Here is a 72089-nt window from a genome sequence, read left to right on the forward strand (position 1 = left end):
TAATAGACGAAGAAACCAGATTGTTAGGAATGAAAACTAAATTTAATAATTGTCCATATGTTACATTCTTATTTTTGATATGAATCCTTCCCATGTAAGAGGCCAATCTTTTTTTATAAAAAAGACGAGGATGGTGTAAATAATCTAAAAATTCAAAGGTATTTGCTTTGTAAAAAGAAGCTCTCAATGAATTTTGATTAGAGAGTTTTAAAGGATTCAACCAATTGTCTTGATTATCAAATATTTCCGAAGGACTCACGTTATTAAATAGTTCCAATAATTCCATGTAATTTTTTCCATTATCAAAGCAGTCAATAATAAATTCAATTATCGGTTTTTTCTCATTTAATGTTTGTTTGGATTCAAGATTAGGAATTGATTTAGATTTTGTGCCATTTTCATTAAGCTTGTCCCAAACATTTTCATTAAGCTTGGCCTAGAGAATCTTCAAACGATTCATATTCTTCGAGATAAACTTATTAATTCCAATATAATGAAATTAATTGGGATCCCCAAACCAACCCCAATGTTGAATAGTCGATAATTCAATTGGATCTAACACTCTCTTTTTAAAATTGTTTTGTTTGGAAATGGACAAGAGATATTCTAATATTTGTTGAAAGTATTCGATCTTTTTGGATAATACAAAAGTGTTTAAAAAATTTGGATTTCTAATCTGAACAGGTCGAAAAATAGGGTGATCCAAACATTCTTTCTGACACATTATCCAACTTGATGAATGCTGGTTAATTGCATCTTGCATTACATTATTCAAATTACGACTTAATGTTTTGAGAAACTAGATGAATTCCAAATAGTATTTATTCTTATTCAATACTTTCTGTAATTCTAAATAGTCTCTTTGTAATTCCATATAGTATTTATGGAATTCCACATAGAAATATCCAAAATAATTATGTAATTCCAAAGTATTCATCCAATACTTTTTGTGATTCCAATTTATTCTTATTCACTACTTTCTGTAACTCCAAAGAGTATTTATGGAATACCAAAGAGTATTTAGTCAATAATTCCAAATAGTATTCATGAAATACCAAAGAGTATTTATGGAATGCCTTATCTAATTCTAAATAGTATTTATTCAATACTTTCTGTAATTCCAAATAGTATTCATGAAATACCAAAGAGTATTTATGGAATGCTTTATCTAATTCTAAAGAGTATTTATTCAATACTTTTTGTAATTTCAAATAGTATTTATTCTTATTCAATACTTTCTGTAATTCCAAAGAGTATTTTGTAATTTCAAATAGTATTTATTCGTATTCAATACTTTCTGTAATTCCAAAGAGTATTTTTGTAATTTCAAATAGTATTTATTCGTATTCAATACTTTCTGTAATTCCAAAGAGTATTTATTCTTATTCAATACTTTTTGTAATTCCAAATAGTATTTATTCTTATTCAATACTTTCTGTAATTTCAAATAGTATCTTTGTAATTCCATATAGTATTTATGGTATTCCAAAAAATAATACTTTTGGAATGATTCTAAATCCTTTAATACAAAATCTTTTAAGAAATATTCATTCAAATCAGATTTTGATACAACAGGTGCCAATATGCTCTTCAAGAAATCGAATCTCATAAATGCTTTTTCAATTTCAACATGCTCGTTAGCTTGAATCTTGTATCTACTCAATATTTTATTAAATATTAGTTGTTTAGTGTTATCATCTTCTGATGTTTTCTTTTTTTTCAAAAATATTGAGTACCCAAAGGAAAGAATCATGCGTTAATTCATCTCTGGAATTGAAGAAGTAATTGAAGGACTTCAATAGAGTTTGGTTGAATAAATGTAATTCGTTCACACAATCATCGATATCTAGGTCAATTTCATCATTAGAGTAATAGAGATTAGGCTTAGTTATTGATAGAGTAAATTGGTCTGTTATGTTAAGAACAATATTTTTGAATTGGAAATCATCGTTTAACGCTAATTGTTCTTTATTTTGATCATAGGATGAGGGAGATCTTGAAGATAAATTCAATTTCATAAATTGAATACAATTGAATTGGTTTATATAGTCTTTTCTGATGTTCCATTCGCAATCTGGTAAAATATCATAATTGACAGAAGGATTTTGAATCAATTTTTTAACCTTCCATAGATCAACAATTCTATTCTTTTCTAATCCCCTGAAATATTCAAAAGCATCTTGTCGCCCTTTCAACAATTTGAATTTTTCACTCGGTTTATTGCTATAATTAATACTTATACATGATTCATCTATTAACAAAGGATCAAACAACGTTTGAAAAACTTCTGTCTCTGAAAAGGGAAAATATTCTCTTGCTTGATCGGATTCTTCTTGTAATATTTTTTCTTGTTCAAAATAATTCAATTTTGCTTTTTTCTCCTTATGGAGTTTCCTTAGTCTTCATAGACTTTCTCTGTAGCTTTCGACTTCTCAAATTTTTCATTTTCTTCGCATATTTATGACTTGTTTTGGTTCTAAAGAACGAGCAAATTCTTCTTCTGCTTGAACTAGTCCAACTTCTAGTTGTTCGAATCTGTTTTCTACTTCCTAAAGAATTTTGCTTTGCTCAAGATAAAGTAATGACTCCTGCCATTCATAAAGGTTTTCAGGTTCTGTTTCAGATTTCCAATATTCTATCATTTTTCTGATTCAGATTTGTTTTGGAACTGGATAAAATCCAAACATGTTCTTTTGGATTGAGCAATCAACGTTGATATCTCCTTCGGACTTTTTGCGAAAAATTAAAATGATGCGGAACGAGCAAAAAATTTTCCTTTCTAGCTCTAGCTCCAAAATGTTGTATAGCCAGAACTAGAAATATCTTCATCAAATTATATTTTGATGATTTGTTTCTTTCAATTAATTGAATATTCAAAAAATAGAAAAGTAATGGTAATGCTATTATCATTACAACTTTTATTACTTGACCTTTTAAGATAAATATGCGTATATCCCGTATAAGTAATGTACTAAGAATCCAAAAATCAAAAAGCTTAACAACACTTTCTTGACCAAAAAATATTTGACTTAGCAATCTCACCAAATTGGATTCGTTCCATGGAACGAATATATCCATTATGTAATCTTTAAATTTCGACTGAACACTAAAGAACCAAACTATTTCTCAATTTTTTTCGATAGGGTCCGTACACCACGAATTTTCATGTTTTCTCATATATTATTTTTTATATTTTGTAAGATAATATAGTGTAATTATTACTTATTAAATTGAATTATAATAATAAAGAGGTAGTTAGTGCAAGTTATTCAACTATTGTACAATTTGTTAAAAAAAAGTTTCTTGTAATTTCTATAAAAGAGAAATAGAATTGAATTGGTTACCATATTTATTATAATGAAATAACTTTACCATAGCTTCCATGGCTGAATGGTAAAAGCACCCAACTCATAATTGGGAAGTCGTGGGTTCAATTCCTGCTGGATGCATAATAAGCAGTTATTGCACTCTATTTTTTAGATGAAAGAATCGCAGCAAGGTTATCTCGATTCAATTCAGTATGGAGATTAGATTATCTCCATCCCTGTTTTTTAATTCTTAACTTCTATTTAAAAGAGAAGTTAAGAATTACAAATATTTTATTTACACATGTTTGAACAACTTTTTCTCAGATAGAAAATCTATATTTTGTTTTGGTACAAAATGAAGAAATTCTATATTATAACCAGTATTATAACCAAAATGAACTTCTAATTGAATGATCAAGTTGATTTTGTAATTAGAAGTTCATCTGATAATTGAAGCCTAGCCTATTCCCTGTGATTTTAAGAATATGAATATAAGGGCAATTCTTCCTTTTTTTTACACCTAGTGAAAATTATATTACAAAAAATATCAATCTCTAAAATAATGTATCCTGGGCAATTACAACAATTGGATTCATTATTATTCCCAATAAAGTAGATGCTATTATAGATATAATCATACTAACTTCGATATAATTTTTTGAGATTGAAGAAGATAATCTATAATTTTGCATGTAGGGAGTTATTTCTTTGTTTCTTTCAGTCATTAATAACTTAATTATTTTAAGATAATAATATATGGAAATAACACTCATAAAGAGTCCTAATGAAACCAATAAATAGGAGCCTGCTTCCTACCCACTCCAAAATAGATAAAGTTTTCCAAAAAAACCTGCTAATGGAGGAATCCCTCCTAGAGATAGCAGACATAAAGATAAAGGCAAAGCTGAAAAAGGGTCTTTTGCGTATAATCCTGCATAATCTAGAATGTTACCTGTTCCTATACGTAGACTGAATAATATAATACAAGCAAAAGTTCCTAAATTCATAAAAATATAGAGTAGCATATAAGTTATTACACTTGCATATCCGTTATTTGGGTCTTTATCAATTATTCCAATAAGGATATATCCAATTTGACCTATCGATGAATATGCAAGCATACGTTTTATACTTGTTTGAGTAATAACAATTAAATTTCCTAATATCATGCTAAGAATAGCTGATATTTCCAAAAGAAGATGCCATTCATTCAATGAAAAATAAAAAATAATATAAAAAATTCTAGTGACTAAAGCTGAAGCAGCTACTTTTGAAATAACTGAAATAAAAGCAATGACTGGAGTGGGGGAGTTAGAGTCAAAAAGAGGAATTCTCCCTTCTCTCATTCAAAACCGTGCATGAGACTTTCTTCTCGCATGGCTCCTAAGTGATAAAAAAATTGCAGAATCATTTGATTCTTTTTTTTTTATTACCTTCCTCGTGTATGTATAAGATTGAATATATTCAATTGATATAAAGAATAACTAATCCTTAACTTCGCGAGGAATCCTTACTCAGTGGTTATTATAGTATGCAATATAGTATATAAATTGTAAATCATTTTTCTTATTATTATTATTATTTTTAAGTTCAGTTATGAAAGAGTTAAAAATTAAAAATAAAACCATCTGATTTAAATTGTTTTGAATAGTCATGAGATGCTCATCTCAGGGTAATCTTTTTGTCGACAGATGCCTTCTTTTTTACACTTGTAGTTTCTGAAAATGAAAACTTACTATGTAGCATCTACGTTAAGAATAAAAGTACACGTCAATCTAACCCTTTGTTAAAAACTACCCATAATAATTCATTTGTAAAAGTTATTTATTGTATTGGGGTGGTGTAGTGTGTTAATTCAATCAAACAATTCAGTTTGTTTCTTACTTTGCTTTACCTTAATTCAATTCAAATTTTTGGTAAAACTGATGTCTTAGTCCAAGTGGGAATAACAATCTTTTTTTCACATGTCTATAGAGTTTTTATAAATAGAAACAAACATCTCTAAAAAAGATATTGTATGTAATAATTTATCAAACGAATCGCACTCCTTCATATACATTGGGGGTCCATTGATGAAAAGGAACTAAAGAAAGTTTGAATGCAATTCCTACCGTTACAGATAGAAGTGCAATCTAAATTCTTGGAGAGTTATACATTTGTGTATTTATAAGACCATTGGCTATTTCTTGAATTTCAATCTCACCTCCAGATAGACCATATAGCCAAGAAAGACCATAAGCAAGAATGGAAGAACTTGTTCCACCCATAAGTAAATATTTCATAATAGCCTCATTAGACCGAACATCTCTTTTGGTATATCCAGATAATAGATAAGAACATAGACTTAAACATTCTAAAGATACGAAGATACTTGTTAAATCATTAGCACCACATAAAAACATTCCTCCTAGAGTAGCTGTTAATATGAATAACAAAAACTCTGTTACAACCATTTCTATACATTGAATGTATTTCACAGATAGAGGAATACACAAAGTGGAACATAATAAAATGAGAAACTGAAATATTTTATTAAAATTGTTTGTTTGTAAATTGCCAAAAAAACTAATCGTGGGTTCTTCTCTCCATTGAAATAAAAAAAAAGTTATGCTTAGCACTAAACTTGTTAAAGAGATGAAATAAAACCAAGTTGTCTTTTTTTGATAAAAAATGACATCGATTACTAGAAGAAGAAATAGGCCAAAAATCAGGATGCATTCTGGGAAAATGGAACTTCCATAGAAGAGAAGCAAATGAAATTCTTTCACAAAAATGATTTTAAGGTATAAAAAATGCATTTTTCATTTTGTCCGGATCATTAGTTACTAACTTCAATTAATATTCAAGTAACATTTTATTTAAAATCTCCTTATTATTATTATATCTATGATTTATTTTTCATTCTTCTTTTCCTTTCGTTTTTGTTCCAATAAAATTTGTATCAATTTTGAGAAAGTAAGTTTTCTTTTATTGATCAAAATGGGATAGATCTGTGGATCTATTCATACTAGTTAGTGGATTAACGGTAATGCACAAAAGCTTTATTAGATTCTGCTATTTTATGAATCTCTTCCTTCTTGCATATAGCATTGTCTTTCTCTCTGGCAGCATCCATTATTTCGTAACTTAATTTGAATTGCATATTTGGACCAGAACGTTTTTGGGATGACTCTAATAACCAACGAATCACAAGTATTTTTCCTTCTTTCTCTTTTATTTCAATGGGAACTTGATAAGTGGATCCACTTACACATTTTTATTTTACTATCAATTTGGGAGTTAATTTGTCTATTGCTTGACGTAGAACAATTAGTGGATTTTTCTCTATTTTTTGTTGAATCTTTTCTAGAGATTGATAAAAAAATCGATAAGCTAGTGATTTTTTTCCATTCTTAAGAATACGGTTAACGACCATGTTAACTAATCGATTATGATAGATCGGATCAAATTTATCAATTTTCTTTTCTACAGTACTTTGGCATGACATGAGTGTGAAAAAGGTTCATAAATTTATTTCATAAAGACTAATCATTACTTATTTTGGCTTTTTAACTCCATATTGTAGGGTAGATCTCTAAAGGTATCAAAGATCTCCCTCCAAACGGTACATATGACTTTTGTCGGATACGGCTTTCCACATGATTCTATTTGCATATATAGAAGATATTCATTCTTATGCATAGAATTATGTTTACTCATTCTCAATTGAGTATCTGTTTCCTTTCTTTTGCTATGATTAGAAATCTTGTATTTTCTATATCTATACGATTAGGTCCTTAGGTTTAAAACAAAGTGTAAAAAAGGAAAAGGTGTTTTAAATCAATGCTATTTAAATTGAGTCTACTCCAAAAAAGTCAAGACATTTCCAATTTTATGTTAACCCACACTAAGTAAGGGAAAACTTATAAAATGAATTAAATATTAAACCTTAGATATATATTATCCTTATTGTTTTAGCCTGCTCTAGTCCCCTTAGAAAACGTTCGTTATTGGGTTAGCCATATACTTTACATGTTTTTAGCAATTGACATGGCATCATCATAAAATGATACAAATCTTAGATAAGAATATACAACGGACTAGAATGCCCTTGTTTTCAGTTTTTGACTGAGACAACATCTAAAATTCCTCGAATTATGTGATATTTAACACCGGGCAAATCTTTGACTCTTCCACCTCTTACTAATACTACAAAATGTTCTTGTAAATTATGGTCAATACCAGGTATATAAGCAGTGATTTCATATTTAGAAGTTAATCAAACTCTGGCCACCTTGCGTAAGCTAGAGTTTGGTTTTTTAGGGGTGATAGTGGAAAAGTTGACAGAAAAGTGACCTTTACTGCCACTATATAAAACTGTACATGAGAATTTCACCTCATACGGCTTCTTGTTCAATTCTTTTTAAGACATTTTTGTTTTTCGAGTATTTTGAATATTATATAGATTATATTCTATGTAAAAAAAAAACTATTTGAATCCTTCGGGGTTAATTTTTCTTTCTCTATTAAAAAAAATATTTCTCTATTAAAAACAATAAGAGTGATAATTTTTTTTTTTTTTAATCCATTTTTATTATTTACATTAACATGCTCATTTTTTATTGATATCTCGAAATATCATTTCATTTTGTTTCATCACAAATTCAATTCAAAATTGACGGGTTAATGTAAGCTTATCCATGTAGTTATGCATTATTTGAACTGGGAATCAATTTGATTCAAAATTTTGACTTTTGTGCTTTGGTTTGGGTGGCATGGTTTGGATACTGAGAATTATTTCGATGGCCTATGATAAAATGGTATCAATAGAATATATGCTCCGAGCGGCTGTGTGCACCAATCAGCAATATAAGGTAAGAAAATATAGGAAAAGTTTTTTTGAAATGCAGCAATATTAATAGCCTATTTAGTTACAAATTTTGTTTTTAAGTAGAAAATGTCAATTTGGAAATTGTTACAGATTCCTTTTGAGGAATCATGATATAGTTTCATTGAATTTCTTGATTCTTTTGGAATGGGAAGTTCTTACAATTTCCCTTCTGGATAAGGCTAGGAAAGGGATATAACTTAGTGGTAGAGTGTCACCTTGACGTGGTGAAAGTCATCAGTTCAAAATTGATTATCCCTAGTTCTTTTTGTTATTTCTTATCGCTCTTTTTTTATATTTATATCGTGAATAAAAAGAGGCTAGGGGGTTTACATTTATAATATATTGATAATGTAATAACAATAATCCACTAGAAAAGAAGATAAAGTATAATGTATCATAGAAGATTGATATGTATCAACATTTTAATGAACATTATGTCTTGTAATGGAGCAAAAAAAATCATAATTACACATCCACATAATTCAATAATAGAATATATTATTGTTACTAAATATAGAAAAAAACAATTAATCTATAGTTCCATATTCTAATAATTAATAATAATAATATATATATATATATATATATATATATATATATATAACTAGCAAATAATAGAATATATATATATATATATATATATATAATGAATTTATAGTTCCATATTCTATTGACTATTTAGAATATACTATAACCTCTTTATATATATAACCTCTTAACTAGCAAATAATCATATAACTATTAATATATATCTATATATATGTATATAATTAGTAAGTTAATATATAACTGTAACTGGCAAATTTAACAATATATTACTATTTATAATTACTATTTTAGGTTAGGTTTTGAATATTTAAGAAATTTGAATATTTAAGAAAGTTGAATATTTAAGGTTTAAGATATATGATTATACATATATCATACAGATGATAGATAATTCGTAAATTGACTTCGTCCACGAAGAAGGGTGCTATAAGTAGTTAAATAATGAAACTCTGAATTTCATTGAGAGTTTGATCCTGGCTCAGGATGAATGCTGGCAGCATGCTTAACACATGCAAGTCAAATGGGAAGTGGTTTTTCTAGTGGCGAATGGGTGAGTAATGCGTAAGAACCTGCCATTGGGAGGGGAACAATAGCTAGAAACGGTTGCTAATACCCTAGAGAATTTAGTACCTCTACGAGGTAGGATGAGGAGCAAAAGGGAGGAATCCTCCCAAGGAGGGGCTCACATCTGATCAGCTAGTTGGTGAGGCAATGGCTTACCAAGGCTCCGATCAGTAGTTGGTCTGAGAGGATGATCAACCACACTGGGACTGAGACATGGCCCGGACTCCTACAGGAGGCAGTAGTGAGGAATTTTCCACAATCGGCAAAAGCCTGATGGAGCAATGCCAAGTGAAGAAAGAACGCTCACGGGTCGTAAACTTCTTTTCTCAGAGAAGAATAAATGATAGTATTTTGAGGAATAAGCATCGGCTAACTTTGTACCAGTAGCAGCGGTAAAATAGAGGATGCAAGTGTTATCTAGAATTATTGGGCATAAAGTGTCTGTAGGTGGCTTTTCAAGTCCATCGTCAAATCCCAGGGCTCAACCCTGGACAGGCGGTGGAAACTATCAAGCTAGAGTACGGTAGATGCAGAGGGAATTTTTGATGGAGTAGTGAAATGCATTGAGATCGGGAGGAACACCAAGGGCAAAAGCACTCTATTGGACCGTTACTGACACTCAGAGACGAAAGCTAGGCGAGCAAATGAGATTAGATATCCTAGTAGTCCTAGCCATAAATGATGGATACTAGGTGCTGTGTGTATTGACCCGTATAGTACTGCAACTAATGCGTTAAGTATCTCGCCTGGGAAGTACGTTTGCAAGAATGAAACTCAAAGGAATTGACAGGGGCTCACATAAGCGGTGGAGCATGTGGTTTAATTCGATGCAAAGCAAAGAAGCTTACTAGGGATTGACATGTCGTGAATCCTTTTGAAAAAGAGGAGTGCCTTCAAGAATGCAGACATAGGTGGTGTATGGTTGTCGTCAGTTCGTGCTGCAAGGTGTTGGGTTAAGTCCTGCAACGAGCGCAACCCTCGTGTTTAGTTGCCATAAAGTTTGAAACTCTAAACAGACTATTGGTGTTAAGACAGAGGAAGGTGAGGATGATGTCAAGTCATCATGTCCCTTATACCCTAGGTGACAAACGTGCTACAATGGCCGGGACAAAGAGTGGTGACCCCGTGAGGGTAAGCTAACCTCAAAAACCTAGCCTCAATTCAGATTGCAGGCTACAACTCGCCTGCATGAAGTAGGAATCGCTAGTAATCGCCGGTCAGCCATATGATGGTGAATTTGTTCTCAGGCCTTGTACACACCACCCATCACACTAGGGAAGTGTGCCATGCTCGAAGTCATTATCTTAACCGCAAGGAGGGAGATGCACAAGGCATGGCTAATGAATGGAGTGAAGTCATAACAAGGTAGCTATATTGGAAGGTGCGGCTGGATTACCTCCTTCTCAGGGAGAGCTAATGCTTGTTGAGTTCATACACTGTTACGCTTGTGAAAGAGAGCGAGTGACATGAAGATGCATCTGCAAGAGATTAAGTCTCTTGTCATTTATTGATTGTAAAGTTCGTTATAGTCATGTGAGTAAGAATGAAGTTCATAAGTAAGCTCCTTTTCCCAGGTCGAGACAAGTGGATAATCTCCTATTTTCTGTGCTTGTTTCAGTTTATTCAACCATTTAGTATCTTGAATTTATACATTAGAAAAATAGAAAAATCAGTATTTACAAAAAAAATAGAGACAATAGAGACAATGATTTCAATTTTGAAATCATTGTTTCTATTTTATTTTTTTGTTTATATATATATCTTTATCTTATATTTAACATGTGATTAATTATTCATTTATTGAAGGAGTTTATGATTCATTTATTGAAGAAGTTTATAACTTTATTTAAAAGACTTATAAAGTTAGTTTCTTATTTGCTTAGGGCATTTTTTACTTTATTTAAGAAGCTTATGTCATTGGTTATTTATTTATTTAAGAAGCTTATGGCATTGGTTTCTTTATTTAATTTGCTTATGTCATTAGTTTCTTATTTGCTTAGGGCATTTTTTACTTTATCTAAGAAGCTTATGGCATTGGTTACTTATTTATTTAAGAAGCTTATGGCATGAGTTACTTATTTATTTAAGAAGCTCATGGCATGGGTTACTTATTTATTTAAGAAGCTTATGGTATTGGTTACTTTTTTATTTAAGAAGCTTATGGCATGGGTTACTTATTTATTTTAAGTAAGAAGCTTATGGCATTGGTAAGTTTAGTTTAATTATTTAGAATTATAGAATTAATAAAAGAACACATACAAAAATAAGGTATAAAAAAACAAAAGGCAAGCAAGTGAGCAAGAGGATTTCTCTTGCTTTTGGCAAGCATCCCCTACTACTGGGGGCCCTACTAGGCTAGTAGCTCAGTGGTAGAGTGCGACCCTGATAACTGCGTCATTGTGCCTGGGCCATGAAGGCTACCAGCCACATGGATAGTTCAATGTGCTCATCAACGCCTGACCCAAATATGTGGATCATCCAAGGCACATTAGCATGGCGTACTCCTTCTGTTTGAACCAGGGTTGAAAACTAAATTTTTTTTTACCAAGAGGATAGATGAGGTGATTAAGGTGAGATCGAATGTAGACCAAATTTTCTATTTATTCATGGGATTTGGGTGGTCCTGGGTAGCCATGTATTTTGGCTACTTTTTTTTTGAGAATCCATGCATATCTTATCAGTGTATGGAAGGCTATCTCTCGAGCACAGGCTGAAGTTCTTATTAATTAAGCCTAAATGTTAAAAAAACACCTAATAACACATCTTCAAAGACCAAGAACTACGAGATCACCTTTTATTCTAGGGTGACGGAAGGATCATATTATTCAAATTCATGCTTTTTTCTTTATGTAGGATGCGAGAAATATAGTAATTATAGGTCCGGCCGAGAGACTTTTTCTTTCTAAACCTAAAATAGTGGATAGTTAAATACTTGCTTAGTCTTCAACTCGTTCAATTACTATGAACAATTTCCAGATCAGTAGATTAGGAAATTGTTATTCGTCTCCTAATAAACAATGAGAAAAGTAGGATCGAAAAAGGATCTTGGAGTGTCTAGGATTGGGTTAGGAGGATCTTATTAATACCTCATTTTCTCTTCTCATCCAAATTTTTACTTCTTTTCTTGCCGTTGGTGAAGAAAAAGAAAGGAAAACAAGTACACTAGGAGAACGCAGTACAACAAAAAATTATATGCTGTGTTCGGGAAGGATGAGTCACTCCTGAATGAAGAGAGAACTTATTCTCCTCGAATCATAGGTGCAATTATTTACTTCACGGGAGGGGTCTCTGGTTCAAGTCCAAGATAGTCCACCCATTATGTGCTATGTAGTAGGATTGTTGTCTGCTTCATTTGATATCTACGAGGATATAGCTCAATTGATAGAGCTCCACTCTTGCAATCGGGTCATTGCGATTACGGGTTGGATGTCTGATTTTTTAGGCGGTAATGATAGTATTTTTACCTGAACTAGTGGCTCACTTTTTATCAGTAATGGGAGAAAGGACCGTAACATGCCACTAAAAAACTCTATTAAGATGAAGATAGACTATCAAGAATGTAGAGAAGGTAGGGTGGGTAGTTGGTTAGATCTAGTAAGGATCGTACATGGTCCATAGTTGGAGTTGGCGGCTCTCCTAGGGGTCTTTCTTATAGGATCCTCGGGGAAGAGGATCAAGTTGGCCCTTGAGAACAACTTGATGTACTATCTCCCTTCAACCCTTTTTAGCCCAAAAAATGGGGGCAGAAGGAAAAGTCATGCCATGGACTGACCCCATCATCTCCACCTCATAGGAACTACGAGATCGCTCCAAGGACGCTTTCATCATCCAGGGGTCATAGATCAACCACAAACCCTGATTTGAGAAGTGGAATGCATTAGTTGTCCCTTTTGATTGGGTAGGAAGGGTCAGAGAAGGGCAATCTTTTTAAGATAAGACCAAAGAGTCGGTGGAAAAAAGAAGAGCTTTTCGTTCTTGGTTCTTTCGGAGTTTGAATTCTGAAGAACTTCAAGAATTCCTAGGGTCAACAACTTATTGCTTTTGGGAGGAGTTGCTCTTTGGAGAGCACAGTACAATGAAAATTGTGAGCTGTGTTCGGGGGGAAGGCTATTGCCGATTGTTGACCTTCTATGGTAGACTTAATCAAGAGGGTTCAATAGACAGCGATTGACCCTGTGGCAGATGCTAGTGGTTCAAGTCCACTTATCTCCACCCTGTGATGATTCTGTGGAGCAGATAAGTCATAATTGACAGTTTTATCTATGATTTATTTTATTATTCATGGATGTTGATAAGATGCTTTCATGTCTTTAATATTAGTAGCTCCTTAAGATGGCCTTGACCGGCAAGGTTCATAAAACTAAGGGTGTACAGTGGATACCTAGGCACCTAGAGATGAAGAAGGGCATGTTAATCGATGAAATGCTTTGGGGAGTGGAAATTGAGCATAGATCCAGAGATTCTCGAATAGGTTAACCTTTTTAACTATCTATTGAATCCATAGGCAAACAAGGGACAACCTGGCGAACTGAAACATCTTAGTAGCCAGAGCAAGAGAAAGCAAAAGCAATTTCTGTAGTAGCGGCGAGCAAAATGGGATCAGCCTAAACCGTTAAAATGGGGTTGTGGGAGAGAAATCTAAGTGTCATGCTGCTAGGCGAAGTCTATTTGAAATAGTGGAATACAACACCCTAGATGGTGAAAGTCGAGTAGTCGAAAGCATCATGATAGTTTATGCTCTAACCCGAGTAGCATGGGGCACGTGGAATCCTTGTGAATCAGAAAGGACCACCTTGCAAGGCAAAATACTCTTGGGTGATCGATAGCGAAATAGTACTGTGAGGGAAAGTTAAAAAGAACCCTCAGTGGGGATTGAAATAGAATATGAAATCGTAACGCTTTCAAGAAGTGGGAGGAGTCGACCTGCTTTGATTCCTTATTATGATAGAAACAACAAAATAAAAAATGAATGCACTTGTTTGGCAGAAACAACGAACATGAAATGCAGAAAATTGTTTTGTTTGACAGAAACTAAATGAATCAAGCAGGAGCTGACTGCCTGCCTGTTGAAGAATGAGCCAACGACTTATAAGTAGTGGCTTGGTTAAGGGGACCCACCGAAATCATAGCGAGAGCAAGTCTTCATAGGGCAATTAAATTATCATTGCTTATGGACCTGAACCTGGGTGATCTATCCATGACCAGGATAAAGCTTAGGTGAAGCTAAGTAGAGGTCCGAACCGACTGATGTTGAAAAATCAACGGATGAGTTGTGGTTAGGGTGAAATGCCACTCAAAACCAGAGCTAGCTGGTTCTTCCTGAAATGCATTAAGGCACAATGATTGATTGGATCTTTTAGGGGTAAAGCACTGTTTCGGTGCGGGCTGCATGAGCGGTACTAAATGGAGACAAACTATAAATACTAGAGATAAACAAGGGTCAGCCAGTGAGACGATGGGGGATAAGCTTCATCGTCGAGAGGGAAACAACCCAGATCACCAACTAAGGCCCCTAAATGATCGCTGAGTGATGAAGGAGGTAGGAGTGCAAAGACAGTCAGGAGGTTCGCTTAGAAGTAGCGATCCTTGAAAGAGTGTGTAATAGCTTACTGCTTGAGCGCTCTTGTACTGAAGATGATCAGGACTAAGCAATCTTTCGAAGCTGTGGGATGTAATAAAAAAATACATCGATAGGGGAGTGTTCCACCTTAGAGAGAAGTATCTACGCGAGCAGAGTTGGACGAAGTAGAAGCGAGAATTTCGGCTTGAGTAACGCAAATATTGGTGAGAATCCAATGCCCCAAAAACCTAAGGATTCCTCCGCAAGGTTCGTCCATGGAGGGTGAGTCAGGGCCTACGATCAGGCCGAAAGGCATAGTTGATGGACAACAGGTTAATATTCCTGTACTATCCTTTGTTGGTCCCGAGGGACAGAGTAGGCTAAGTTAGCCATCTTAATTATGGTTTTACGATTTAAGGTTAGAAGGTGACCCTAAAAAAGCGAGGTCAGAACAGGGTAGAGAAAATACCTACAGCCAATGTTCGAATTCTAGCATGGCATCAAAAAAGTAAAAAGATAGACAACAGGCTGGGCAACCCATGTCATACTCCCAGGAAAAGCTCAAACAACCTTCAACAAATAGGTACCTGTACCTGAAACTGACACAGGTAGGTAGGTAGAGAATACCTAGGGGCGTAAGATAACTCTCTCTAAGGAACTCAGTAAAATAGCTCTATAACTTTGGGAGAAGGATTGCCTCCTCAAAGGAGGTCGCAGTGACCAGGCTCAGGCGAGTGTTTACCAAAAACACAGGTCTTTGCAAAGTTGTAAGATGTTGTATGGGAGCTGACGCTTGCCTAGTGCCGAAAGGTTAAGGAAGTTGGTTACTTGATGACAAGGAAGCCAACGACCGAAGCCTCGGTGAATGGCGGCCGTAACTATAATGGTCCTAAGGTAGTGAAATTCTTTGTCGGGTAACTTTTGACTTGCACGAAAGGCATAACGATCTAGGCACTATCTTGAAGAGAGACTCAGTGAAATAGACATGTCTATGAAGATGTAGACTACCTACACCTAGACAGAAAGACCCTATGAAGCTTTACTGTTCCCTAGGATTGACTTTGGGCTCTTGTTGCGCAGCTTAGGTGGAAGGCAAAAAAGGCCCTCTTCCGGGGGGGCATGAGCCATCAGTGAGATACCACTCTAGAAAAGCCAAAAGTCTAACCTTGCGACTGAACCTACTGTCCAAGGGATATTCTTAGGTAGACAGTTTCTATGGGGCGTAGGCCTCCCAAAAGGTAACAGAGGCATGTAAAGGTTTCCTCGGGCCGGCTGAAAATCGCTCCTTGATTGCAAAGGTAGAAGGGAGCTTGATTGCAAGACCGACCCATCGAGCAGGGACGAAAGTCAACCTTAGTGATCCAACGGTACCGAGTGGAAGGGTCATTGCTCAACAGATTAAAGTTACTTTAGGGATAACAGGCTGATCTTCCCCAAGAGTTCACATCAACGAGAAGGTTTGGCACCTCGATATCGACTCTTCGCCACCTGGGTCAGTAGTATGTTCCAAGGGTTGGGCTATTCGCGCATTAAAGCGATACATGAGCTGGGTTTAGAACGTCGTGAGACAGTTCGATCCATATTCGGTGCAGGCATTAGAGCATTGAAAGGACTTTTCCTTAGTATGAGAGGACCGGGAAGGATGCACCTTTGGTGTACCGGTTATCATGCCCTCGATAGACACTGGGTAGCCAAGTGCAGAGCAGAAGCCCACCTCAAGATTAGTGCTCTCTCGGGTCATGGTGAGATGGGCCGTTAGGTGATAGGTGTCAAGTGGAAGTGCAATGATGCATGCAACCAAGGCATACTAAAAGATTGAAAGATTTGAACCTTGTTACTACATGACCCGATTGATCTGCTCAGGTACATAGAGTATGTTTTGATAGAACATTTTACTGTAGATATGATAAAGAATAAAAAAAGATGGATGAATAAAATAAAGGGAATCAAATATTTTTGACTCCTAATCAAATATGAAAAATGATTTTTTTTATTTCGCTAAGAGAATCCAAACAGTGCTTATTGCATAGCTCCATTTGTATCATTTTGAGCTTTCTGCTTGATAGGGCCCCAAAAAGGAGCCCCTGCCAAGCAGAAAGCTCCACAAGTACTAACCAATATCTTATGGCATTCTTCGTTTATGGTTTGAAATTCTAGTGTCTTAGGCGTAGGGGAACCACACCAATCCATCTCGAACTTGGTGGTTAAACTTTACTACAGTGACAATACTGTAGGGGAGGCCCTCTGGAAAAATAACTCAATGCCAGAATAATAAAAAGCTTACTTATTTACTTACTTTTTTAATTTTTTAATCAAAAAAAACCTCGGCATTCTTTTTTCCCATTCCACATTGCTAAATGCAATAATATTTTTTATCTGGTGGAGACGGGGCCTATAGCTCAGAGGATTAGAGCATGTGGCTACGAACCATGGTGTTGGGGGTTCAAATCCCTCCTCGCCCAAAACAGTTCACTACTAGAGAGACTATGAGTCTCTCTAGTAGTTCTAGAGACAAAAATAGTAAAATGACTATGACTGCTCTTGAACTATTAAGAGAACTGCGAATACCAAGAGCTAAGTTTATAGTGAAGCTTTGGAACTTTACTATAAGGTTTTGTGGCCTATACTACTATTTATTTAGATATTTAAGATCCCATTCTATAAGATAGTTTTTTGTGTATGACCTTCTATAACTCTTTCTCATCGGCACCAGGCTTGCGCGGCGTATTGGTAAGAAAAGAACCAAGGGCTCTTACTCATTAAGATGCTTGCTTATTCAAATTAGGGTTATTTACTCACAAATTGTAGTTTAAGTGCTATCATACCTTTGTTATTCCTTAGTAGTTCAATGGTAGAGCAGTCGGCTGTTAATTGATTGGTCATAGGTTCAAATACTATTTGAGGAGAGCTCTTTTTTTTTTCTTTTTCTTCAAGCACTTGGTTCCATAATTATAAGTAAGGTCCACCATAAAAAGAGTGAAATTTTTTCCCAATTTAGCTAAATTGGAGTAAACCTCTCTTCACTCTGACACATTCTTTTTTTCAACTATTAATTATCACTTCATTGATAATTTTAGCAATGTTACCAACATCTTTGTGTAGATTGGGAATAATCTAAAACCCAGGGTTAGCCCACTCATTTATTTCAAATTATGAGTGAGCTATATTCATCAATTCGAGAGAATTGATTTCGATCAAGAGAAGGTCCTTAGCCTTTTCATCTTTATACCTTATGCAGACTGTATAACCATTGAATCATGGGCTAGTTGATAGGATATGTGAAATCTTTTTTGATCTGCTCGAGGATTTGAAATGAATTATTAGGAAGTGGTAAAGTATGAAAATGGACTTCATATTAGGGATCGTAGTCTTTCATTTTTAAGCAAGCATTTCAATCAATTATTTCATAATCTTTCATTTCTTTTTTATCTATCTCTATATTGTTCTATGTAAATGTAAATGAGTTGATGAAATAACTGAATTTTAACAATCTATAAAAAATATTATTTAGGGAACGATATTGAAATAGGATGATGTTATAAACATCAATGCTGATAAAGAGCAAAACTTCAATATAACATTCTAGTTTTCTATTGTTAGAATTTTCATTATTTATATTATGAAAATAAATAAATATATTAATATACAAAATATAGAAAATAATATATAGGAAGATATACATCCCCCCCCTAAGCATATGATTTCCTCTCCTACAAAAAGGCCTAAAAAACCTATTCCATTTGGGAATCCATCAATTGCCCATTGATCAAATGAATTACTTGTTTCAGCTAATCCTCGTATACCTTTAATCAAGATTATGTCATAATATATGTCTATATAAGCTCGATAAAAAGACCAATTATAGATAATATTAATTGATTGGTCCATAATAATCTTCATATTAGGATTTGTTTTATGATATACATCCTTTGCTAAGAAGTAAATAGGTATATAGAAAATAAAGGCAATCAATATACCGAAAAATGCTATACCAATTGAGGGGATTGCATCTAGTAAAAATTCGGGCCAATTTTTCAGATGTTTCTTATCAAAAGGGGTCATCGATGAAGTAAACCATTGAGATAATATGTCATAACTCATTTCGCTTCGAAAAAAAGGAACTCCTATCAATCCAATAAACAAATTAAATATTCCCAATATAACTAAAGGAAATAGCATTGTCTTGCTCGATTCTTTGGGATATGCAAAAGATCCCTTATGGAAGAAGAAAGGATAAGTGATAACCAAACCTCTGTTCTTTTTGTACAATCCTTCCATCTCATTGGAAATTTTAAATGCTTCTTTGGAAAAGGAATTATTACTTCCTATAATTTGATTCAACATAGAATCTTCTCTCATTCTATTTGATATCCCGAATTCCTCCTCTCCTCACATAGATTAAGAATCCAAGATATCAAATAGGCCCACTTAAATAATTAATTAGGTTTAATTAATTATCTAAGTGGGCCAATTACCACATTGTATATTGGTAGCTATAAATGATAAAATAGATCCGCTTATCAATTCTATCTTTTAAAACTCTTTTATTAAATAGATAGATGTTAACCTTTGAGACAAAGGTCTAATTTCATAGCATAATCTGTCTCTAATGCGAGAAAGTTACATAGTATGTATTTTTTCTTATAAAGGGGTATTTTCATGGGTTTCCCTTGGTATCATGTCCATACCGTCGTGTTGAATGATCCTGGCCGGTTAATCCCTGTGCATATAATGCATACAACTCTAGTTTCTGGATGGGCCAGTTCTATGGCTCTTTACAAATTAGCAGTTTTCGATCCATTTGATCCTATTCTTGATCCAATGTGGAGACAAGGTATGTTCGTTATACCTTTTATGACTCATTTAGGAATAAAGGATTCATGGGGTGGATGGAGTATAACTAGAGAAAATATATCTAATCTGGGTATTTGAGGTTATGAAGGTGTGGCCGGGGCACATATTGTGTTTTCTAGCTTGTGCTTTTTAGCAGCTATCTGGCATTGGGTATGTTGGGATCTAGACATATTTTTTGATTCCTGTACAGGAAAACCTTCTTTAAATTTTCCTAAGATTTTTGGAATTCATTTATTCCTCTCAGGAGCAGCTTGTTTAAGATTCAGAGCATTTCATGTAACAGGTTTGTATGGCCCTGGAATATGGGTGTCTGATCCTTATGGACTAACTAGGAAAATACAACCTGTAAATCCGGCATGGGGAGCTGAATGTTTTGATCCTTTGTTCTGGGAGGAATAGCTTCTCATCATATTGCAACAAGTATATTGGGTATATTAGCAGGTCTATTCCATCTCAGTGTTCGTCCTCTCCAACATTTATACAAAGGATTACATATGGGAAATATTGAAACAGTCCTCTCCAGTAGTATTGCTGCTATGTTTTTTGCAGCTTTCATTATGGCCGGAACAATGTGGTATGGTTTCGCAACCACTCCGATGGAATTATTTGGTCCTACTCATTACCAGTGGGATCAGGGATACTTCCAACAAGAAATAGATTGATGGGTTCATGCCGGTTTGGCTGAAAATCTAAGTCTATTAGAAGCTTGGTCAAAATTTCAAAAAAACTTGCTTTTTATGATTACATTGGGAATAATCCAGCTAAAGGGGGGTTATTCAGGGTGGGTGAAATGGACAATGGAGATGGAATTGTTGTTGGTTGGTTAGGACAACCTATTTTCAAAGATAAAAAGGGACATGAGCTTTTTGTACATCGTATGCCTACCTTTTTCGAAACATTTCTAGTAGCTCTAGTAGATGAAGAAGGAATTGTGAAAGCCGATGTCCCTTTTAGGAGAGCAGAATCCAAATATAGTGTTGAACAAGTAGGTGTAACTGCTGAATTCTATGGTGGTGAACTTGATGGAGTTAGTTTTGGTGATCCTGATATAGTCAAAAAATATTCTAGACGTGCACAATTAGGTGAAAATTTTGAATTAGATCGTGCTACTTTGAAATCAGATGGTGTTTTTTGAAGTAGTCCAAGGGGTTGGTTTACTTTTGGGCATGCTACATTTGCCCTTCTTTTCTTTTTTGGGTATATTTGGCATGGTTCTAGAACTCTATTCAGAGATGTTTTTGCCGATATTGATCCGGATTTGGATGTTCAAGTAGAATTTGGGGCATTCCAAAAATTGGCAGATCCAACTACTAAAAGACAAGTGGTATAATATGGTATTACTCTACTTGTTAATGCAATATTGAGAATTTGCATCTCAAGAAAATCTTTTGCTTTTGATTTCACCTTTTTCAAAATGTTGTAATTATTACGAAAGCTATCTCTATTAATTATAAATTACGATCAAATTTATGGAAGCATTGGTTTATACATTCCTTTTGGTATCGACCTTAGGGATCATTTTTTTCGCTATTTTCTTCCGGGAACCCCCCAAAGTTCCTGATAAAGGGGGAAAATAATTTACTATTTTTCTAATCCTTTTTCTTACTTTTACTTATAAAAAGAAAAGAAAAAAGATCTTCTCGATCGGGAAGGTCTTTTTTTTCTTTTAACATAATCAGATTTCCACAATCCATTAGAATGTGAGCAATGTTTCTGGATTAGATTGTGTGAGTTTTTTTAGCATCAACGTTTCGGATCATACTACATGATCCATCATCAGGACAAGAGAACATCAGAATATGGAATCAAGAAACATTGCTCACATTTTTTTTCTTTTTCAACTAGTCCTCATGCTCTTCAAAAGGATCTCGAAGTTGTTCAGAAGGTTGTCCAAAGGCGGTGTATAGGGCATAACCGGTAAAGCTAACAAGTAAACAAGATATGGAGATAGCGACTAAGGTTGCATTTTCCATTGGTAGGTAATCCTATGTATGTATATGTACATAATAGTATACAAAGTTAATTAAATCTCAACCAATACTCTTTTTTTATGGCTACACAGACCATTGATGATACTTCCAGAACTGGACCATTACAAACTACTGTAGGAAATTATTTAAAACCACTTAATACAGAATCTGGCAAAGTTGCTCCCGGATGAGGAACTACTCCTTTTATGGGCATTGCAATGGCTCTATTCGTAATATTTTTATCTATTATCTTGGAGATTTATAATTCTTCCATTTTATTAGACGAAATTCTAGTTAGTTGGGTCTAGAAAAACTACAAAATCTACTCGGATCCCGAGCAAAAAAAAAAGAACTAAAGAAAAGAAGAATGTTAAATAGCTTCTATTTTTAGGTTATGAGGTTCTGGTAGTTTGATCATGTAATTTCTTTTAATTTAAGGATTTTTGGAATTATGGGTGTGCGACTTGTTATAAATTGATCTCTATTCTAGTACAAAAAAAGGTCTGTTGTCTTTATAAAATAAAGACGGTTCTCCTACCTCGTTAGATATTGCTCTAATAATGAATATTCAGAGCACGAGGTATATAATTCAATAAAATCTGAACTATGATTTATGTCTATTTTTAAGACCTCATGATCAAGCTTCTCAATAATTTGAAAAATCTATCTTCTTCTTTATACTGATGCTCACCAAAGAATGAGATAGTATTCCATTTTGATTAGTTAGTTTAGTAAGTAACAATAAAATGCAAAGGTTATAACCCATAAAACCTTTTGAGTAATTTGAAAAGAAAAATCATCTGGGTAAAATGAAAATCTGGGGTTTAGATCTATTCATCTATTGAGTTGAGATCTCGACAAGATAATTCCTATGGATTATCTATACTAGGTGTTCTCTAAGTGATTTATCTCATATCACGAATAACGTAAAAGATCATTCAAAAGGCCTATAGCAATTTATTTTGCATAAGAATGAGCCAACTTGAAATTTGAGCATTAATCACTATGAATTTTTTTTATCTTGTTATTGAAGGAAATCATGGATTATTCTGAATCCTCTTCCTTCATACAAAGAAATGAAATATCTATCAAATATATATATATTTTTTACAAGCCATGTACTTTGTTCAAATTTTTTTTTTATTTGACTGTTCTTGTTTAAGCCGTATGAAAAGAAATTTTCATATACAGTTTTCAGAGGGGGACTTGAGTTTACCTATCTCAATAAAGTATACTATTGGTTCGAAGAGCGTCTTGAGATTCAGGTGATTACAAATGATATCACTAGTAAATATGTTCCTCCTCATGTGAATATATTTTATTGTCTAGGGGGAATCACACTGACTTCTTTTTTGGTACAAGTAGCTACCAGTTTTGCTATGACTTTTTACTATCACCCCACCATTCTAGAAGCTTTTGTCTCTATTCAATACATAATGACTGAAGTGAACTTTGGTTGGCTAATCCAATCTGTCCATCGGTGGTCGGCAAGTATGACGGTTTTAATGATGATTTTACATGTATTTCACATTTATTTAACAGGTGGATTCAAAAAACCTCGAGAATTAACTTGGGTTATAGGTGTAATTCTAGCCGTATTAACCGTATCTTTTGGTGTAACCGTTATTCTTTTCCATGGGATCAAATTGGTTATTGGGTAGTCAAAATTGTGACCGGTGTGCCTGAGGCCATTCCGTTAATAGGAACTCCTTTGGTAGAGTTATTATGCAGAAGTGCTAGTGTGGGCCAATCGACCTTAACTCATTTTTATAGTTTACACACTTTCATATTACCCCTTCTTACTGTTGTATTTATGTTAATGCATTTTCTAATGATCTACAAACAAGGTGTTTTAGGTCTTTTATAAAAAGGAAATCTACATTTTGAATCAGTATTGAAAACCTATTATTTTCTTTTTTTCTAATAGATCATTGCCGCGAAAAACATGTTTCTCGGATTTCTCCTTTCAATTATTAAGTATTATTATGTATTAAGTATATTTAATACAAAGAATTGAAGTAGATATTGATCTCAAATGGAGAAAATGGATTATGGGAGTGTGTGATTTGAACTATTAGTTAGGCCGTGTAGATCAATTTATAGGATCTATCATATAAAGATTCAAATCGAAATGTGTCTCTATCCCAATTTTCTTTCCAAAAATAAGAGGTTTAGAACCTGGGCAAAAGGCAAACACTTTGTTGTGTTATAAGAGAATTATTTCTATGATCAAATCCGAATTAGGCTCCTTGAGATCCAGGTAATAGTAATAACATTTCAGAACTCAAATTTATTACTTAAATTTATCCTTTCCTTTTCATAGTATGAAAATGCATGCATTTCCCTTGCATTTCAATACGATAAATTATTGGAGTAAAGGAAGGGATCTAAAGAGGGAAAAAGGCCAGATCAGTAACAAGTCAATACCTTGTATGCAAAATACATTGTGAGGGTCTAGATAAACACAGATTACAAGGAATAAGATGATCCAAAAGGCATATTGATCATGATCAAATTTGTGAGCTTACTTGGATACTGAGCATATGAAAAAATAAAATTATGAATTTTCCATAGATCTTCTTAGTTATATTGATTCTAACGATATGTCGTTCATCATTTTTATTTCAACTATTGCTCGAGCCGGATGATCAAAATTGGCATGTCCGGTTCTTTCGGGGGATAGATTCATTCAGAAAAATATACTTATCCCAATAACAAAGAAACCTGACTTGAATGATCCTGTATTAAGAGCTAAATTAGCTAAAGGCATGGGACATAATTATTATGGTGAGCCCGCTTGGCCCAATGATCTCTTATATATTTTTCCAGTAGTTATTTTTGGTACTATTGCATGTACCGTAGGTTTAGTAGTTCTAGAACCATCAATGATTGGTGAACCGACAAATCCATTTGCAAGTCCTTTGGAAATATTATCCGAATGGTATTTTTTCCCCATATTTCAAATACTTCGTACAGTACCTAATAAATTATTAGGTGTCCTTTTAATGGCTTCAATACCTGCATGACTATTGACAATTCCTTTCTTGGAGAATGTGAATCAATTCCAAAATCCATTTCGTCGTCTAGTAGCTACAACAGTATTCTTAATTGGTACCGCAGTAGCTCTTTGGTTAGGTATTGAAGCAATGTTACCTATCGATGAATCTTTAACTCTAGGTCTTTTCCAATTTGGTAGAAATTAGAATATCTTAATATAGGGGAGGAGGGAAATCTTTTGTTTATATATCTAGGGAGTAGTTGCTTTAAGATAAATGGTCTCTCCCTAGATATATGTTTTTTAAAATGCTTTTATTTCTAATATTATTACTACTATTTTTATAATTACAAAATGGTCAAAAATTCTTTTCATATTGACTTTCTAGAAGAACTTAGAAAAAGGGGTCATGAATGGGGAGAAAAAATAGAACCATTATAAGTCTAAACCGTATTCCCCGGTGAATAAATTCCAATATTTCATATCAATTCCAATATTTCTTTGACAGATTATTTCTCAAGATGTTTTATTTTCATTAGATCTTCTCCACTGTCATTCAAAAGGTCTGATACTGTATTTATATTTGCCTTTTTGAGACAATTATATATCCTAGTAGAGAAGTTTAATTGGTCAATATACATTTGATTGAAATCTATTCTCTTCGTATTAGTTGATGTATGCGAAATAGGTAATCCATCCCTGTTCTCTTCCTTTTCATTTAGAAAGGGAAGGAAAAAGTCAATTAAATAATGAGAAGCTTCATAAAGTGCTTCTTTAGGAGCTAATGCTCCATTCGTCCATATTTCAAGAAATAGAATTTCTTGTGTCTCATTTTCTCTCTAATAGGAGTGAATACTATAATTTACATTTTGAATAGGGGAAAAGGCAACATCTATAGGAAAAAATTCATCCTTATAATTGGAATTATTTGGATTTTGAATAATATATCCGAGATTTTGAATAATATATCCACGACCTTTTTCAATTTGTAATGATATATCTAAGATAATTGGTTTGTTTATGTTAGCTATATTTTGTGTAGTATCAATTATTCTCACAGAAGGTGGTAGTATGATATCTCCAGCGGTTACTTCTTTTGGTCTGACAACATAGATAGATCCTTCTCAAATTCTGTATGCATCACTTTGGAGTACAATTTCTTTTAGATTCATCAAAATTTCATGTATTGATTCCTCGATACCTATTATCACGAAATATTCATTTGATATATTGTTAAATTTAGCATGTGTGATACATGTTCCTTCTATTTCTCCGAGTAAAACTCTTCTTATTGCACTGCCTATCATATTAGCTTAACCTTTGTGAAGTGGAGATAAAGTGAAACGACCATAATTAAAACGATCACTCTCTACTCTGAATTCGACACACTTCAATTCTGGTATCTTTATTAAGACTGATTTTTTTATTCTTATTCATAATATTATTTGTAATAAATTATCGAATCATTTCTTTCTCTTCAAATTTATTCAATTTTTACACACGTCTCCTTTTGGGAGGTCTACACCCGTTATGTGGCACAAAAGTTACCTCATAAATATTCTTTATTTATATACCACTTTGATAAATAGCTCACAGTGCTGATTCTTTCCCCGGACCATTGCCACGTAGCATAACTTCTGCTTCTTTCAAAAGACCTTGATTTGCTAAGGTATGAACAACATTTTCTGTTGCAATCTGAGCAGCAAATGGTGAATGTCATTTTGTACCTTTGAATCCGCAAGAATCAACAGAAGACCAAGAAATCGCTTGCCCTTGTGTATCTATAACAGTAACAATGGTATTGCGAAAACTTGTTAGAACACAAATAACTCTTTTCAGTATTTGATGTTTAGTTTTACGTGGAAAAAATTTTCTTGTAGCTCTACGTGGCACATATTTTCTTGTATTTTTTGACACAAATTTTTTCGTATTTTTTAACACAACACAAATCTTTTCTTGTTATAATTTCTGATCAATTTTGATATTTTGAAGTAAAAAAATATATATTCTAAAATAGATTATAATCTATTTTAGAAAGATTATAATCTATATGAATATGATGCTGAAATTTATTTATTCTATAATTCCTTATAATGGGAATTATCCTTGTTTTTGTTTATGCCTCGAATTGTAACAAACTACAACAAGGCATTTCCGTCTACAAATTAGGCGGCACTTTTTGCAAAGTTTGCGAACAGAAGCACATATTTTCATATTTATGGTCCTTTTTTGAATACTAAAATCTTTTGTTAATGGGCCTCATCAGTAGCATCATCCTTTTGTTTGATGAGATATCTATATATTATACGTCCTTTGCTTAAATCATAAACAGGTAATTCAACTCTTACTCTATCCCCCGATATTATTCGCATTGTTCGACATCTCATTTTACCCGATATAACTGTTAAAACATCTATATCATTATCTAGATGGACTAAAAACATAGCATTAGGATATGCTATGGTAACTACGCCATCAATAGTGACAAAATTCTTTTTGGTACTCATTTCTAGATTTTCGGTATAATTATAATATTATTAAACTTTGTTATTAACCTAACTATGACAATAGATTTCTAAAAGAGAAGAATCATTTAATTAAATAAAAGACGTTTCATTTTTTTTCGTTAATATCTTTTTTTATCAGCTATTACTAACTTAATAATATTCATTGAATATAATTGAATTCTTTTTTTTGTCAGCTAAATTTTTGACAATGAACACTCAATTTTTATAATAGTAAATTACGTTTTTTTAGAGCATTGCAATATTGTAGGCAAAAATGCAATTTAGGCATTTACTTTTTGTTTTGGAGTTACCAAAAAATACATAATAATTCTCCTCCTATATTTTTTTGTCGAGCTTCTCGATCAATCATTATTCCTTGCGAAGTAGAGAGGATTGCAATCCCCATTCCACCTAAAACTTTAGGGATTTCTTGATAATTAGAATAGATTCTCAGACCAGGTTTGCTAATACCCTTTGAAGTGGTTATATATCTCTTTTGCATCCTTCCCCTAGATTTTGAAGTTAAAATAAAAAAATATTTTTGACCTTCTCTATGTTTCCTAACATCCTCTATAAAGCCTTCTCGTAGAAGAATCCTTGTGATGTTCTCGATAATAATAGTAGCCGCCGCTCAAACTATTTTTTTTTAAACCATGTCAGCATTTCTAATATAAGTCATTAGATTAGCAATAGTTTCGTTACCCATGACAAACTAATTCTTAATAATTTACTAAATATAAAGGCATGTTTATCTTTTTTTAGGAATATGCTTGACATTACTTTTACATAATTTATCAGTATTTATAGTACTTCAGGAGCCAACGAGATTATTTTTGTGAAATTCAATTCTCTCAATTCTTCAGTAACTGAACCAAAAACTTGAGTTCCTCTTGGATTTCCTTTCTGATCAATGACAACTGCTGCATTGTCATCAGATTGTATTATCATTCCATGCTACGTTTAAGTTCGTTACACATACGTATAACTACGGCTCTAACTATTTTTGATTCTTGCAGAAGCATATTAGGTGCTGCTTCTTTAATTAAAACGATGATAATATCACCAATATTAGCAATGTTATGATTACCTGCTCCTAGCACTCGAATGCACATTAATTTTTGGGCTCCACTGTTGTTTGCTGCATTCAAGTAAGTTTGGGATTGAATCATTTTTCCTCCAATTATTACCTCGGTAGAAAAAAAGGTATTTCTTATCATATCAAATAAATGATCTTTTTTTTCCAGAAATATCTCTTTGGTTCGACATTATTTACACGAGCTAATAATAAATTTAGTATGTATAGGCATTTTATATGCAACGATTTGAAAAGCTGTTCTCGCTATAGTCTCTGATACTCCACTTATTTCATAAAGTATTCGACTTGGTTTGATGATGGATACCCAATATTTTGAAGATCCCTTAGCTTTCCTTGAACCTATACATATTTCTGCAGGTCTCGTTCTAATAGGTTTGTCAGGAAATATACGTATCCATATTTTAACGCCGCGACGGGCATAATGAGTAATTGCTCGTCATCCTGCTTCTATCTGCCCAGATGTGATCCAAATAGGTTCCAATGCCTGAAGAGAAAATCTACCAAAACAAATGTGATTACCCTGAGAAGATATTCCCTTGATTCTTCCCCTATGTTGGTGATGAAATTTTGTTCTTTTTGGGTTCTAGTCGATGGTTGTATAATATAATACTATTTGAATTCCATCTCTATTTTAGAACCGGACATGAAAGTTTCTTCTCATCCAGCTCCTTGTGAAGAATCTATGGGATCATAAATAGTGAGGTCCTAGAAATCAATTAGTATTGACTCATTACACATATTAGTTATTCATATAATATGAGGATACAAATGCCTCTATATGTCCAATAAGTATCTTATAGGCGAATATTAACTCTAAGTTATTTGGGTTTTTTGGACTCCAATGAAATTTATTCTTTATTGGTTTATTTCGCCATCTTATCCAATGAATGATTAAGATTTCTATATGATCTTATGCAGTCACAGGTTCCATCGTTCCCATAGCTTTTAAATGGCTGCTTAGGTATACCCTCTGCAATGGAGTTCTTATTTATATTTATTATAAGAATCAATTTTCTTAGTTTCCATTGATCCGAAGCTCTTTTTAATAAACTGAATAGAAATAATTAGGATAATTCTTATGCTTTATCACACTGCTCTTTGAGGGTGATTTATGAACCATACAATACTGTAAGGAAGAAGATTTCATTTTCTCTTTTTCTCCTTCCCTTTTTCTTTTCTTGCATTACCAAAGATTCTTTTTCTCTTTATGAGAGATACTTTTTCTCTTTACGAGAGATATCAGTTTGTCTCTTTGTGTCATGGAAAAAAAGGTCTATCTTTCATTTCTTTGATAGAACTATCTATATTTCAATAACTAGCTTATTAGATCTTAGTCAAATAAAATATACTAGAGACCAATTTGTTTTTATTTCGAGTTCCCTATCATTCATTTTAGAAAAGAAGCAAAAGCTTGATCTCAACGAGTCACACACTAAGCATAACACTGCTCCAAGATGTTTAATAATTTTTATTTGATCTTATAGAATTTAAGATTTATGATTGGTTGAATTATAGAAAGATATTGCTCATCTTAAACAAAGATCCAAATTTTTATCCCTAATACTCCATAGACAGTTTGAACCGCATAATAACAATAATCAATTTTAGCTCAAAGGGTCTGTAGGGGCACTCTACCTTTCATAGATGATTCTTTTCGAGCTCTCTCAATTCTGTTAAGATGCCCTTTAATTTTTATTTTAACACCTTCGACAGTTGCCTTTTCAGCTAGTTGAATAGCTTTTTTCATTATTTTTCTTATTTCAACTCTCTCCTTTAGTTGTAGAGCAATATATTCCGCAAGAATTTTGGGTTCTCTATAAGGTGTATCCACTTTTTCTATAGAAATGACAAGTACTCTATTTACAGAATTAAGCATACTTTGTACAAGCATTTTTTGTACTTCCTTTCTTAATTCCTTCATTTTTTCTTTTTTTCTTGGCACTTTTTTTTCAATAAACAAATCGACAAATGCAATATATATATATATATATATATATATATATATATATATATATATATATATATATATATATATCGAAATCAATTTGGTCTGTTTCAGAATCTCTATACATGTAATTCCTCCATAACTAGAATTGATAGAACTTTTGATATGTTTTACATAATTTTCAATGCAATTATATATTCTCTCATCTTCTCATAGATCTTCGAAATAATCCTTTTCTTCAAACCAAAGGGAATAATGGTTTTGAGTAAAACCAAGTCTAAAACCAAGTGGATTTATTTTTTTTCCCATACATATTTTTTTAGTACTTTAAGTAGTAGTATATTTGTAGCATAAATGGATCATCTATTTGGATATTTTGTTTCTATTTAATGTTTCATCTTACTGTTATGTAATCATGAGTTGAATTACATAAATCCAATGATGTATCATAAAATAATGTAATACTTATATGACAAGTGGATTTTTTTATTGGATAACCACGACCCTGAGCTTTAGGTCGAAATCGTTTCAAAGTAGGACCTTCATTCACTTTAGCTGCAAGGACAACTAAATAGCACTTATGTATACCCATAAATGAACATGCATTTTCAGCTGTAGAAACAAGTACTTTGAATACAGGCTCACATGCTCTATAATCCATGAAAGTCAGGATCACAAGTGCCTGTATATAGGTAGAATTACGAAGTAAATGGGCTACTCTACATGCTTTATTAGAAGACATATGTACATGTTTAGCTACATCTCATATTCTTATAGTTGAATTTAAATCTAAATCCCTATTTTGAAATATCAATTTCATCTTCATCCTCCATAATGAATTAATGTATACTATTTAGAACAAGACTTCTTTATTTATCGTTTTTCTCTTTCTTTTTTTTGTGTGTGTGTGTGTTTTTTTTCCTTTTTTTTTTTCGTTTTTCAAAATTTTATCCTTTTTCGCATGTCCCTGGAAAATGGAAGTAGGTGAAAATTTTCCTAATCTGTGGTTTATCATACCATTTGTTATAAAAATGGGTAAATGTACCTTTCCATTATGAACAACAATGGTATGACCAATCATTGCAGGTATAATGGCAGATCTACGGGACTAGGTTACTATTATCTTATTCTCTTTAATCATGTTTAGATTATCGATTTTACTTAACAAATCATTAGATACAAAATTATTTTTTCTTAGTGAATGTGCCATGGTTAATTAATTACCTTTCTTTTTATTGATAGAAAATAAAAATGGATTTACAACTATTCCTATTTACGTCAACGAAGAATTGAAACATTGCTATATTTATTTCTCTTCTGACTTTTTCTTCCAAGTGCGCTATAGCCCCAAGGGGTCAAGGGTTTTTTTTTTCCCAATTGGAGCTCTTCCGTCACCACCCCCATGAGGATGATCCACAACATTCATAACTATTCCTCTTACTTCAAGACGTTTACCCAGCCAACTTTTTGACCCAGCTTTACTTAAAGTTCAATTTTTCCATTTAACATTGCCTACTTGTCCAATTGTTGCTGAGCAGTTCTCAGATATTAAACAAACCTCTCCAGATGGTAATCTTAATGTGGTCAGTCAGCCTTCTTTTGCGATCAATTCTGCCATAGCACTCGTTGCTCTAGCTAATTGTTCACCTTTTCTGACTTGTACTTCGACATTATGTATAGTTTATGTATAGTCGTGCCTAAAGGTATATTGGTTGAAGTAGATCTTTAATTTGTAAAAATCCCTTCCCAAACTGTACAAGCCTCTCTTAGGGCATAAAACTTTCTAGATGTGAATAGAATATGATTATTATTAATCTATTTTATATAGAGGCTTAAGATGAAGGGCATACTTTCAATTCCTTATGTCCTTATTCTGTACATCCTAGGTTTCTTTATTCCATCATCTGGCTTATGTTATTTTTTCATGTAGCATTCAGAATGAATGACTTTATTAAATTATGTTAATGCTTTTTCGTCTTCCAGATAACGTAGGAGGCATTTGAAATATCAATTTTTTTGATTAAAAAAACTATTTGTCACTGTTCAGCTTCGAATATGCTTTGATGGCTATAATTGTTGGAAATATTGTTGGAAATCTGATTGAAAAGCTCATTGTTGTTGAAGATCAAAGAGGGAGATTGTTGTAAAAGAATGTTTTCAATCATTGTTTTGTCATTGATGTCAAACCTACTATTTGTAGGGATGATATTTGCTTATAAGATCCAAGTACTATCACTTAGTTGATTGATGAAGAGGATTTGATCAACAAGATGTAACAAGAGTAACTAAGGGAAAGGTTGAGTTATGATGTTGTAATGAAGTGCAAGGATCAGTTAAGATAATGGTGAAGTAATGTGTTGATGAAATACTCAAAGATACAGAGGATGGTCACACTTAGAATTATTGGAGGAAGAAGTTGTAACAAGGTTGACTGCAAAGCTTAAACTAAAATCATAAGTGGGTGTTGAGCAAGTTAGTTGAAGCCAAGCAAATTTTCCATAGAAGTCGAGTAACATAAATTTCTAGTGTGTGCCGAGTGATCTTCATGTGCCAAGTAAAGATCAGGTGCCGAGCATCAGAAAATTTTTAGTTGGTGCCAAGTGATTTTTAGGTGCCAAGCATAAGGAAAAACACAGTTGATGCCGAGTAACACAATATGTACCGAGCACCAGTATTTCAATAGTGCTGAGCTGCTGCATTATTTCAAATGATGAAGATTTTCCAAATCTAAGCCAACATAGTGGTTACGTTGAATTTTTTGAATGAGTTGGAGGATAAGGATGATGAGTTGTTGGCATAGAATCATATGTAAACCATTTGTGGGTGAATTCTAAAGGATTATTCAAGAAGTTTCTAGAGGAAACAAAATATGGGTTAGATGCAATGAATCCTACCTAATCCATGTGAATTAAAATTGAGAGTTGGAAGAATCAAGCAGGAAAAAGGTACTCCAAGAATTCTATTTAAGAAGTCATAGACCAAGAAGTAGAGAGCTATAGATACTGTTGCTGTTGAAGTGCCAAAAATTTGCGAAGTAGTTAGAAGGCTATTAAGGAGAAGACATCTAGAAGAAGGAAGAGCACAGAGGCTCTGCTTCTATGAGTGGTCATGAAGAGATGATTGCACTGGTGCATTGAATGTGGAGACTCAAGGAGATAAAGCTTGAAAGAAGGGCAAGCTATCAAGAGTTGCAAAGATTGAAGGCCAGGCAAGAGTATGAGCTAAGAAGTGATTTGAAATCTACAAGATAAGTTGTATGTTGTAGTCAGGTCAATATTTTCTAATACTCTCTAGCAATTATATAGATCTGAAAATCCTATGGACTTAGGTTGGCCTAACAACCATTTGTAAATCCTTTAATAGGGTGGCATTCCAAGTGAATGTTCTAAAGTCCTTTAACCAGGCCCACTTCTAACAGGGTGGTTAAATCCTCTAACACGGTCACATTTAATAGTGTGTTGTAAGCCTTTAATAGGGCATCACTTTAGAAGGGTGAAAATTGAGTAGCATGTTACTAGTGGTTTTTCCCAAATTGGGTTTCCACGTAAATCACTGTGTCATGTGTTGATTTCTTATGTGTTAATGCTTGCATGTTGATTTACAGTAGCTTGCTGATTAAATAAGTTGAAGCTTGGATGAATGAATGGTTGAATGGGTTCACTACACTTAGTAAAAGTTTTGAATAGGTCATTTGGACCTTGAATAACTGATTCACCCCCCCCTCTCATTCTAAAGCAATTCTAACAAATATAAGAGGAGTAACTAAGAGGGGAGGGGTGAATCAGTTACTACTAAAATAAATCTCAGATCCCTTAGATGTCAATTAAAATTTAGATTAATAAAACTAATTATTGCTGATACTTGGTAAACATTTAGAAATTGTTGTAACTTGGTAAATGTAGAGTGTGAATTACTTTAGCAGATCTTAAGATGTTATCAATAATTACTTGCAAGCATGAAGGAAATAACATGAACACATGAGACACCAGGATTTAATGTGGAAACCCAGTTTGGGAAAAACCACCAAATGTAACTAGTTACTACTTTTCATTCTTTTGAAGTTAGCACTGTTAGGAGCCAACCTTGTTAAAGGTTACAAAACACACTGTTAGGTGTGACCTTGTTAAAAGATTTAATCACCTTATTAGGAGTGGCCTTGTAAAAAGTCTTGAAACAATTCAATGGAATTGCCACCTTGTTAGAGGATTTACAAATGATTGTTAAACCAACTCTGATAAGAGATTTTAGATCACTGCTACAATGGTTAGAGAGTAACAATGAAATGACCCAATTGTGATACAACTGAATTGCTGATTATAGATCTCTGTTCTGGTTCATACTTGATCCTTCTTGATCGAATAACACTTTTTGCTTCACAAGGATACCTACTTATCCTTCAAGTTCATTTCTTCTCTTCTTATCTCTTTCAATCAACTTTTCATGTCACACATTTTGAAATCACAACTTGACCTGTTACTTATACCTTCCAGATTTTCAAGTCAACTCAAATAAAAATTAGAATAACCAATATTCATCACCTCAATTGGCTAGAATCAATAGGTAAAATAATTAAGATTTACATGCTAAAATAAGAAAATCCTTTGGTAGCCGACCTAGCTCAGTAGAAACTGATTCTGAAGCAATTTCCTATTTTAACCAACAAAAGCTCAGTTAACATTGCGAACTTTCAAAATCCCTTTAGTAACCGAGTGAATTTGGTTAATATTGACTTTGTTCAACTTCTCCTTTGTTAACTGAGTGAGCTTAGTGAACACTCTTTTTTGCTTAACTTCCTTCGACACCCAAGTGAGCTCGGTAGATACTACCTTCTATACAAAGTAAACTCAAGAATGCTGGGTAGACTAGAAAAACTGTCTTCACTAACCAAGTGAACTCAACACGCACTAACTGTCAACTGATATGACATTTGTATAACATCAAATACAACACAAAATTAATCAATTGTATCCAACAATAATGTGTCCCAAGGGGTCATATGGGGTTAGCTAATATCCCTTTTGAGAATTTCTAGGACCCCTTATGGCCCCTTTCGACATATTATAGCCATCAAGTGTGCCATAAGTGAATCTAATACTAGTATTATACTTGGTCTATATTTCAACCCTTTGGTGGATCTATAGGCTAAATCACATGCCTAAAGGATTGGCCAAGAGAAAACTATGATTGTATATCAATGATTACAAAATGTTCAGTTGAGGAGAAAATATTGTAGCGATCAACAAGAAAATTGACTATGGAGAATCTAGTTATGAATTATGTTAAGAATGAAACTATAAACAAACTATTCAGGCTTAAGAGACAAAGCCCACCTGGTTAATGGGAAAGAGTGGGAAGAGTTTCTTGGACCCACGACTAAGGTTATAGATAAATCTAAAGAGCTAGGAAGGGGAAAGCAACAAAGGAAAGAAGTAAGATATGCATGTGAGCCTATGTTTAGATGATGATGATGAATACTCACCATCTACTAGTAGCTCAAGTAGTGACAAAAGATCTTTGATGCACATGTACTCATAAAACAAATTAAAGGGATCTTAAGGGGTCCTAATGTCCCTTTCAACACACCAGGAACCCTCATGACCCCTTTTGATAGATTAGAGCCAACAAGTCTCTAGAAGCACTTATTTTTCAATGTGGGAGATGCACCCATTGGATCTACAATAATATTAGATATCTCACCTCAATTTATGTCATTGGTTTTGAAGCTTTCTCCCAACTAGACCTCCTTGTCCTTTTATAGTACTTACATAAAAACATAAATTTGAAGTTTAGTGATAAGCTTTACATATATCTTTAAAAAGTTGGTGTGTTGAAACACAACTTAACATGATCTCATACAATGATATAGGAGGGATGACAACATATAAAGAATTCTAGTTGTCAAAAACCATATCAAGCCCATCTTGATTTAAAATTGTTATTTTTATCTTGACTTGATACCTCTATGCATCTCTAGGTCATTCTATTCTTATTCTCACTCTTTCCATTCCAAAGAATTTTGTGAATTAAGATTCGATGGTTGTACATAAGCTTCATGAGAGATCCAAAAGAAATATTTATTTCATAGAAACAATAATACTAATGACCAAACTACATATCCCATTAACATGAAGAGTCATAACTACATACTTAAACCCAAATACTTATACAAACATTTTTTATAATGGAAACAAGCTCATGTATACAAGTGACAAAATGATTGCAATATATGAAATCAAGTGTACCGCATATGATAATGATGGCTACATTTCCATTCCCTCCAAATCTGGTGGTGGTGGCATATTGACAAGATCCTATGATTCTTAAGATTGTTGAGACTAGGAATACCTAGTTAACATTCACCTTGATTGAACTTAACACATGATATGCATGTGAGCCTATGTTAGATGATGATGATGAATACTCACCATTTACTAGTAGCTCAAGTAGTGATAGAAGGTCTTTAGTGTGCATGTACTTAGAAACAACATTTTAAGGGAACTTATGAGATGTTAAGGGATATTAATGGGTCCTTATGTCCCTTTCAACACACTAGGACCCCTCATGACATGTTTTGACACATTAGAGCTAATAAGTCTTTAGAAGCACTTATATTTGTCAATGGAGGAGATATACTCATTGGATCTACAATAACTTTATATCTAGAGAGAGAGAGAGGGAGGAACGATAGGGGTCAGGAAGGATAGAGAAAATGGGAGGTACCTAGATACAAGGGGAATGAGAGAGGGAAATAGTGAGAGAGGTAGAGAAGAAAGAGAAAAGTTGTGATAAAGATGACACCTACAACTATGAAACTATCATGGAAAACTTGTGGTGAAGATGACACCTTAGCTACTAGATTCTCATAGAAAACTTGTGATGAAGATGATGCCTGCAACTACTAGACTATCATGTAAAACTTGTGATGAAGATGACACCCACAACTACTAGTTCCTATTATAGAAAACTTGTAATCAAGATGGAACCTCCAACCACTAGACTCTCATAGAAAACTTGTGCTGAATATAGCACCTTCAACTACTGGACTGTCATGGAAAACTTGTGATGAAGATGGTGCCTCTAACTGCTAGAATTTAATGGAAATTATTATCTCTCTTGTTTCAAATTAGGGGAGAGAGAGAGAGAGAGAGACTGGGGCACCTCCAAAATTATGTCCATACATTCAACATAGTACTTATCAACATGTTTCATTATTTCAAGATCTACACTAAATTGGATATCAATGTCAAGCATCACTTTTTCTTTCATCTTGGGAAGAGCTCCAATAATTTGTGTAGCCATTCAAGAAGAATATTGTTGAAGGCTTCCTTGTTTGTCATGATAATGTACCATTGGCCCAATTTTAGGCCCTTCTTCCTCATGTTCTTGGCATACACACAAAAACCCAACACTGAATATTCCTACATGATAAAAATCAAAGAGAAAGTTGACTAAAATGAATTGACGTACCTTAGATCCTTGATAAGAAGTCTTTGTCATTTCTTCATAAGATAATTTATCTTCTTTTTCAACCATAAGAATCTCTCTCATATATCCTGACCTTACATTATACTATTGTATTGCAATTAGGTCTTCCCTATAAGGGGTCACCATTTGGATGAACAACAAACAAAATGATTCCAAGATCCATAGTTTAAGTTCCAGAAGCTAAACTTTCCTTGATAGGATTGACATTTGAATATTTGTATAAAACCCACTGTGCATCATCTCTCCACCACACTCTTTCTATGGTGGGATTTGAGCAGTCTTTGGTAATACATATTTTTCCTTACAATGTTTTTTCTTATCACTCTTAAATTATTCTGAACCAAATGATGAAGCAATTGAAAAATATGATGATTCTAATGTGTCATATGCATGACTCATTCAAAACTAAGGATTTATATATATTTTATAGTGCCCTAGTTGATCCAATCATTTATTTGATGAAACCAATCCAATTTTAGGTAGTTGCTTCATTGACTAGGGCTAATTAGGCCTATTAGGCCTCTAAACAATTGATTATATTTTTACATAGACATAATGCGATCGTGTTATTGCTAGTATAGTTATACTAGACATAACATGATCACATTATGTCTACTATGACAGTTTAGTCATATAAATCATAACACAATTGAGTTTTGTTAAAAAAAAGTGCGATTACATTTAGGCTTGGTAATACACTTGTTAAACTACCCAAAGGCTTGGGTTGGTTTTTTCCCTCCATTTTTTGTTGCTTTAGACATTTTTTAATCTTCTAAGATCAATTCTCATCTTTGACTTCATCAGATTTGCAAATGGTGAAGTGTGTATCTCTAAAATTGCCACCATAATCTCACACATTTTCTTACCATTCTAACCATATATATATTTTAATTTTTGGACAAGATTATCTTTCTGAAGATAATTTTTCTATATGAGTGTCTTGACAATCCTCTCAGGCATATGTCTACCATTTTTTTAATAACTTTTGATCTACTTAAACAAATGGAAAATAAATTACATATTTTTGTTAAACACTTGATTGTGTACCTTTTAAAAAAATGTTAATTTTAGATTATTTTGATGCAAGTTATGCCCAATGCACAAAGATGTACAATACTTGCAAAATGGAGTCACTTCAAAAAATCATAGAAAAAAACTAATCGTTAGAAAATTATGAAAAATTACCCAACTTCTTGATCTCACTCTTACCTATCATCCTACCAAAGGGTATTTCAAATACTAAATATAACTATATGTTTTTTTGAGCACATGGAAACAACTATATTATTTTTTTCAGCAAAAAATAGGAACAATTTTTCGTGCATGTGTGGTTTGACCCTCTTAATCTTATCCATTTAAAAAAAAAACTTAGTAGTTTAGAAACTAGATTCAAAGTGCTACAATTTTTGTGTTTTACATGTTTTTCATTTTGAGTGCATGACCCTCAAATGGATCTTCCAAGATCAGGTTTACTTGATTTCAAAAAAAAAGGCCGCTTATACCCCCCTTTTTGCACACCATCTTGGTGCATACACCTAGGTTTTAGCACTAATCCTTGCTTGTTCATATCTTTTCTTTATACAATCTCTTTCTTTTGATCCACATTTCCACTTAGCACTTCCTCAGCTTGATCTTCTCAATACTATTATGCTCGGTTCACCTTTTCTTATCTTCTTCAGTAATCATCCTCACTAGCAACAATCAACAACAATTAGAAACAAAAACTATATTTTTCATCCCTTTAAATAGAAATTTTTTTACATTCTAGAATCTTCTAGGTTTTTTTGCTTAATCACAATTGTACATCTCCATAAAATTTAAATTCATTGAATCTAGACACTCAAGAAATAGATTTCCACCTTGAAATCTATGCTTCATTTCAAATTGATTAGTCTTCTCTATTAGACCCTCTTAGAAATTCTCCAATAGTTGATCTCATAACTAACTTTTTCCTTATCCTTGAAACTTCTCTAACATTCTTAATTTTCATCAAATGTCAACCTTAAATTTAATCTTTTCTAAACTCATTCTTCATGTTCATGCTTGGTAAACATTACAACTTGTTTGGTCAATACTAGACTTGGTTAACAATGAAATCACCCGGTTAACACTATGTTTCTTTACTTCTTTCTCAGGTGCTCGGTGACAACTGTAGTAGCTCAATTAATACTATATTTGTTCGTATCTTGCTCATACATCTTGCTTAAGATCATGTAAAGAAATTGAACCAACATTATACTATTAGAGTCTAACTCATTCAAGTGCCTATTGAATACCACACACTTATCAACACTTACATCATCAATCAAATCCTCTTCATCCATAAAATGATATGGCACTCTACTGAATTGGCATAATGTCTAACCAATTAAGGCTTGACAACTTAACAACTTTTATGACTCTTACACTTACATTGACAACATTATCAGTTAGGCCTAACACTTTTATGCCTCTTTTTTGGAAATGATTCCAAATACAATAAAAATGTTATGCATCTAAGGGGCCATACCTATTTACAGTTTATCAAATATAGACTTGCATATGTTATATACACTCTTCAAGAGGGTTTCCCATGATTTTTTCAGTACATTCAATCCAATCATATGATTCTATAAGTCTAAGGCTAATTCCTCCAAATAATCAATTGTGCTCAGTTTAGGGGTCTACACTAATTCCTCCACTTACTTTACATGTGCTTGTATGATGTTAAGATGTGGTGCAAGAATGCCTTGAACTTCCAAAATCCTAATTCTTATTTGTTCCCCCTCTATCTATAATTCATGTTCTATTGAACTAATTTCCCTCAATTTTGTTGTATCTTCCATAAAGTGAGAACTCTAGAGTTATAAGTTTCTAATTTGTTGTGACAATTCACTCTTCACTCTAGCAATCTTACCTTGAACTTTTGTAGTAAAATTTGTAAAAACACATAAACTTGCATATAGTGTAGTTGTATTTTGCAATATCTCTTTTATATGTTCAATGAACTTCAATAATTCAACATTTAATAGGGAAATTTTAGTTAGCATTTTTTGTACCAATTTCTCTTCCCTTCTGTTGCCAATTTGTTTTCTAAGTCATGTCCAAAATTATTGCTAAAATATATGTATACCTTCAACTAGTTAATTAAGGGTTTATCTTCATCAACTATTACATTTAGAACTAAATCTTCAAATAAATCTAAATTTCTAATCAAAACTCTCTTTTTTAGCTTCTTCCTCTTATGCTTTTCCATTTCATCTTTCTTCTCAAGTATTTTAGCAAATGATTATTTTTCTTCCTGAATTTTAAATATCCTTGAATCCTTTGTGAGCATAGAGAATTCATAATCCTCATCATCAAGGTGCATAATATTCTTCATCATCCTCCTCTATCGTTTTCATTTTTCCTTTGATCTCTTTTGTATCTTTTTTCTCATCTTTATTAGTGTCTTTATCTTTGCCCTTATTGGATTTATCATCTTTCTTCTTCTTGTCCTTGTCATTGATACTTTTGTCTTGTTATTAGTTCTCCTAGTTCCCTATATCTCCTAGGATCAATGTAGATTGATCATTACTTTGTTTATCTTTTCTTTATTCAATTGTATCCTATTGATTTTTTGTGTCTTGTTGCTTGTTGTTGTCTTGTTGTAGCTCTTATGAGGGTGAGTATTGATGGTCAATTAATGTAATGTTCTACTCATCTATGTCTTTAAATTTAGTAGAAATTTCTCCATCTTGCTTGTTTATTGCTCTTAATATCTCCTTAATGGATTGTAGCTTGAGGTCTAGCAAGTTCATATATAGTACATTAATCTATTCATTATCTTGTTAGTGATCTCCTTCCTTCTAGGTTGATTGCAATCACCAAAGAAAAGGTGAGAGGAAAAGGTGAAGATAGAGTGTGGAAGTTAAGTGTGTAGAGTAGATATAGTAAGATAAATAAATAGAGTACAAAAGTGTTAAAGTCAAAAAGAGTCAAGCATAGAAGTGATAAAGTTTGAATTGCACAGTCAAGGAAGAGTAGAAAAAGTTGCAGACCAGTTTGTAATGCATAGAGGAGATCTAAATCAAGCCAAGTCAAGAAGTTAATTTCAATAGGTGAACCATTATGTTGTTCTCTTATAATTATAACGGTGAATCCCATTGAATCCCATTGAGGGTGGACTTTGACAAGTCCCTTGTTTCAAATACCTTAATAAGATGATGCATTCATTTGTGTCTTAAGTCCTTTATATAGGCAACCTTTAACTAGGCAAATAATCTAACAATTTTCTATGAAATCCCCTTACCGGGTGGTAATTGACAATATCTTTATAATCTTATAACAAGGATAAGCTCTTGATCGAGCACACTTTAGAAGGGTGCAAGATTTGAGAGCATCACATCACAACTATAGTTTTACCCTAATTAGGTTTCCATGAGATAAATTTGTGTTACCTTTGTGTCTTGAATGATCTATCATTTATCTACTAAGATCACTATGAGGGTCTTAGCCGTTCAGGAGCTAAGATCACTAAAGAATTGTGAAGTTTTTTTATAGGAACACTAACATTTGAGCTATGTAACTATGATAACCACCTTCTTGATGAAGAGGCTTCATTCAAAGCTTTTGTTGCACTTGTTACCCCAAAAGAAGAAGAGAAGTGGAGATCAGTTATAGACCCAATAGATAAGATGAGAAAAGAGTTTGCAAAAGAATATTACCTTAGGGAAAAGGGAAGTATAAAGGTAAACTCCCTTTCAAATGTTTTAACTATAAAAAAGTAGGACATATAGCCACAAGATGTCATGAAACAAACAAAAGGGAAAACAACAACAAGTGGAAAAGATTTAAACACAAAGGAAAGAAGCATTTTTGTCTTGTAGAAGAAGGTATGACTGATGACAAGTCAACATGCTTTGAAAATGCTGATGAGGAGATAGCTTTCATCGCAATAAAATAAGTGAGGGTGGAGAGACCACTAATATTGAGCATTCACCACAACAAAAAATAGATCATAGATAGTGGCTTCTCTAACTACATGACTAGAGACTAGAGAAAATCCCATGAAGTGAAGGAGTACAATGGTGGAATGGTAAGATTCGACAATGATGATCCATATGCAATAATAGGTAAGGGTATTATATCCCTAAAATATTCTACATATTGTGAAGATGTATATTTAATGGAAGGATTAAAAGATAACTTGTTGAGACTAGTTCAACTAAGTAATAAGTGCTATAGGTTTGAGTTTGACAAAGGGTCTTTCAAGAGTCTAGACAAGATAGGTAAACTATTGGCTGCATGAGAGCAAAGAAAAGGTAAACCATTTTACCTTAGTTCTACTATAAATAGTTGCTTTTTAGCTAAGTCTAAAAGTAGTTAGCTCTCACGTAAAAGGCTATGTCATGTAAACTTTGACAACATTATAGAGGTAGGAAGAAAGAAATGTGACAGTCTTTCCTTCAATCACAAAATTGGATAATGTTATGTGTAAAGATTGTCAACTGGGTAAGTTAGTCAGTTCTAGTTTTTCTAGCAAATCATTCTCTTTTGCACACACATTAGAGATAGTGCACTTTGACCTGTGTGGTCCTATGAACACTAAGAGTGTATCAGGTGATATATATTTTTGTTGTTTATAGATTATCTCTCTAGGATGATGTGGGTTCATTACCTAAAGGAAAAGTTAGAGGATTTTCACATGTTCAAAGTTTTGAAAGCCAAAGTGAAAAGAGAGACAAGAAAAACTTAAAAGTTTTTGAGATTAGATAGGGATCACCTCACCAGAGTTTGCAAACTATTGTGCATAGAATGACATCAAAAGGAAGATGTAAGAGCCCCTATAACACCTTGTATAATGGCACAAGTAAGAGAAGGAATATAAAAATTATAGCTTGTACCAGAACTCTAATGATTCAGAATAACATTGCACAAGTCTATTGGAGAGAAGTTGTGAATATAACAATGTATACCTTAAATAGGGTACAAATGAAGAAAGGTACCCATAAGATACCCTATGAGCTATTGTTTGGGAACTCACCATTAGTGAGTTACTTTAAAGTATTTGAAAGAAAATGCTACATGAAGAGGGATTATTACCAAGTGAAGTTCAAGTCTAAGATAGATGAAGGTGTCTTCATAGGATGAAGATTGGATAAAGGCCCTGCATATATAAAAGAATGAGACATGGACCTTAGTTGCCTAACAAAAGGACAAGAATGCCATTGGCACAAAATGGGTATACTAGAATAAAGTGAATGAAGATAGAGAAGTAATTAGGAAAATAGCCAGACATTTTTGCAAAGCATATGCACAAGAAGAAGGAATAGACTATGGGGAAACCTATGTACTCATGGCTAGACTAGGAATTAGGATACTCCTAGTATTTGTAGGATACAACAGATTTAAAATGTATCAAATAGATGTGAAGTTTGTATTCCTTAATGGAGTCCTTGAAGAAGAAGTGTACACTAAACAACCAAAAGAGTTTGTATCTAAACATGGTAAGCACAAGATATGCAAATTGAAGAAAGACCTATATGGACTCAAATAGGTACCACAAGATTGGTATGAGAGATTGCATACATATTTGATAAATATTAGGTTTGTGAGAACAAGTGATAACAAAAAGGTATTTGGAGGCAATGATAAGATGAGAAAAGAGCTTAGAATTTATAGAAGAATTGAAGAAAGAGTTCAAGATGTCAATGATTAGAAAGATAAAGTTCTTCATTGGACTACACATATATCGACTAAAAGGTGAAATATTCATAAGTTTGAAAAAGACTGTGAGGGGGATTCTGAAGACCTTTGGACTAGAGGAGTCCAAACTAGTGGGGACCCCCAATGGTGACTAGTTGCAAACTATCAAAGGAGAATGGGAGTCCAAAAGTGAACAAAATGCTTTAGTGTTCCATGATCGGTAAACTACAACTTGCAGTGCACAAAAGAATTAACATTGCATAGGCAACATCGATAGTGGCTATATTCTCTACCAATCATAAAGAGTAACACTTGGTTGTTGTAAAGAGGATCTTCAAATACCTAAAAGGTACTGAAGAGTACAATTTATGGTATCCTCATAAAGGAACCTTTTAACTTAGTGTCTTTACTGATGCTACCTAGGCATGAAACATAGATGACATAAATACCACAAGTGGTGGTGCATTATTTCTTGGAGGTAGATTGGTAGCATGGGTCAATAAGAAGAATTTTTTAATCTCTCAATCCACAGTAGAGGTCAAGTGTGTAACTACACTCATATTTTTGGATCAAACAACTATCGGAAGGGATTCAAGAGAAGGTAGAAGAATTGGATCTTATAGGATCAATACAAGTGTCATCAACATATCAAAGAACTTGGTTATGCACTCAAATACAAAGAAAATCTCTATTAACTATCACTTTCTAAGAGAGAAAGTGCAAGATAAAGAGGCAAGGTTGAAATATGTTCCAACTAAAGAATAATTAGCAAAAAAATTCACAAAACCTCTTCAAAAGGACAATTTTGGGTATCTCAAAGGAAGGTTAGGGGTCATACCTGTATCATGCTTGAAGTAGAGTAGACAATACAAGCATTAATCCATGATCCTCAAATATTATATTTACATGTAATTGATGACCAAGAGGAACTAATCTAGAGGGGGAGAAATCAAGAAGATATAAAGTGGCAGATATGCACCTTTAACATTATTGTCAAAGAGGGAGATGTTATAAAAGTAAGAAGAGAAATAAGAATAAGTAGTATGGGGAGAAGTAAGATGCGCCATGAATAAAGCAAGGGGGAGAAGCTAGAAAAGAAGAGAAAGGGAGAGCATAAGTGTGCAATGCACCTACCCATAACACATAGAAAAGGTGACAAAGAGATAAAGAGATAAAAGTAGACCAATGATAGAGCACTAGAGGAATCGACTATCTCAGGGGGGAGATGTTAAAGAAAAAGAGGAGAGAAAGGTAATAACAAAAATATTATTCATTAAGAATATAGTAGTTAGTAAATTTCCTTTAGACATCGAGAATATTGTACTAAGGTATAAAATAGTGTTGAAGTTACCTAAGGTTCCCATCAATGCCAAAGGGGGAGATTATTGGCATAACTATCAAAAGAAGTCAAGTTATGATACTGATATAGCTTACCAATATGTGATGCAGGAGCATCCTAGATTATTCTTTCTATCCTTCTCATTTATGTGGAGGTGCTTAGTTACTTCTTTGAACCTCCTCGGTAGTTGTTGTTGCAGTTATCTCAGTGGATTCATTATGTCTTATTTTACTAAGCTGGATTGACTTGGCTCAGCGTGCATGTTTTCTAAGTGATCCTTTTCTTTGTTTGCCAAGTTGAGTCTCTACTTCATTTATCAAGCATGTTTGGTAGCTTGTCTAAGTTTGTTAGGTGATGCTTGATTTCTTTGTTCACTGAATTGTCTGTTTGGTTCTTCTTTTACATACGACTTGTGTATTTAATTTGCAAGAAAAATATAATGTGTAGATTGATCATTGGGAAGAATGTAGACCTATTTGGGTAATTTCTTTGTCAAATGTAGATCCAAAATCTTGTGTAAGCCATTTTGGAAAGTATAATGGAATCAATTCTTAGGTTTAAGCATGGGAGAAGATACAATGGAATATGATAAGAAGTATGTAAGATTGCATATCACACATAAAACATGAAGAATTTTCTCTGTAATTGAATCTTTGTATTTGGTCACAACCAGGAAGGCCTTGTAGTCTGACATGTATGAAGTAAATTGTTGAATCAATAAAGATCTGGTTGTCTCTCTCCTTTTGGCATTGTCTCTTGATGATTTTTTTCCCATTGTGTTAACTTAGTGAGGTTGCATGGTAGTTGGGTGAGCCATTGGACCTAGTTATCATCCTACCTTGTATCATGTGGTATTAGAGTGAAGGTTTAGTTTTGGTAGAGTTTGGGATCATGGAAAACCCTAGTTGGATTGGTTATAGGGTGGAAGATCTAAGTTGTGACCTATAACTTGGAGAGTGTTACAATCTTGTAGGAATACGTTGTCAAGATGATTCAAGGTAGAGGAAATGAATACAATGCTATTATGGACATGTTGAGACAAATTGCATCTAGATTAGATGTTTTTGAGACAACCTAAAGGATAGGAGTACATCTTGACAATGTTAGTGATGATGAAGTAGTGGTAGCACCTAATCTTGAACTTGAAGTATAAGAAGATGAAGAAAAGATTTTAAGGGTTTTGTTAATGGGAAATTCTAAACCTACTATTGAAGTTTCTAGTTATGATAGGAAATTGGATACCAATACCTTGTTGGATTAGATCTTCAAGATAAAGAAGTTCTTTGAGTATGAAGGAACCATTGATAATAGGAAAGTGGACATAATAGTCATCAAGTTGAAGGGTCATGCTTCACTCTGGTGTGAACATTTGCAAACAGATAGACAAAGAATTAAAAAGAGAAGATCAAAACTTGGGTGAAGATGATAGGCAACATGAAGAAGAAGCTCCTCCCTGTAGATTACTAGGTTAATTTATTTAGGAGAATGCAAAACTTGAGGCAAAAAGATATGACTATGAAGGCATATTCTAAGGAGCTCTACAAGTTGGATATCAGATATGGACATGTGGATGATGGGGTGGAGAAAGTTGCTAGGTACTTGAATGGATTGAGGACTACAATTTACGATGAAATTAATTATGTGAAGATGGATAGTGTGGAAGAAGCATATCAACATGCCTTGAAAGCTAAAGAGGTTTTGACAAAGAGGCATGAGAAAAGACAAAGAGGAATAGGAGGAGGATTTTAGAGAGGTAGAGACAAATATTATATATAAAATAGGATATTTGATGGTACCATGCAAGATAAAGGCAAAAATAAGAGGAAAGATGAAGATAAAGGCAAGACTCAGTGGAAAGGTGGTAGTTCACATCAAGAAAGAGGTAGTTCTTACCAAGGTAGTTATAGTAGAGAAGGATTTCATGGAACTTGTTTTAAATATGGAGAATAGGGTCATAGAGCCTTTGAATGTAAACACTCTTCAAAGAAGACTCGAAATAGTAGTAGAAATGACTTGGCACAAGAAGAATCTTTAAGTCCACGTAATAAACCTGAAAATGAAAGGAATTTGATGACAAGGAGAAACTTTTGGAATGAGAAAGCTAAGGAACCCATTTTAAGAAGAAGTTTGTTCAAGGCCAACTGCAAGATTGTAGCAAAATGTTGCAAGGTAATCATTGATAGTGGTAGCTTAGATAACTTGGCATCATAGGAGTTGGTTAACAAGTTGTAATTATAGAGGCCAAAACACCCTAAACTGTACCATATTGCTTGGATCGACAATGAGCATAAGTTACTAGTAAGTGAACAATGCCTTGTGAAATTTAAGATTGGGAGATATTATGACGAAATTCTCTGTGATATCACACCTATGGATTGTTTTCATATCATTTTGGGTAGACCTTGGTAGTATGATAGACAAATTGTGCATAATGGGAGATTAAATTAGTATACCTTTTGAGCTAGTGGAAACAAACAAGTATTGTTACCTTTGATAGAGAAACCAGATGAGGATAATTGTGGAATAGTTAGGTTTTGCCCGGTAAATGGAAATCAATTTGTCAACGATGTGGAGAAGTAGACTATTTTCTTTGTTGTAATCCCTAATACACTGAGTAGAACAACATTGACTAAGTTTTATCAGAAGTCGAAGAGTTACTCATCAAGTATAAGGAGACTATTTCAAAGAATGTACTTGATGGTTTACTATTAGTGTGAAGTATAATTCATTGTATGGACTTGATTCTTAGAGCTAGTTTTTTGAACAAAGAACATTATAGATTGACACCAACTAAGAATGAATAACTCAATAAGAAAGTACATGAATTATTGCAAAAAGGTTTGATTAGAGAGATATTGAGTCCGTATGTAGAATCTTCTATATTGGGACCTAAAAAGAATAAAGAATGGAGAATGTGTACTGATTCTAGAGCAATCAATAAGATCACAGTGAAATAGAAGGTTTTTGAATTACCTATGTTAGCTTTTCCTAATTTCAATAAGGTGTTTCAAGTAGAATTTAATGCAAGTGGCAATTCAATTGGAGATGTATTGAGTTAGGAAGGTAAACATGTTTCTTTCTTTAGTGAGTAGTGGAATGATGCTAAAATGATGTATTATGTGCATGATCAACAATTCTATGCTATTGTTCAAGCTTTGAAGAAGTGGAGACATTATTTGGTACCTAAGGACTTTGTGTTGTATATTGATCATAATTTTTTTAGAGTATTTGGGAAGTCAACATAAATTGAATCAAAGGCATATGAAGTGGGTTGAGCATTTCCAAAATTTCACATTTATGATCAAGTATAAAAGTGGAGTCACTAACTGGGTTGCAGATGCATTGAGTAGAAGGAGATCTTTGTTGACATAGATCAAGATTGAAGTTCTCGATTTTGATGAGATGAGATGTTTGTATGAAACTGATCCTAATTTTCCTAAGTCATGGAGAGCATGCAGAGCACTGAATATTTTAGATCAATCAAGTAAGTATGAAGATTATTTCATTCAATAAGGTATGTTTTTCAAAGGAATTCAATTATGTATACCAAGGGGATCTATGAGAAATAATTTGATAAAGGAAAAATATAGCAGTGGCTTGGGTGGAGATTTTGGTATTAATAAGACATTTAGTTTACTTAAGAAGAAGTATTATTGGCCTCAGTTGTATAAGGATGTTCATAAGTGTGTAAGGAGTTGCGGAGTTTGTCAAGTTGCAAAAGGAAAAAATTAGAATACTGGATTGTATACACCTATTATAGTACTTGAGAAACCTTGGAGTGATATCAATATGGATTTTGTTCTTGGCTTACCGAGGAAAACAAGAGGGAATGATTATATATTTGGTGTTGTGGAAAGAGTCTCATAGATTTCATACCATGTAAGAAAACTTTAGATGTTGTGCATATTGCAGATATTTTCTTTAAGGAGATTGTCAGATTGCATGTGCTATCGAGGAGCATTATCTCTGATCGTGACAATAAGTTTGTTGGTTATTTCTAGAAGACTTTATGGAAGAAACTAGATAGTGAGTTAAAGTTTTCATCCATAGCCTAATGGACAGACATAAGTTGTAAACAAAAGTTTGGGTAATTTGTTGAGATGCTTAGTTGGAGATAAACCAACTAATTGGGGTTTAGTATTGGAAAAAAGAGAGTTTGCATATAAAATTATATGAATAGGAGTATTGGAAAGATGCCTTTTGAGATTGTTACAAGAATGCAACCTAGAGGTATATTAAATTTGAGAGATATTGTTGGAGCAAAGAAGATGAGTGTTGAAGGAGAAGAATTTTCTCATGTTACAAAATCGTTGCATGAGGAAGTGAAACATAAGTTTGAACAGAGTAATTAGAAATACAAGGATAATGAAAATAGATCTAGGAGACATTATATTTTTGAAGTGGATGATGAGTTGATGGTTCATTTGAAGAAAGGTAGATTTAATGTTGGCACATATAGAAAGTTGAAGAGGAAGAATTTGGTCCTTGTAAGATCTTGAGGAGATTCAAGACAGTGGTAATTCTTATGAAATTGAGTTACCTGATGATAAATATATATATATATATATATATATATATATATATATATACACGCGCACACACACATATACATCACCTATATATATAGATATATATACATCACCTATATATATATATATAGATATATATACATCACCTATATATATAGATATATATATACATCACCTATATTCAATATTGCTAATTTGTATGAGTATCATGAATCTAATGAAGAAGTTGTTGTAATGAGTGATTATACTCAAAAATAGGTGGAAGAGATTTAATAGATTTTGAATCAGAGAGTTTACAAGAGAAAATGAGGAAGGGATTACATAGAGCATTTGGTGAAGTGGAAAAATAGACCTATTGAAGATGCTATGTGGATTTCTTAATCTAAGTTGGGTTTAGCTCAGGTTGTGATACCTTCATGATTCAGAGAATCATTTCTTTCAACCTTGGGTGTTTGATGCAAGATCATATTGAATTATTCTTGCTATCTTGCTCGTTTATGTGGAGGTGTTTGATGACTTCTTTGAATTGGTTGGTAGTTGTTGTTACAGCTAGCTAGGTGGATTTGTTTTTCCTTCTTTCACCGAGTTGGCTTGACTTGGCTTGGTGTGCATGTTCAACGAGTGATCTTTTTCTTTGTTTGTTGAGTTGATACTTTGCTTCATTCACTGAGCATGTTTGGTGGTTTGTTTGAGTCTATTCGATGATGCTTGGTTCCGTTGTTCACTGAATTGTCTGTTTGGTCCTTCTTTGAGAGACGACCCATGTATTTGATTTGTGAGCTAGATTTAATGTGTGGATTGATCATTGGGAAGCATGTGGACCTATTTGGCTTGTTTCTTTGTCCAATGTAGATCTAGAGTCTTTTGTAAGACATTTTGGAAAGTATAAATAGGGAATTGAGTCTTAGGTTTAGGTATGGAGGGAGATATACAAAATATAATAAGAAGTATATAAGATCACATATTGTGCATGAAACATGATTGTTTCCTTCTATAAACTAATTTTTTTATTTGATTGTAACTAGGAAGGCCTTATAGTCTAACATGTATGAAGTAAATTGTTGAATCAATAAAGATTTGTTGTTCTCTCTCTTCTGCCATTGTCTCTTGATGATTTTTCTTCTATTGTGTTAATTCAATGAGGTTGCATGGTAGTTGGGTGAGCCATTGGACCTAGTTATCATCCTTCCTTGTGTTAGAATAACATGTGAATGTTATCATTGATGTCAAGACTAAGATAAAGTATTGAATAGTGAAGTCAAGGATGCACATAAGTGAAACTTCATTATATAGTGGGACCAAAGTATGGTAATGCAAAGATAGGTGAAGAGAAGTGTTTCTCACATTATTACTTAATACAATTGGGCTAAATACAACTGACATTAAGAAAGGAGCCAAGATGAGTAAACATGAAGTAATGATTGGTAGTCATAAAGACAAGATAAAGGGAAGTAATCAAGGTCAAAAAATAGATGCAAGTAATTCATGACTAGACACATCATAGAGTAGGTGAAGTTGATTTGACACCTCAAAGAATGGTGGAGGATCTATCACATTGAGCTCAAATGAGAGGATAGGAGGGATAATCTAAATTTGAATTCTTCCTAGAGAGAAGATAAGGGTCACAAGCAACTTGTGACTTTCCATAATGGGAAAGTACACTTGATATGCACACTACCTATGGAAATGATGTAAGGAAGAGGAAAGAAAAAAAACATGAAAAAGAAAGTTGAATTAAAATTTTGAACTCACACTTTAGGGTTTGAGGATGAGAAAAAAAGGAATGTATATAGTCGTTCATTTTGTATGAAGAAGCATGTATTTCTTATTGTGAAGCTGAAATGCCATTTAGTTAGGATAATTGCAATCACTAGTGAAAAGGTAAGAGGAAATGGTGAAGGAAGGAGTGGAATTAAGTGTGTTGAGTAGAGCTAGTGATCCAAACATAAAAAGTACAAAAATGTAAAATCTAAGAGGAGTCACACACAAAAGAAATTGAGTTCGAGTTGTAGATCCGAGGAAGAATAGAGCAAGTTGTAGTCTGGTCCATGATGCATAAAGGAGTTCTAAATAAAGATAATTCAAGTAGCTAATTTTAATAGGTCAACCATTATATTTTCTCTTAAAATTACAACAAAAAATCCCATTGAGGGTGGACTTTAACAAGTCCTTTGTATGAAATCCCCTAATAGGGTGACACATTCATTTGTGCCTTAAGTCCCATAAATAAGATACCTTTAACTGGGTAAAGACTCTAACAAATATCTATGAAATCCCTTAACCATGTGACACTTGACAATGTCTTTGTAATCTTTTAATAGGGAAGAGCTCTAGATCAAGCACACTTTAGAAGGGTGCAAGAATTGTGAATATCACTTTAAAACTGTGGTGTTCACCCTAATTGAGTTTCCATGAGATAAATTTTTGGTGTGTGATATTATCTTTTTGTCTTGAATGATCTATCATTTATCTACTAACTGGTTAGGCCAAAGGCATGCATATCAATAGACATGTTAAGTGTTCAAGTTTGAAGTTATTAGTATTATATTGATTCACACCACTCTTAGTATAATAATTAGATTGTGGACCAACACCTTCATCACTTCTAGGACAAAATTCCCATATATCATCTTCTCTCTTGATGTGACACTTACTCCTAAAATTTCTAAAGCATTTAATAGTAGGTGTATGACCAAACCATAACCCATAAGGTGTCTTACTTGTTCCTTTCCTAATCTGGACCTTTTTCATAGTATATACTATAGTGGTAACTCCTTCTCTCCAATGGACATGTGTTACTTTTCCTTATAAACCATCACTCTATTTGCTTCACTCAATTCTATTCCTTCTTTCTATTATTCCATTATGTTTTGGATCCTTAGGAGCTAAAACCTATTTATAAATTCCATTATTGTCAGAAAAGATTTTAAATTGATTTGATATAAATTCTCCCCCTCTATCAGACCATAAGAATTTGATTCTCATACCAGATTCATTTTCAACTTTAGCCTTGAATATCTTAAATTTGTCAAAAAATTCTATTTTTTCTCTTAGAAATGCAACCCACATCATTCTTGTATAATAATCAATGAAAATAATAAAGTACCTTTCACCATAGAAAGTTCTAGTCTTTGTAGGACCACACAAATCTGTACAAAAAATTCCAATTTTTTTGAAGTAGTAAATGTCTTGCTAGGAAATCAACTTTTCTTCTGTTTAGCCATCACACATGTTGGGTGATGCGACGCGCTCCCCTACCCACAGGTGGTTAATTATGTGGTGTTCCATGTTCACTAACAGTCATGGCTTTTGGTGCAACGGTAAATGGGCCCAACAACACATTCCTTGCACATCATGTTAAAAGGTTTCACAATATTTGGTAGATCTCTTACAATATTAGAGTTACTCATCACCATTATATTATCAAAATTTATATGAAAAAATCTTCTATGTCATAACCAAATGTCATCCACTTTTGCAACTAAACAACTTAGCTCAATAAGATTCAATTGAAAAACATTACCTCTAGATCTTGTACTTGTGCTAATCAGTTTTCCATGCTTATCCTTGATTGTGCATGTATTCTCAATGAATTGTAGATGATATACCTTATCAACAAGTTGTCCAACACTCAACAAGTTATGCTTTAATCCATCAACAAAATATACATCCTTAGTGTAAGTTTTACCATCGGGTGTAATAGACCCCTTTCCCTTAATAGGACAAGGTGTGTTGTTACCAACTTTGACTATACCACCATCATAACTATTAAATTCAAAAAGATTATCTCTATTACCTGTCATGTGATGTGAGGATCCAATATTTATTATCCAATCAATTTTTTTCCCTCAATATGTGATACAAGTGCTTTTTCTTCTCCAACAAGACTTTCTTCCTTAATTGCAACAAATTCTATCTCACTTTCATCATCACCATCTAAAAAATTTATTTCCTTGAATTTGATTTCTTCATAACTTTCATACAAACAATCCTTTGGAATATTTGACTTGCAAGGCTTCCTAGGTTTAAGTTTAGGTTCTCTCTTTGGACATCTGAAAAAAAAGTGAACAATTGAAAATTCCAACAAAAAAAAGTGATTTCTTACCTCTGGGTTCTCTCTTTGCAATCAATGAAACCCATCAATATTTCTTTCTTCTTCTTGTACTTGTGCCCTATCTCTAGCTTAATCTCCACTAGTGCTTGCACTTTTTGTTAATACCCTTTTATCATTATGCACACTAGTTTTTCAAGTAGATTCAACTCTAGGAAAATTATCTCTTAATCTACTAGTCTCAAAAGCTTGTTATTTTTCAATTAAAGTCTCTATGTTAAAATATTTTATAAGAGGGATAACCTCTTCTAATGCATTCACCTTATTATCATAAGTAGGTGTTGAAGATCTCAGAATTTTTCAGCATACCTCATCTTATATATATAGTTCCCCTAGAGCTCTTTATACATTTGGCAATCTCAATGCTCCTTTGAACATATGACCTAACAAATTTATCTTCTTGCATTTTGGAAATTTCTAGTGTAGATTTCCAATTTTGCAACCTCATTGTGTTTTTATGTTCACCTCCTTCATATAACATCTAATCTAGTCCAAATCTCATGAGATTTGATTTAGGAAGTGCAGTAATCAGTACTTCTCTTAAAATCATATTACACAGGAAGATCTTCTTCTCTTCATTGTACATGAAGGTAGATCCTTTTCTTTCATTACACTTACTTGAATCTTTACAATCAACTAGTAGTAAATTCCCATGAAGCTCAAATGAGTTTGCATCTTATCCTTCCAATTTCCATAGCTATCTCCATCAAATTTCAGAATCTCCTTCCCGTATGCCATGGATCTTCTAAAGTTGCTAATCTTTCCTTCGAAAAGGACTTGATGCTCTGATACCAATTGTTAAGAAGTAAAGTCCACACACAACTTGGTGGGGGGGGGGGGGGGTGGGTGGGGCTGAATCAATTGTGAATAATTAAACGTAATTATATCCAACTTCAATAACCAAAACAATAAAGCATAACAATAGACAAAGCATGCACAATAATGCAATAACTTGTTTACTATGGAAATCCTTAATGAGAGGGAAATCCTCGGTGGAGATGGTAGCCACAAGATAGTCTACTAATATGTAATGCCTACTCCTAGTTGAATTTTCTATTGTATTGTTGGATTCTTTTAGGCCAGTTTTACAATTGTGTTTATGATTATCAATATTTGGTTACTAGATTTGATTATATGTTATTTCAAACTCAGTTGATTTATGTGATGAGTTACTTAGTTATTTTATGTATGCAGATTATTCTTCGATGATGATAGTATACATTGATTTCAGTTATTTCATGATGATAGTTAGATGGATTATTTATATGTGTTTTCTATGATTACTTACCCCATACTTGCATGTGAATGGTGTACCTATATGTTTTATTTTACGCATGATGTTTTTGATATGGTTGAGGGAGGGAGTCATAGTCACCTGCTAGTCAGGATCTACATGATGCACCACTTGCCACCATTGTTTGTTTAGTTTAGAATATATGTGTATGTACATGCATGGATTTTATGTAGATTGCAGGTATCGTGTATCGACTTTCTTGAATTGCTAGGATGAGCGTACCCTCTCGCAATATCTCAATGCTAAGAGTGGGGAAATAACTCTTGAGTCTAAATCCTATCCTTAAGCCAATTGTCCTAGAAAGTAGGACAAGCACCTGAGTTGTTTACCCTTCCGAATTCGTCAAGTAATGCAAATTAGTGATTATAACCCTTGAGTTTGATCTAGTTTTCTATACTTTATTATGGGTTTTCATATTCAATCTTGTGGGTCTTTGGTGATGTTATGTTATAATTAAATCAAATTAAAAATAAATTAATGATTTAATTTAATGGAAATTTTATTAAGAAAATTTGATATTTAATTATATTTAATTAATCGAGAAATTAATTAAATAAAAGAATTAAATTTAAAGATTTAGTTAAAGTCTAATTTTGGGCGTAACAATATTTATTTAATTTAATAATGATATATTTAGGAGTTCATTTTTAAATAATTGCTAAATATTTTTTTCAAAAATGTCTCGAGAATTATTAAAAAGAGAAAGCAATTTATTTAAATTAAGATATTTTAATTAAATGTCAAAAAGGTTGTGCATGAATATTTAAAATATAATAGAATAATAAAAGATAAAGATCAATGAGTCTTCTCGCATGATTGCACATTCGAAGCCCTAAATTTAGGGGAGAACTCTTTATTAGAGATCTAGAGCTCATTTTTGGATATAATTAGGTTTTGGAGGAGCAATTTGGGAGGATGTTTTAGAAAGAAAGGGAAATACTTGCTTGCTCTGTGTGTCGTCGAGTTAGCATTAGATTTAGGTAGAATCTTGTGGTTAATTTGCGGAGTAGATTTACATTCTTAAATTTCTTGTCTTCTTCATGTCTGGATAAATCCGTTCTCAGAATTTTAGATTTGGTTGATATTATTGTGTTGTAATTTACTAGTTTCTATTCTTGATTTCGTTTATGAACGAATTAATTAAATTGAAACCCTTGTCGTATATTTTCATTGTTCTTCATTTCAAAATTGTCAGTATTTAAGAAATTGAGAATTGGAACCCTTGTTTTGTGAATTTAATAGATGGGTATTTTAATCGGGTAGGGTTTTGGGATGAAATTGAATTATAGAATACAAAATTTGATTGCTTTTTTGGGTTTTCCCTATTAGTTTAATATTCACAATTTTTTTATAAAACAATAAAAATAAGAATTATATACATAATTATATAATTATATATATAATATAATATAATTAAAAAAAATATCAATTTAAATTGAAATCGTAGGGTGGGTGATTTTGTTTGTTTGTTTCATTAAATAAAAATAAATAAATAAATTGAAATTGATTTGTGAGAGGGAGGCGGGCCACCACACCCCACCTCTGCTCCTCTCATCTTCCTCCTTTCTGACAGAGTTTTTTAGCGTTGTTGCACAAGTACTGCTGCAGTAGCAACAATACTATAGTAGCAACAATACATAGTTCTGTTGCTAGCACAACATACGTGCTCTAGGCTAGCAGGGCTTTAAACATGCCAATATTTATATTAATTTTAAATTTATTATTTAAATTATTTAAATTAATGTTTTAATTAATAGTTTCATTGATTATTAGTTTATTAATAATTAGTAATTTATTTAATATGGTTTAGTAATTATTAATTAATTTAATTAATGTAGTTTAATTAAATTTAATTAATAGTAAATATTTTGAAATAAGTTTAAATTACAATTTTATTATGTTATTATTTAATCATTATGATTATTAAGGATCATGTCATTATTATATTAAATAATTGATAATTATTATTTAATAATTTATTAATTATTATTCAAATAATTTTATAATACTTATTAGAGGCATTATTATTTTCAAAGGTTAATGGTAATTGTGTGATCGATTTTAAAAGGTGAAAATGGGTTCAATTGTAGGGAAAATTTATAAACTTTTGTAAAGTCGAAAACTTAGAAATGAAAACTTAAACCTTACTGTTAACTCGAATTGCGTGTTTTCAAAACCAAACAAAACTATGAAACTACACTGTCAGTTGTATGTTTTCTTGTGTGTTGGGTTTTGGGTTTGACTTAGCTTTGACCAAATCAAGATGTTTTCTAGAGGCTTGGGAGTTTTGGTTTGTGATGATGTTATGGCTTATTTTGGTTACAATCTTTTATACCCAACCATGGTGATGTGTCATGTGTGCTCTATGCTGAGTTGATCAGATGTTTTGTTATTGCTTTTAGTTTCTCTTGTGTAGAACTAGGGTGAATGGTGTGACTTTTCTGATATAACCTTTGAGTCTTCAATCAGATATCTTTGGATTGCTTCCCAGTTGCTTGTATAGGATTGAGGTGATTATGAGTTATTGTTTTTAGGTGATGTCATGATTTTGTATATGTGTATTTGATTTTGGATCAGTCTTGTTAGAATGATTGTATTGGTGAAATCTATGGTTATGATCAGTAATGTTTTCAATATTTTTCCAATTGCTTGTTTAAGAACTGATGAGTGATTTATGGTCATATGTGACCTACTGCTTTTATTGAGCTTAGGTTAGGTTATCTGTATGTCATGTTGGGAAGTGGCTTGCAATGGAGGTCGGGGCTCTAAAGAGGCTGCATGGGTAACCCACTATAGGTTGTTTTAATAAGTGATAACACTACATTAAATGAGAGTAAAATTAATGAATATAAGTCATTATTTTTCCTTGTCCATGCCTCTAGTGTTAGTACAAGCTAGGATGGGAGTATAGAGGATGCTTGGTTGTGACCTTGCTTCATTAGTATGCCTTGTCAGTACAAAAGGACACTAGTTTCGCATAAAGACACTAGGGGGCCAGAGTCGAGTCAGGCTACCTGGGTAACCTTAGAGTTGGTTCATGAGATGACTCTTTCCCACTTACATAGTAGATTTACTACGTGTCATTGCTACCTCTGTGTTTTGATGTCACTTGTGTCTTGGTAGCTTTAGTTAGATTGCTTTCAGGTTTTCCTTGACCTAGATATTCATTTTGGCTTTTGGGATTGTTATCCTATTTGGGACCTGAGACTATCTCCTCAACGTGGTGGGAGTGGACATTTTTGGTTTCACGAGGTCAGGTGGTAGTGCTTTTTACTTTTACCATTAAGATTTGTTAGTTCGATGTCGTAGCTAGAGTTCCCTATTCAAAATTTCCTTCCATTATATTCTTATGTACTATGATGGATGATTATACCTATTGTATTATATTTTATTTCATGAATCTTAAGATATGATGTAATCTATTTTATTATGTATATTCTTTCAGCCTTTCATACCCCGTGACCTGTATAGTGGATGATTGCGCATTCTGATTATTGCCAAGTGGCATTTGATATAATTGTATATTATTTAAATGGATTCGTACTTGTTGTCATTCCTTTGTGTGGATGTGTTATATATTGGTTTTAGTATTAATTAAACTTAAATGTGATTCAACATCATAGGACCCTTAAGAATTATAATTTGTTTTATGGTATGTGTTTATGTGTATGTTATTGCTTCAACTATATTATTATGTTGTTGTTAAGATATTATCTTTTAAACAAAAATGTTTGGCAAACTTAATGAAATTTCAGGTTAATTTCTTTTGGGTTCCCTGGCGGGGTGTTACATAATATATATGCTCCTTGTGAAAGGATGTGATCCTGTTATAAACCAATTTACAATGCAATCAGTACAACAATCCCCATTAAATGAAATATCCCTATTAGGAGACCTTTAATCCTTGTTAGAAGGTTCTAACCCTATTAAAGATTAATAGAGAAAAAACTAAAGCCATTGTCTAAATTGCTCCAACAACTATGAAGATAAACACTTCAGGATAACATATCCAAAATATTGAACTGATTGCTCTGCAACTTACTTACCAATATCATTTCTTTGAAGCTCAATACTATGTACCAAACCAATATTTGCTATGCTATGATCATCCATCCTTCACGCTTATATCATATCACCATACACATAATTACATGGATCACCACTATGATATCCAACCAAGGAAAACATATTTCCTTTATAACCTTTCCAAATAACTAATTAGGTCATCATGTTAAAGCTTCCCCAATATACAATTAGTTACATAGAACCTCACTAAGGCATACCCACCTTCTTAAGCTTCTTTACAATTATTACATAAAGGTTCTCACATGCTATGGTGCAATTAATATATTCTATGATGAAGATCAACATGTTACATCAACATTGTTAATTGCCAATAAAATATATTGTGCATATCACTTTAGAGATCTCTCTAGAATGATGTTTAAGACTTGTTAACATAAATATAGCATTGTGAACATGTCTTCAATCATGATCCAAGCCTGCTAACCTCAAGTTGACCTCACTGATTAGATATAGACAAATTGCCAATAATTAGTTCTGTTAATGTTTCCTATACACTAGTCTACTACTAGTCTTCATGAATTGAACCGTATCTTAGCCAATACATGACATAAACTTGAACGAACATAGATGTAGCAACTATACTCATCCATGATTATAATCCTAAGATCACATTCCTATCCTTGACAACTTTTTTATTCCAATAATCCTCTATGATGTACACAATCTTTGTCTATCATGAACTCAAGAACATCTATTGTCATCAATGACAAAACCTGTCATCAATATAATAGATAACCAACATATTTAAGTGCGATGTAGTGCCTACCCCTAGTTAACTTTTCCAATTTTATTGCCGAACTCTTTTAAGCCGGTTTATGTTTATGCTTGATGATTAGTAGCATTATTTTCCATATTATTGGATACTGTTTCATACTTAGTTGATTATATGATGAGACTACTATGGTACTAGTTACTTCATGTATGCATGATTATACTTTGATGATGATGATTTGCAATGATTTCAATTATTTAATGATGTTAGTTAGATGGATACATGTTTTCCATGGATACTTACCCCATACTTGCATATGTATGGTGTGCGTGTATGTTTTTCTTTATGTATGATGTTTTTGATGTGGACAAGGAAGGGAGTTGTAGTCACCTGCTAGTTGGATCTACACGATGCATCACTTCCTGCCATTGCCTATTTAGTTTAGAATATATGTGTTTGTACATGTATGGATTTTATGCAGATTGTAGGTACTGGGTATTGACTTCCATGAATTGCTAGGATGAGCATACCCTATCGCAATATCTCAATGGTAAGAGAGGGGAGATAAATTCTTGAGTCCAAATCCTAACCTTAAAACCAATTGTCCTAGAAAATTAGGACAAGTATCTAAAATGATTACCCTTATGAATTCATCATATGACGTAAATTTGTGATTATAACCCTTGAGTTTGATCTTGTATGTGGTATCTTATGATGGATTTTCATATTTCGTATTGTAGGCCTTTCATGATTTTTCTATTAAGTCAAATTAAAAGAATATTTAATGATTTAATTGAACAGAAAATTATTAAGATAATTTCAATATTTAATTATATTTAATTAATTGAGAAATTAATTAAATAAAAAGAATTACATTTAAAGAGAAAACTATAATTCTAATTTAAGAGTGTAATAATATTTATTTAATTTAATAATAAAATATTTAGTAGATCATTTTAAAATAAATTCTAAATATTATTATTACTTAATAATATTTTATAAAAAAAAATGCTTCGAAAATTAATTGAAGAGTGAAAGAGAAATTAATTTATCAAAGATATTTTAAATTACAAAAAGTGTGCATGAATATTCAAAAAGTAAATAAAGAGTTAAAAGAATGTGATCAACGAGTTCCCTCGTGTGATCACACAATTAGTGCCCTGAATTTAGGGGAGAACTCCATATCAGAGATTGAGAGTTCATTTCGCAAGGACCAGGATTTTTGGAGAGAGATTTTCAGAGAGAAGGTTTTGAGGGAAAAGATAATTCTCCCACAATCTTTGGGTGGTTGCATATTAGCATCAGATTCAGGTAGAATCTTGTGCTTTATTCACATAATGAATTAGGTCATTCGATATTCCTCTCTACATTGTGTTTGTTAAATCTGTCTTCCAAATTTCGTTTGTGATGAATCTTTCAATCTTTCATTGTGAATTTATTGGTATTCAAATCAAAATTCTATCTGTATATGGGGATTGAAAATAAATTAGAAAACCCTTGTTCTATAAATTAAATAGTTGATATTTTAATCAGAAAGGGTTTGGGAAGAAATTGAATTGTTAGAATGCAAAATTCAATTAGTTTGTCATAATTTCCCTACTAGAGCATTGTTAGAACTTTTATTAAAAAAAAAATAATAATTAAAAAAAATCACAAAGGGTTTGGGAAGAAATTGAATTGTTAGAATGCAAAATTCAATTAGTTTGTCATAATTTCCCTACTAAAGCACTGTTAGAAATTTTATAAATAAAATAATAATAATAATAATTTAAAATAAAAAAAAATAAAAATTATATATATATATATATATATATATATATATATATATATATATATATATATGAAAAAATAATGGCTCTTCTATGCGAAAAGGTAGTCTGCGAGGCTAGGGCCTGCGTGCCCTAAGCTTGCTAGTTTCTGGCATTGGTTGCTGCATTCAAGGTCACTTTTCCTATGGTTGGTTGAGTGTTTGGTATTGCTGACAACATAGGGGGAGTGTGTGGGCTGTGGTGGGGTTTTTGGGGTCGGGGCTAGCTAGGGTTGGACGTGGAGAGTGGGGTCTTCAATCTACGACAGTGTGGAGTGCATAATCGAGTGTTGGTGTGTATAGATAAAGGGTTTCGGCTTGGAGTTAGGGTCTTTGGATCTAGACATGGGGCAATCAGAGATCCCTGTGTCTTAGATATTATCCGATGATTTGGAAATGGCCAATCCTTGAATGCTTCATCATCGAAGGGTTCTATCTATATTAAGAAGATGAATGGGTGTTTGGAGCGATTGGATGATCGACCAATGTTGGTTATTCAACTAGAACATATTTCAGAGGATGTGGAGTATTGGGGCAAGTGTGCACTCATCTGTCTCGGGTCTTCGGCTTTCTCTTCTTGTGTTGGAATCGTGGGTGCATCAGATTTAGAACCTCGAAGGAGATATGGAGATTCTTCTGGCGGCCAACAACTATTTTATGGTTATTTTCTCAAATTTGATAGATAGGAACAAGGTATCAAAGGGGGCCCATATTTCTTTAACTAGGTTGGGCTTTTTATCAAACCCTAGCACATCGGGTTTAACTCTACTGAGGAGATCCTGTCTCAGGTTCCAATGTCAGTTCGTCTTCCACGACTGCCTCTGGAATTTTGGAGAGAGGATATTCTTTATTCGATCTTGCTTTTGTTTGGGGAACTAGTTGGGTCAGCCACACAAACCCAAGATCAAAAGTAATTTCATATAAACAAATTTGTGTAGAGGTTGACCTTAATAATCTGCTACCTAATTCTATGGAAATTTTCTTGGGCCTTACTTCATGGATTCAATAGTTGAATTATGAGACTTTACGCTTTAGATGTAGGATATACCATGAGTATGGGCACTTACAACGTAAATGCCCTCGAAATAAATTTTCTCAATCATTGGCCTCCACTGTGCCAACCCCTAAGGATGACAAGGGTAAGGCCCCTATGCCAGAAGGTTCTTCTAGGGACAAGGAGGGTTTTGTCCCAATTAAGACATGTAATAAAGGAAAGGGGCAGAAAAGAACTTGGATGGATAGACAAAGTGATGGCACTTTTAACAGGTCTAATGTTTTGGATAATTTGGTATAAGAGGAAGGCATACCAGTTGAGATGCCCCCAGGTGATGGTTCTTTCTAGGGGCCCCTGATGGAGGAGGTGAGGAATCTAGCCCAGGTTCTTGAAGAGGAACAAGGTCAACCAGTTTGTTTGGATGGATTGGTTTAGGAGATAAGTTGTGATATTCTTGGTGGGTCACATCCTAGTGACGCCCCAAATATCATAGCTTCTTCCCTTCCTAACAAGAAAGGGATGGTGATAGAACAAAAGGCTCCAAAGATACATTATCTTTAGGCTTACAACAAAAGCCCTTTAAAAAAGGGACCTCAGAGAAGTCTACTAAGAGTTGAAGGAAGACTGATTAGGAGAAGGTTAAGATGATGGGAGAGACTTTAGTTGAGGTAGAGTTTGTAAAGCCCATTGACTCCCACTTCTCACAATCTTCTAAATGATTATTCTTTCTTCGAATGTGAGGGGGCTGAACAACATCCCTAGACAAAAGGCTATTGGAAGACTGATAGACTCTCATTCTCCAAATGTTATTTTCACTTAGGAAACTAAGCTTATAGTTGATGAATTGGATAGCTATGGGCCAAAGTTATGGCCCCATGGTAGCTGGCAAGGAGTGGGTGCTCAAGGAAGCTCGGGTGGACTCGCTTGTCTCTGTAATCCTAAGAAGGTGACTCCTTTGTGGTGGATTTTGAGTGGTCTTCTATCTCTTTGATGGCTTCTCACTTTGAGACAGGAGAAAGGTGTTTATTCTCCAATATTTATGCTCCGATTGATTTGGTGGGTAAATCTCTTATGTGGTCACATATTACATTTGTCGGGTCCTTGGATCCTTTCCTTCCTTGGATTGTGGCTGGAGATTTTAATGCTATTACTAATTTAGAGGAAAAGAGAGGCAAGATTGCTCAATTGGGCCCTTCTTCTAGTATGCTTAGAGATAATATCGATTATTTGAATCTTGTTGATGTTAAACCTGGTTCTGGTATATTTACCTAGAATTATAGGAGTGGAATAGAGGCTATTTTAGAAAGGCTAGATAGGTTCCTGGTTTCTTATTTTTGGCTGGATATTAGATGGTCTACTAGATAAAAATTCTTGATTGGAGAGGCTTTGACCACTGGCCTATTAAGCTCTTTGCCGCTCCTTTCAAGACTTCTAAGAATACTTCTTTCAAGTTTCAGCTGATGTGGTTGAGGGATCCCTCCCTACAGGATCTTATGATAGCCTAGTGGCACGAGGGTAGGCCTCCTCATGCACTTCCATGTTTTTTTTTGAGAAGAGGCTTTAGCATGTGAAATTCAGGCTTAAACAATAGAATAAACAGTGCTTTGGGAACCTTCAAGAATCGTTGAGGCAGGCTCAGGCCAAGATGGATAGTGTCACTCGACAGATCAAGGACCAAGGAATGACTCCAGATTTAATGTTCAAAGAATCCTCAGCTCTTAGAGAGTTAGAGGAATGGGAGCTTTGGGAGGAAATATTTTGGAAGCAAAAGTCTCAGGTGGACTAGTTGTAGGAGGGAGATAGAAACACTGCTTTCTTCCACAACACGGTTAAAGCTCACAGGTCTAAAAATTCTATCACTTCTCTTGTTTCTGCTTCTAGAGATCAACTATTTTCCAAAGAGGCAATTTATTTAGAGGCCACTAGATACTTTTCTTAACTCTTCTCTAAGGAGGAATCTAGTTCATTGGTGGAGACAAGGACTATTTTAGATTGCATTCCTCAACTTGTGTCTAACAGTATGAACAGGGATCTGCTAAGGCCAATCATGCTCAAAGAATTGGAGAAGGTGACCTTTGGTATGAAGAAAGGTAAAGCCCCTGGCCTTGATGGCTTTCCCATTGAATTTTTCCAAGAATTTTGTGAGATTATTAAATTTGATCTTCTAGAGGTAGTCTAGGAATCATATCAGAACAAACAAATGCTCAAGCCTTTAAATGCTACCTTCTTGGCTCTCATTCCCAAGATTGATGGGACTAACAGTTTGGATCAGTTCAGACCTATTGCTTTATGTAATGTCACTTACAAAATTATCACCAAATTAATTGCTGAAAGTCTCAAGCCTTTTCTAGCTACTTTGATTTCCGAGGAATAGGGAGGCTTTGTTGGTGGTAGACAGATTCTTGATGGGGTGGTTATTACTTCAGAGGCTATTCACTCTATGGCCACGTCTAAGGAAAAGGCTATGTTTATTAAGCTAGATTTAGCAAAAGCTTATGATCAGGTTATTTGGGAATTCTTGGGTTGTGTACTCTTTGCTTTCGAATTTGATATGGAATGGGTTGATTAGATTCTTAGTTTTGTTACTTCCCCATCCTTTTTGGTTCTCATTAATGGAGAACCCGTTGAGCTATTCTCTGCTTCTCAGGGACTTCGATAGGGGGATCTTATCTCTCCATATCTCTTTATCATTATGGTAGAGGGCTTAGGAAGATTTATAAAATTTCAAGTAGGGTAGGGGCTTGTCCAATGGTGGAAGTGGCATAATAATATTCCAGTGTACACGCACCTCCAATTTGTGGATGATACTATACTGATGGGCTTGGCTACTATTAATGAGGCAAGAAACTTTAGAATTGTTAGGATTAAACCATGAACAGAAATAACAATTAGATGCAAATATAACCAATAATAAAAAATAATAGATCACACAAAAAAGAACACAAGACACCAAGATTTAACGTGGTTCACCCAATCCTTGGGCTACATCCACCAAACAACAAGTCTGACATTTTTATGATCCAATGATTACAACCTGATTACAATCCATAATCCCTTACAACTCAATACCGCCACAAGAACCAACTTTACATCACTACTATGAAACAATCCCTAACCCTAAGCTCTTTTATACAAGTATTTTTACCGCTTTAGGGTTATAATTAATAATTACATGTCGGCCCAAAATCCTGATAAAATAGGGCCCAATTTTTTTAAAAAGAATTTATGAAGTATGTACAATACTTTCTTGATCAGTCACCACAATTTAACAATCTCTCACTTAGGGACTAATCAGGCTCCACACTAAACAACAATCTCCCACATGGAGACTGATATGTAGCTATGCCGCTACTCCATGAGGCTCCCACTGGATCAAACCACCCTGGACTCTACTGTTCTTTTATTCATGTTTAGTCTAGAAGACCAACCAAAGTTGAAGAGGAGTTCAACTTCTCCCTTGTTACTACCTTTGTCAACATATCTGTTGGATTGTCATTTGTATGTATCTTCTCTAGCTTTAACTGTCCATCCTCCAAAACTGACCGAATGAAATGGTACCGCAATTGTATGTGTTTGGTCTTTGAATGTAGAGCTGAATTCTTTGCAAGATGAATGACACTTTGACTATTGTATACAAACAATTATCCTTCTGAGGATGTCCCAATTCTTCTAAGAAGAATTGAAGCCATATCATCTCCTTGGCTGCCTTTGTAGCAGCAACATACTCTACCTCTATAGTGGATAGAGCATTAATCTTTTCTAACCTAGAAACCCAGCTCACGGCTGCCCCACCAATAGTAAAGACATAACCTATAGTACTTTGCTTGGTATTAATATCCCCTGCCAAATCTGAGTCAACATAGCCCTGTAAATTAGTAGTAGAGCCCCCAAAGTGTAGCCACTTATTGGATGTTCCTCTTAGATATCTAAGAATCCATTTAACTGTATTCCAATGCTCAAATCCTGGATGACTCATATACCTACTAACGACTCCCACTGCATATGCAATATCTGGCCTATACATACCATGGCATACATCAAGCTTCCTACAGCTGAAGCATATGGTACCTTGGACATCTTATCCTCATCTTCTTGTTTCTTAGGACACATCTCCTTAGTCAACTTCAAATGACCAAGTAAAGGTGTGCTGACAGCTTTAGCATTCTCCATAGAGAAACGTTGCAACACCTTCTCAACATAATTAGCCTAAGATTGTGTCAATGTTCTATTCTTCCTATCTCTACAAATCTTCATACCAAGGATTTGTTTTGCTGCCCCCAAATCCTTCATAGAAAATGCATGTGCTTACTACCATTTCAACCCCTTAATGTGATCCATGTTAGACCTAGCTACAAGCATATTATCAACATATAAACATAAAATAATGTAGCTGTCATCATCCAACCTCTTAAAATAAACACAATGATTTGAATGATACCTACTGTAACCATGCTCATGCATAAAACTGTCAAATTTTAGATACCATTGCCAAAGTGCTTGCTTCAAGCCATATAAACTTTTCTTCAATTTGCACACTAAGTTCTCCTTACCTTTGACCACAAATTCCTGTGGCTGAGCCATATATATCTCTTCATCCAAATCACCATGAAGAAAGGCTGTATTAACATCAAGTTGCTCTAAATGCAAATCTTCAGTAGCCACAAGACTTAAAACAATACAGATAGTCTAAGTCATCTTAACAACAGGAGAAAATATCTCGTCAAAATCAATTCCCTTTTTCTATGCAAATCCTTTCACAACTAACCTGGCTTTTAATCTTTTCTTACCTCCTTACTCTTCTTTCAACCTATAAACCCACTTACTCTGTAAAGCCTTTTTACCTACAGGTAATTTGCATAGATCCCAAGTCTTATTTTTCAGCAAAGAATCCATTTCTTCTTTCATTGCAAACTCCCACTAAATCTTAGTATCCACCTACATAGCTTCATCATAACATTTAGGTTCACCAACATTAGTAAGTAAAATAGAATACAAAGAGGGTGAAAATATTTCTCGAGGTCTAATTTGCCTAGTTGACCATCTAACATTCATTGGTGTGTGTGGTATTTGTTGTTGTAGTAGTTGTTGCACATCATGAGGAATGGTTGGAACATCAGCTTTTGGAGTATCATCCAACACTACATAATCATCTTCTTTCTTCTCATGTTGCTGCAATAGATCTTTGTACAACACTTTCTCATTGAATATGACATCCCTGCTTCTTAAAATTTTATGATTTTCAAAATCCCAAAGCTTGTAACCAAATTCATTAATGCCATATCCAACAAATACACATTTCTTTGACTTAGCTTCTAGCTTGGTTCTATTTTCAGAATTTATGTGAGCAAAAGCTTCACAACCGAAGGTCTTGAGAAAAGAATAACTCACCTTATTACCAGTCCATGCTTCCTTTATAATATCACAACCCAACGGAGTAGAGGGACCTCTATTAATCAAATATACAATAGTATTGATATCCTCTGCCCACATGTGTAAGGGAAACCCAACATGCAACCTCGTGCTCCTTGCACACTCCATTATAGTCCTGTTCATGTGTTCAACCACTCCATTTTCTTGTGGAGTCCTTGGAACAATTTTTTGTCTACAAATACCATTAGTGAGGCAATAATCTTTAAATTCATGACTGCAATACTCACCACCATTATCAGATCTGAGACATTTTAATTTCTTACCAGTCTCATTTTCAACCAAGCATTTCCAATTCTTAAAAGTTTGAAATACATTAGATTTCTACCTAAGGAAATAAACTCATACTTTTCTAGTTGCATCATCAATAAATGTAACATAATAATGAGAGCCACCAAGGGAAGATACCTAAGCCGCTCCCCATACATCGATATGCACTAGCTCTAATTTCTCCTTTTTGTTTTCCTTCCCAGTCTTTACAAAACTCACTCTCTTTTGTTTTTCGTACACACAACTTTCATAGAAATCCATATTAACACATTTTAGACTTGGTAAAACTTTCTTTGAATGAAGTATTTTCATACCTTTCTCACTCATGTGCCCAAGTCTGTTGTACCATAGCGTTGTATCAAAATTTACAGCAACTATTTGTTCTCCCTGCTCAACTACAACAATTGTTCTTGAACATTTATTTTTCTCTAAAACAATTAAAGTAGAAGGAACAATATGACCTGTACAAAGATATAAGGTGCCTAATTTCACACCTTTTGCTACTACAAGGGAACCTTTTGAAACCTTCCAATTTTTATCATTAAAAGTAACTACACAATCCTCATCACCGAGTTGCCCTACTGAAATTAAATTCCTACTCAGCCTTGGAACATGTCTTACCTCATGTAGTAGCCAATGATTCCCATTCTGAAACTTAATCTTAATTTTTCCCTTTCTAACAATCCGACAGGGTTCATTATCCCCCAAATAAACAAGCCTAAAATCCCCTTGGACATAATCAATGAAATAACCTCTATGAAGTGTAGCATGAAATGAAGCACCAGAATCTAAAACCCATGAATCATCAACACTTTCTAAAGACAGAAGCAAAGCATCCTCTTCGGATTTGTTACTTACCACATTTGCCTCCTCATCTCCATTTGATTTATCTCCTTCATTTTTCTTTCAATTCCAACAATATTTCTTTTTGTGCCCTAGTTTCCCACAGTACCAGCAATCGTTTGGTCCTTTCAATTGAGACCTCCTCCCCTTTGACTTGCCTCTTGATTTCCCATGATTTTTAGAATTATTTCCTCTCTCAGTCATTTTGCCCCTGCTTTGTGCATTCAAAGCACTTCCTAACGTAGATCCACCTGAGGATTTCCTACGAGTTTCCTCACTCAAAATAACACCGATCACATCATAATATTTTAGGGTACTAGATCCAGGAATAGAATTACTCACAGCCATTACCAAGCCATTCCAACTTTCAGGCAAAGAACACAAAATCAAGAGAGCTCTAATTTATTCTTCAAAATTGATACCCATAGAAGATAACTGACTAGTAACAGTATTAAACTCATTTAAATAATTTGCAACAGATCCACCTTTTTCCATTTTTGTATTAAATAAAAACTTCATGAGAAATACCTTGTTTGAAGCAGAGGGCTTTTCATACAGTGTCGCTAGGGTTTTCATCAACTCTTTTTTTGTCTTTGCTTTTGTAATATTAAATGCCACCGATGGTGCTAGGCATAGTCAAATGCTTCCAAGTGCCTTTTTGTCCAAAAGATCCCATTCATCATTTGACATAGATCCTTGATTCTTGGCTTTGCCTTCCAACGGCTTCCATAAATCCTTTTGATAAAGATAGTCTTGCATTTGCATCTTCCATAACTGGAAGTTCTGCCCATTAAACCTATCAAACCTTAGCTTACCCTCGTTTGCCATTGCTCCCACTCAACTGTGAGACTCCCACTCAACTGTGAGACTTTCTTGTAGAGGATAACTGAAAAAACAACCTCGCTCTCATACCACTTGTTAGGATTAAACCACAGACAGACGTAACAATTATATGCAAATATAACCAATAATAGAAAATAATAGATCACACAGAAAAGAACACAAGGCACCAAGATTTAACATGGTTCACCCAATCCCTGGGCTACGTCCACCAAACAACAAGTCTGATATTTTTATGATCTAGTGATTACAACCTGATTACAATCCGTAATCCCTTACAGCTCAATACTGCCACAAGAACCAACTTCGCATCACTATTGTGAAACAATCCCTAACCCTAAGCTCTTTTATACAAGTATTTTTACCATTTTAGGGTTATAATTAGTAATTACACGTTGACCCAAAATCTCAATAAAATAGGGCCCAATTTAAAAAAAAAGAATTTATGAAGTATGTCCAGTACTTTCTTGATCAATCACCACAATCTAAGAATATCCCACTTGGGGACTAATCAGGCTCCACACTAAACAAAAATCTCCCACTTGGAGACTTATCTCTAGCTATGCCGCTACTGCATGAGGCTCTCACTGGATCAAACCACCCTGGACTCTGCTATTCTTTTATTCATGTTCAATCTAGAAGACCAACCGAAGCTGAAGAGGAGTTTAGCTTCTCCCTTGTTACTACCTTTTTCAACATAATTAATAATTACATATTGGCCCAAAATCCTGATAAAATAGGGGCCAATTTATTTTTTTGGGCTGATGCCCTGAGCCCCAAAGAATTTATGAAGTATGTACAATACTTTCCTGATCAGTCACCACAATCTAACAATAATGATTTTGGATACTTATTTAAAAGCTTCTAGACATAAAATTAATGAAGGTAAATCATCTATTTATTTCTTTAATACTCCACAGTCGATCCAGCTTAGGATTGCTAGGATTCTCAGGTTTCAAATTGGTTCTCTTCCTTTGATCTATCTTGGAGTTCCCTTAGCTCTAGGGACCCAGCTGAAAGAATATTGGCAAGGTCTATTGGACAAATTTCGTAGCAGGGTGAATCATTGGACTCATAGGTGGCTCTCTTCTGTTGGGAGAGTTATCCTCCTCAAGACTGTGGTTCAGGCTCTTCCCATTTACAGGTGTCTGGTGCAAACTCCTCCCATTGGAATTATGAAAGAATTTGATACTTTGTCATAAAAATTCCTTTGGTCAGGCAATCTATTCTCTTCTAAATGGAGCTTAGTCAACTGGGACACAGTTTGCTTGCCTAAGTTTGCTACGGGTCTAGGCCTTAAATGTATGGCTCTTAGCGTCAAGGCTCTAGCTGCTAAGTTATACTGGAGGTAGTGCAAGAATTAAGATTGGGATTGGGCTAAGATTCTGGCCCAAAAGTATTTTCTAGGAGTGGAGTATCAACATATTCCTAAGTTGGCTCTAGATGGAAAGGGTTCCTTTATTTCAGA

General features: G+C 33.7%; 1 non-coding gene and 2 pseudogenes across 1 annotated transcript; all 3 read left to right on the forward strand.

Annotated features, from left to right (window-relative positions):
* The first annotated feature begins 3376 nt into the window (after positions 1 to 3376).
* Positions 3377 to 3449, forward strand: TRNAM-CAU (transfer RNA methionine (anticodon CAU)). Its single transcript has one exon. It is a non-coding gene; the product is annotated as a tRNA-Met (tRNA).
* Positions 3450 to 9187: 5738 nt separating this feature from the next.
* LOC149556161 (18S ribosomal RNA) lies at positions 9188 to 10689 on the forward strand (annotated as a pseudogene).
* Positions 10690 to 13787: 3098 nt separating this feature from the next.
* On the forward strand, positions 13788 to 16715 carry LOC149556162 (25S ribosomal RNA; annotated as a pseudogene).
* Positions 16716 to 72089: the final 55374 nt, after the last annotated feature.

This window comes from Cupressus sempervirens, chromosome 5, assembly GCF_028749045.1.
Source record: "Cupressus sempervirens isolate cs-2001-9-10 chromosome 5, ASM2874904v1, whole genome shotgun sequence".
NCBI classification, from domain to species: domain Eukaryota; kingdom Viridiplantae; phylum Streptophyta; class Pinopsida; order Cupressales; family Cupressaceae; genus Cupressus; species Cupressus sempervirens.